At 44.7% G+C, this 71,609-nt stretch overlaps 4 protein-coding genes and 1 pseudogene across 6 annotated transcripts; 2 read left to right on the top strand and 3 right to left on the bottom strand.

The window, feature by feature from the left end:
• Window positions 1-18,304: 18,304 nt before the first annotated feature.
• LOC125546953 (sphingosine kinase 2-like) lies at window positions 18,305-19,356 on the top strand. Its single transcript, XM_048711035.2, has 4 exons — window positions 18,305-18,659; window positions 18,888-19,025; window positions 19,115-19,215; window positions 19,336-19,356. The coding sequence occupies exons 1-4, from the start codon at window positions 18,305-18,307 to the stop codon at window positions 19,354-19,356; spliced, it is 615 nt and encodes a 204-aa protein (XP_048566992.2).
• Window positions 19,357-43,844: 24,488 nt separating this feature from the next.
• LOC125544987 (sphingosine kinase 2) lies at window positions 43,845-46,971 on the top strand. 2 transcript variants are annotated; one of them, XM_048708805.2, is made up of 10 exons: window positions 43,845-44,290; window positions 44,534-44,656; window positions 44,767-44,867; window positions 45,298-45,370; window positions 45,487-45,573; window positions 45,666-45,743; window positions 45,837-45,916; window positions 45,996-46,265; window positions 46,386-46,508; window positions 46,615-46,971. In XM_048708805.2, exons 1-10 carry the CDS (start codon window positions 43,936-43,938, stop codon window positions 46,810-46,812), a joined length of 1,488 nt encoding a protein of 495 aa, XP_048564762.2. In that variant the 5' UTR covers window positions 43,845-43,935; the 3' UTR covers window positions 46,813-46,971. The 2 variants fall into 2 exon arrangements, with proteins under 2 accessions (XP_048564762.2, XP_048564763.2); XM_048708806.2 differs by having other exon boundaries at window positions 43,847-44,290; window positions 45,837-45,907; window positions 46,615-46,970.
• Window positions 46,972-49,405: 2,434 nt separating this feature from the next.
• LOC147980469 (putative disease resistance protein At3g14460) lies at window positions 49,406-51,801 on the bottom strand (annotated as a pseudogene). The gene is made up of 2 exons (XR_015619348.1): window positions 50,900-51,801; window positions 49,406-50,657 (listed from the first exon to the last, which is right to left on the bottom strand). The product of XR_015619348.1 is annotated as a putative disease resistance protein At3g14460 (transcript).
• A 124-nt stretch (window positions 51,802-51,925) lies between these two features.
• Window positions 51,926-59,071, bottom strand: LOC125544990 (disease resistance protein RGA2). Its single transcript, XM_087547685.1, has 5 exons — window positions 57,225-59,071; window positions 57,071-57,137; window positions 55,766-56,928; window positions 52,442-55,578; window positions 51,926-52,325 (listed from the first exon to the last, which is right to left on the bottom strand). The coding sequence occupies exons 3-4, from the start codon at window positions 56,504-56,506 to the stop codon at window positions 52,474-52,476; spliced, it is 3,846 nt and encodes a 1,281-aa protein (XP_087403811.1). The 5' UTR covers window positions 56,507-56,928; window positions 57,071-57,137; window positions 57,225-59,071; the 3' UTR covers window positions 51,926-52,325; window positions 52,442-52,473.
• Window positions 59,072-59,224: 153 nt separating this feature from the next.
• Window positions 59,225-60,205, bottom strand: LOC125544989 (vacuolar protein sorting-associated protein 28 homolog 1). The gene has a single exon (XM_048708807.2). It carries the CDS (start codon window positions 60,011-60,013, stop codon window positions 59,369-59,371), a length of 645 nt encoding a protein of 214 aa, XP_048564764.1. The 5' UTR covers window positions 60,014-60,205; the 3' UTR covers window positions 59,225-59,368.
• Window positions 60,206-71,609: the final 11,404 nt, after the last annotated feature.

Here is a 71,609-nt window from a genome sequence, read left to right as displayed (position 1 = left end):
GACATGATGTAGAGGAATTAACTCAAGAAATATGATGAAAAACCCATCTTTTTATCCTCGATGGCAACAATACAATACGTGCCTTGCTGCCCCTATTGTCACTGGGAAATGACACCACAAGATTGAACCCAAAGCTAAGCACTTCTCCCATTGCAAGATTGAACCCAAAGCTAAGCACTTCTCCCATTGCAAGAAAAACCAATCTAGTTGGCCAAACTAAACCGATAGTTCAAAGAGAATTACTATAAGTGCATCTAGTGCCCCGTAGTGATTTTGGTGTATTGAAGACTTATAGGTTAAGGGACTAATGCGTTTGTGAGTGTACACAGGTCTATAAGTCTATGAGGAGTTTGATATTTACAGAGAAAGTCGACCCCTAAAATGAAGTTCTTCATCTGAAGACTTTCTGAAGACTTTGAAAGTGAAGAAATTGGTGTAATCCTAAAGACTTGGTATTCGTTCAAGGAACATGAAGCGTGAAGACTTTTGTTTTTGTAGTTTCATTTTCTCTTTCTTGAGTCATAGGAAACACCGTACTGTTAAAGGGGGTCGAGGAAATACTAAGGAAAAATTTCCAAGTGATGCTCAACTCGAATCCTACACCTACCAATCCCTTCGAGTGAAGCCATTGGAAATCTCATACAGTTCAGTCAATTTCTTTAGTGACAGAGACAAAGTTCTTCTGGTCTCTGAGGAATTTGTTCTGACTGAGGAGTTAGGAATTCGCCAGTGTGGATTGCCTACACAGTGAGGAACATGATAGCCCTGAGGAATTTGATACTCAAAATTCCGACCGCTGCTGTGCTATGCGCCAGCTGTCCCAAAATATCTACCCACCTAACGGTCATATCATTGAAGGGCATTTATGTCTTATCATGTCGGTGCCCTAGGCTATAAATAGCCGCCCCCTACAACCACTAGCTAGTTGGCTGGTCCAAGAGAAACTAACACTTGTCATTTGAGAGCATCCCATCCTCCGAGGACTTTGAGTGAAAATCATCAAGTAAGGAAAACCCAAACCCAAACACCTACAAACCCCAAGTGATTGAGCATCACTGAAGAGATTGATCCTGCGTAGATCCGACGCTTGTTACCTTTGAAGACTGTGCATCTTCCAGACGGTTAGGCGTCATGGTCTAGAGCATCGAAGAGGAAATTGTGGATCGCCGAGTGACCAAGTCTGTGAAGGTTTGGAAGTCACCTGAAGACTTACCACGAGTGATTGGGTGAGGTCTGTGTGACCTTAGCTCAAGGCGAATACTGTGAGGACTGAGTGTTCTGGACTGCGTGTTCAGAACTGGGTGTCCGGGACTGTGTGTTCTCAGAATTAAATACCTAGCCGCCCTAACCAGACGTACAACTGTCACATCAGTTGGAACTGGTCTACCAAATCATTGTCTTCACCAAGCTACCTGGTTCCATTTCCTCAACCCTTCCATTTCCTCATTTCTATGTTGTGAGCTTATTCATATCTGTTTGAAGACTTTAACCGAAGACTTTCTAAATTTCCTTAGTTCAATTTATTCAGTCTGTTTGTCTTCATCCTGTGTTATCCTATGTTTATGCTTTTTGTACTCCGTGCTTGTTTTTCATTTCATCATGAAGACCATGCTCATGTTCTGTTATGTTTACTTCTGAGTACTTATTCCGCTGCAAGTAGTTCTTCACTCAGGAATTTCCTCACCCTGAAATTCCTCGGTGAAGATTTCATAAAAATCACCTATTCACCCCCCTTAGTCGTTATAACGCACTTTCAATTGGTATCACAGCAAGGTACTCCCTTATTCTGTGTGATTTTGGTTTAACCGCCTGGAGTTTTAGTTATGTCGACCGCAGGTATGATCAAGGTCTCTGCTGGGTGTCCTACCTTTGATGGGACGGACTACCCTTACTGGAAGAATAAGATGCGCATGCATCTTGAGGCAATTGATAACGATCTCTGGTACGTTGTGGAGAATGGTGTTCCCTCTGTCACTCCCACCATCAACGCTGCTGATGTGAAGAGATTCAAGCAACTCGACTCTCAAGCGAAGAATATCATATGTGGCCATTTGAGCAAAGGGCAGTATGGCAGAGTGAGTGCTTTGGAGACAACTAATCTTATCTGGGACAGGCTGTCCATGGTCAATGAGGGAGTCTCAACACAGCGTGACTCTCGAGTTGACGTTCTTCGAAATCTCTTCAACCGCTTCAAAAGACTCGACAATGAAAATGTTCAGCAGACCTTCGATCGCCTCACTGACATCTCAAATGAGCTTCAAGCACTTGGTGCCGCTGATATCACCGACCATGAGGTGGTGAAGAAATTGTTGACATCGCTTGATTCCTCATTTGATACATTGGCATTGATGATACAAGAACATGGAGACTACAAGTCACTTGATCCCGCCGATATCCTCAAGAGACTAAACACTCATGAGTTCCAGCTTGCTGAGAAGATAAATCTCTATGGACCAAGCTATGGTAGATCACGGGCTCTGAAGGCCAAGGCAGTGTCTGAATCTAATGGTGAAGATTCTAACAGCAGCCTTGGTGACCCTGAAGAACTAAGCCAGGAGCTAGCTATGCTTGTTAGGAAGTTTCTAAAGTTCTCAAGACATGGTTGCTTTGGTAAATCCTCAAGAAGTGGTGACTTGAGAACAGATTCCTCATCCCATGATTACAAGAAGAGACTCTGCTACAAATGCAAGAAGCCTGGACACTACATTCAAGATTGTCCTTAGTGGGAAAAGGGATCAAAGAATAAGAAGTACAAGGATTACAATTCCGATGATTCAAAGAAGAAGAAGAAATCTTCAAAGTCCTCGTCATCAAAACCTTCAATGTCCTCATCTCACAAGAAGAGCAGCTCCAAGAAGGCTCAGGCGTTCATTGGCAAGGAAATGGACTCTGAGGCTGAATCTGAGGAAAATGGGGAAGAGGAGGAATCTGAGGAGTCAGACTCTGGTGTGGCGAGCCTAGCCCTCGCTACCGCGTTCGTCAGCAAGTCCATCTTCAACTCTGAAGAAAAGGACCTCCCCAACACTACTGATGACGGCGATGAGGACTACGCTCCCACCTATTGCTTCATGGCAAAAGGCTCAAAGGTACTCAAATATCCCTCCTCTGAATCTAGTGAGGATGAATCTGATGAAAACCTCAAACCCAGCTATTCTATACTTGCTAAGATTGCTGTGAAACTACAAAAGGCTCTTGAGAAGGTTCAAAACATGCTAGATAAAAGCGATGATATGTTGGGCGAGGAAATGGATCGCACTAAAATTTTGACTGAAAATCTTCAGAGACTTCAGTCCAAGTTTGACAATCTTCAAGGTCATCATAACACTCTCCTATCTGATCATGAGAAGCTTTCTTATGAATTTCTTCAAAGAAAGCAAGATCTTTAGCAGTTAAGAATGAGTTATGAAGATCTTCAGAAGGAGTGTGATTCATTACTTGCTCAACAGATCAGCACTACTCAAGATGAATTTGTTCCTCCATGTTTGAAGTGCATTGAACGCAAAACTGCTAATTCTTCACCTGAATGCTCAAATACTTCCATTCCTGCAAATTCTTCAACTGCCTCTGCTATCACTAATTCCTCATCTGAGGACATTGCTAGTATCACTAATGATGCAGGGCTGAAGGAATTGTATATGACAGGCATGTACAAACGCCTCAAAGGGCATCAGGCTCTTTGTGACGTGCTTAAAAAGCAGATCCTCAACAGGAACCCTAGGAAAGAGGGTATTGCCTTTGAGAGGAAACTCAATGCTGATGGGACCTACTGGAAACCTGAGCAGTATCCCAAAATCTCATGGGTTGATGCAAAGGGACCTTCAGTGGATCCATCTACTCTATCTGGCTTTACATGTGAATCTTCATATTCTTCTGATGAGTCATTTGACTCCAATTATAAAGTATTCAAAACACAGAATGGTGAAGTATTTGCTAGATATGTTGGCACTAACTGCAGGAACGGTCCTTCTATGAAGAAAATCTAGGTTCCCAAAAGGTGCCTTGAAAATCTTTAGGTGAATGTCATCATGACACCACCTGTGAAGAATAGGAACCCCAGATCAAATTCTTCATATGGACCAAAATCTTCATATGGATCCAAGTCCTCATACGGACCAAACTCCTCACATGGATCAAATTCCTCAAAAGGATCAAAGTACTCATATGAACATCATCGTGCTAACCCATCTGTTTCATAGGGAAGATCTAAGGATTATGGATATGTGCATTATTCTTCAAATCATTATGTCCATAAGTCCTCGAAGAATTTCTCTGCTTATTCTTATGCTTACCCTAATCCCTCTTATGTGAAACGAAGTGGATTGGCATCTATGCCACCTTTCTCTTATGGGGCCCACAGAATGATGAACTCTTTGCCACCTCTTCAGATGTGGGTGGTGAAGAAAAAGAACTAACCTCTTATGCAGGGTCAGGTCTCCAAACGAACTTAATCGTCTGAAGAATTTGCTAGAGACATGAATTTGCTTGAAAGGACGCAAGCTAATCATGAAGAAATGAATTTTCATTTCTTACGTCCTCATACTGCTTTATATGTTCAATTGCTTGATGAAATTGATCTGATGAAATTGATACCATATTCTTCACTGCTGAAGTATATGAGTTCGTAAGTTGCACTAATTCATCTGCAGGATGATCAACCCAAAGCCACTGAGTGGGTCCTCGATAGTGGATGTACAAATCACATGACTGGTGACAGGAGCTTATTGATGGACTCTGCTTTATCTCCATCACTTCTGAAGCATATCACCTATGCTGACAAAGGAAAAAGCAAGGTATTGGGTCTAGGTAAGGTTGCAATATCAAAGGATTGACACATGGACAAAGTCATGCTTGTCGAGTCCTTAGGGTTCAACCTCATGTCTGTCTCAATGCTTTGTGATCTTGATATGGTTGTTGTCTTTGGCAAGTATCGTTGTGTTGTGATCATGGAAGCTGACAATTCCAAAGTCTTTGAAGGCTTTAGGAGAGGAGATTTGTATATTGTTGATTTCTCTATAGGACCACAACCTGCTACATGTCTACTTGCAAAAGCTTGAGAAGGCTGGCTATGGCATCGTCGACTTGGTCATGCTGGCATGAAGAATTTGCACACGCTCGCGAAGAAGAAGCATGTCATTAGCATTGAAAATGTCAAATTCCTCAAGGATCACTTGTGCAGAGCCTGTGAAGCTGGAAAGATGACCAAGGCCAAGCATCCAGCAAAGACCATCATGACTACTTCTCGACCATTTGAATTACTTCACATGGATCTCTTTGGCCCTACTCACTATGCCACATTTACTAATGCTGCATCCTTATATGGCTTTGTTATTGTTGATGATTATTCTCGATATACATGGGTCCATATCATCACTTACAAAACTAAAGTGCAGGAAGTTTTCAAACGATTTTCATCGAGGGCTTCAACCAACTTTGGTGTGAAGATCAAGCACATCAGAAGTGATAATGGAACCGAGTTCAAGAACACTGGTCTTGACGACTATCTTGATGAACTCGGTATTACTCATGAGTTATCTCCTCCTTATACTCCTCAGCAAAATGGCGTCGTGGAGCGCAAGAACAGGACTCTTGTTGAGATGGCTCACACTATGCTTGATGCGTACAAGACGCCTCCTCACTTTTAGCCTGAGGCAATCGACACTGCGTGCCACATCATCAACAGGGTATATCTTCACAAATTCTTCAAGAAGACTGCATATGAACTCCTCACTGACAAGAAACCCAATGTGAGTTATTTCAAAGTCTTCGGTGCTAAATGTTGGATTAGATATCCTCATCACGGTTCTAAATTTGCACCGAAAGCACATGAAGGTTTTATTGTCGGTTATGGTAAGGACTCGCACACCTACAGAGTCTTCAACACCTGTCACCACAAGGTTGTTGAAACTGTATATGTGCGGTTCGATGAAACTAATGGCTCGCAAAGAGAGCACCTACCTCCTGTGACAGATGAAATACCTCCTGAGAAATCTATTAAGTTCAAGGCTACTGAGGATGTCATTCCTACCGAAGAATCTGCTGAAGAAGTCATTCCAGAACATGAAGAAAGTCATGCTAATGCACCCAAGGAAAATGGTGCTGAAGAAAATGCTGATCAAATTCCTCAACGTCAACCCGCTCATCCTCGCGTTGCAAATGAAGTGCAAATTGAGAAAATCATTAGCGACATTAACATTCCAGGTCCTCTCACATGCTCAAGAGCTTCACATTTATCTAAATTTTGTGGGCACTTTGCTTTCGCCTCTATCACAGTGCCCACTAAGGTAGATGAAGCATTTCTGGAGCCTGAGTGGATTCAAGCTATGCAAGAGGAATTACATCAATTCAAGCTCAACAACATCTGGGAACTGGTCAAACGTCCTGATCCTTGCAAGCACAATATCATCGGCACAAAGTGGATCTACCTCAACAAGCAAGATGAAAATGGCCTTGTGGTGAGGAATAAGGCATGACTTGTAGCTCAAGGCTACACGCAGGTTGAAGGAATTGATTTCAATGAAACTTTTGCACCTGTTGCTAGACTTGAAGCTATTCGCATATTACTTGCTTATGCTAACCATCATGATATCATCTTATATCAAATGGATGTGAAAAGTGCATTCCTCAATGGTAAGCTTGAGGAAGAAGTATATGTTACTCAACCCCCAGGTTTTGAAGATCCAAAGCATCCTGACAAAGTCTTCAGACTCAATAAGGCCCTCTATGGCCTCAAGCAGGCCCCACGGGCGTGGTATGATACTTTGAAGGAATTCCTCATGAAGAAAGGCTTCGAACCCGGTTCACTTGACCCAACTCTTTTCACTAAATCTTATGATGGTGAATTGTTTGTGTGCCAAATTTATGTTGATGATATCATTTTCGGCTGTACTGACCAACGTTATAGTGATGAATTTGCCTATATGATGAGTGAAGAATATCAAATGTCTATGATGGGAGAACTGAAATTCTTCTTAGGTCTTCAGATTCGTCAACAGCGCAATGGCACATTCATATCTCAGGAGAAATACCTCAAGGACGTATTGAGGAAATTCAGCATGCAAGATTGCAAAGGAGTCAAAATCTCTATGCCCACAAATGGTCATCTATGCACTGATGATAATGGTATTAACTTCGATCAAAAGGTATACCGCTCCATGATTGGTTATTTATTGTACTTATGTGCATCTAGGCCAGATATTATGCTTAGTGTTTGCATGTGTGCCCGATTTCAAGCTACACCGAAGGAATCACACCATAAGGTTGTGAAGCATATTCTTCGATATCTAGCTCACACACCAACACTTGGATTGTGGTACCCCAAGGGCTCGGCTTTTAATCTCATTGGATTTTCAGACTCTGACTATGCTGGTGATCGTGTGGACCGCAAGTCAACATCTGGCACATGCCATTTCCTCGGATGATCTTTGGTCTGTTGGTCCTTGAAGAAACAGAACTGCGTATCACTGTCTACTGCTGAAGCTGAGTACATTGCTGCTGGTTCTTGTTGTGCTCAACTACTATGGATGAAGCAAACACTCAAGGACTACGGCGTCAACGTGAAGAATATGCCACTCTACTGTGATAATGAGAGTGCCATCAAGATTGCTCATAACCCAGTTTAACACTCGAAGACAAAGCACATTCAGATTCCTCATCATTTTCTTCGTGATCATGTATTGAAGGGCGACATCTCTATTGAGCATGTGAAGACTGAAGAACAGCTAGCCGATATCTTCACTAAGCCCTTGGATGAGAAGAGATTTAGCAAGTTGCGGTGTGAGCTAAATATCCTAGAATCTTCAAATGTTCTTTGAAAAGGACACTCATCCTAACACTTATGCAAAATTGATGACTTAGATGTGCAACACATGAAGAAACGTTTTTCTTCAATCAATGAAGAATAACACTCTAAGTGTGAAGAAATTAACGAATAATTTGATTCTCAGAACCCTACGACAATTGTACGCGGTGTCTGAAATTATCATTCTTATACGGTGGGTCACGCCACCACAAAATGTTGAAAATCTTCAATTGAGTTTTTCCTCAGTTCTTTGAAATTCCTCAGTTGTTTCTCAACTTGCATTGTCTTCACCATTTCTGTCGTTGTTCTTCATTGGCTATATATATATATATATGTGAGTTTATGTCCTCTACCACATTCACTTATTGCTATTTCTTCAAGTTGCTTGTTCTACAAGTGAATGTGATCGGACCCTTCCTCCTCTATGCTAAACTCAACCCAGTCTATTCACAAATTCTTCATGTGCATTCTATTTGAATCTCGTTCAAAATTTTCACTGTGTTCTTGTCAGCTAAAGAAATTGCGAACGGAACTTTAAAACATATCTTATCTAAATTTTCGGCTTCGCCGCTCAAACCGTTCCGCATTCTATGCGATGTTTATCTATTCACCCACGATCGCACACGATCTTCACCTCTCTATACGTGGGTGACACATGTCAAGCGAATGAGAAAGGTCAGGGGCACGTTCTTCCTATTTCCTCGGGCGAGCGGTTTTTTCACTTCGGCTATAAATACCCCTCTCCCTTCCTCACTTCACTTTTACTCCGCTCGATCTCACTCCCTCGCTAGAGCTTCCCAACCCTAGCACCGCCGCTACCTCCATCGTCGCCGGTGAGGAAGATCTTCACTGCCTCGACCTCGTCGCCACCATACTCACGTCGGAGGCGGATTTCTTCACTCCGGCGCCGCCGTAGCTGTCTTCCTCAGCCAAGTTAGGGCGTGGAAGATCTGAACCGACGAGCTTCGAATCTACACTTCCTAGTTCGTCGTGTTCTTCATCAAGGGTAATTAAAAGTTACTTTTACTGCCCTTGTTGATTCTGATGTTTTCTTCAAATCTTCAAAAGATGTTTATTCCTCAACTCTTCACACACTAAACACCTCACATATCATATGTTCTTGATCTGTTTCTCTAAGCAACATTTTTTCAAGATTCCTGAGTTGTGTGGATTTTCAAATCTGTACAACTCTGGAACCTAAGTCAAAGAATGCTTAGTGAAATTCTTCAAGACTCATCTGGTCAATTTCCTCAAACTTGTTCTTTTTGCAAAAACTTTTGAGAACGCATATGACCTCTCCAAATTCTTCGCACCTATACTCTGTTCACAGGTACTCATGTCCGCTACTGAATCATTAGGTTCTCATCAACTTAACTCATTTGCAGCGTTCCTCGAAGAAAAGTTGTGTACCTCTTCAGAGAACTCAAATGTTAAAAACCCTCAGCTGAAGAAAATGGCAGATGGCAAGAAACCTCAGAAGGGAGGAAAGAGGCTGGAAGTCAACACTGCGTTTGAAATCCCTGAGGACATATACAAGGATTATTGCACTCCTGATGAGGCCACTCATGGAAAGGAAACCAAGAATGAGCGCAAAGTGCGCATCCAAAGAATAGAGAGGAGATGGGCACGGGAATGGAGGGATACAGATATGTCACTCCCAAGTATATGAAGAAATTCGCTCTTCATCCTCCATGCCCGAGACCTCCGTTGGCACCTGGCCAAGTAGCTGATCCCACCAGCCTCAAGCGTGGTGAGGATTATCCTGATGAATGGGCCAAGCGCCAGGCCAAGCTTGCCAGAGTTGCTAAGGAAGCAGTGAGGAAATTCAATGAAGACTCTGCTGCTGCTGCCACTGCTGAGGCCTCTACAAGTAAGCCCAAGAAGGCTATGCCAAAGAAGACGGCTCATAAGCCAAGTGCTTCTACTCAAATGCTCTCTCGGCCAAGTTCCTCAGTTATGCCCTCGCGGCTAGTTTCTTCAAAACCCTCACGACAAATTCCTCAACCCTCACCTGCTCCTCCAAAGTCCTCAGCTGCTCCGACCAAATCCTCAGCACATGTGCATCTCGCCACATGCCAAAGGACAGCAGGCATCTCTATTGCCTCAGGAGCATCTGCTAGTTCCTCAGCACCACTGCATTCTTCAACTGGTCCCACTCTGTTGAAGACCAAGGCAACTACTGGACGAGGCTCTCGACCAAGTCCTCAAAAGAAGAAGGTCGCTTTTCAAGTACCGTCTGATGAAGACGAAGCTGATGATGAAGAACTTGTTGAAATCATCAGGGACAGACAAGTCAGGGCCGCTAGAGCCAAAGGCACAAGTGTGCCTCTGCTTTTGGATCCAAAGTTGATCCTTGATTACATTGATCTCTGGCACAAGGACCCCAACACTCCCATGCCTGATTTCAAGTTGACTCCTGGCCAAAGTCATATGTTGAGTCACTTCATTCAAGAAGAGAAATGGAAATTTTAAAAGGCCAGGCAAATCAAGAAAGCACAGTACAAAAAGGAGCGCTTCCTCAAGAAAAACGTTGTCTCTATGACAACTGAAGAACTCGTCAATATGCAGTCTGAGATCAAGAAACTCAGTGATGAATTTGACGCATACCATGCTGATTGGCTGGGAGCCAAGGTTCGTTTTGTGAGACTCGCTGACAACTTCACCTCCACTGTTGTTGCCCAATCGCAACAAGAAATTCCTCAGGCTACTGCATCTGCTCAGCCTACTGAAGAAAATGCCAGCATCGCTGATGACACTCAGGCTGCTGAAGAAAATGCTAATTCCAGGGCTGATGACTGCATTACAGCTGCTGAAGAAATTGCCAGGGCAACCTCTAGTATTGCGCCTGAAGAAAATGAAGAAGTCAGGGCGACTGCATTAGTTGTGCCTGAAGATCTTGAACCAAATTCCTCTGCTCCTCCTGCGACTACACCAACTCCTATTCCTCCATCTGCATCAGATGTGAAGAAGACCAAGGCTGCAGAGCATGCAGCTATGAAGAAAAGGAAGGCATCAACTGCATCAGATTCTTCAGCTCAGAAAAAATGAAGCCACTGACAAGCTCCTATGACAATCCAATTTATGTTGTTCATGTCTCGTCCATGCCATCAAAGGACCTTGTTCCTTTTGATGAAGAATACGTGATCCCAAGCGGATCAGATGATGACATTCCTTCTGCTGCTTCGTCAGAGCTGTTGGATGAAGAAATTGAAGTGGATGAAATCCCTTCAACCCCACTTATCTCATCGCACATGCCTCAGTTCACTGCTGAAGAGGCCGGCGTTGAAGAAATGGATGAAGAAGAAGATGTGGACATTGGAAGCACTACTCCAGTGATGAATGATGACTTTTGGGAAAGTCAGCATCCCAATTCTCCTTTGTTCACATCTCTTCAACAAATTCCTCGGTCCCATGTAGCTACTTAAGTACAAATGGGATCTGAAGAACCACATGCAACCCCATCTGTTCATGAAGAAATTCCAGCCACTAGTGCTGAAGAAAACGTAAATGAAGAATTGAAGTCCCAGGCTGCCACTGAAGAAGAACCTGAAATTCCTCAGCCTGCAGAACCTGAGATCGAGATCCCTGAGGTTGTGATGCAATTAACCAACACTCCTCACCCCAAGCCAAAGTTTCCCTTCTCGAAGAAGAAAAAATTCAAGGCTGATGACTTCTCTGGCGAGCATGTATTCTTCACTGACTACAATCCTTATGACTCTGCTCGTCTAAGGAGGAAGCGTTTCTGGACTGCAAGCTAGGCCAACTTCTATTCTTCACTGCTTTTCAACAAGGACAAAATCTTCTACCATGAGCATATTCCTCACGTGGACATGGAATCGTTGTCTTGTTTCTCTCCTGTCCTCGGTGTGCTTCATGATGCAGGCCTCCTCAACTTTTGCTCTGACATTGTTGATTGGAATGAAGAGCTTATTCTTCAGTTCTACGCTACACTGCATATCACAGGTGATCCTGAAGATATCAACACCATGGTCTTCGACTGGATGACCGATAACACTCACTATAAGGCACCGGCCTCTTAATTACTTCACGCCCTGCCCATCAGTCCACCAAGTGAAGGAGCTCGCTGCCTGTACCAAGAACCTGAACTCACTGCTCATTACATGCAAGTTCTAATGAAGCCTCTGAAGTCCGGTCAAGCCCCAAGGACCAACTTCCTTGTGAAGGACTTACTCTATGTGCACAGAACAGTCTATCGCATTCTGACAAGGACAATAAGTCCTATCAAAGGCCACGACTCATCTGATGAGGAAATTATTGGCATCATGAAGAATCTGCTATTCAACATCATTCATAGCATTCCTGTCAATTACTATGATTTCTTCATGAGGACTCTGGCCAAATGTTACACTCTCTCTGTTTGAGTTGAAATCTTATGCTCCTTGGATTACGAGATTCCTTAGAACAAGGTCTTCACTCAACTACAAGGCTGATTTTTAGAATCACCTCAGCTACCTACCCCCGATTGAAGTCCTTAAGCAGGCCTTTACCTCAACTGATGAAAAAGGGAAGGCACCTGTCGTCATTGATGAAGGCATTCGTCCATTGGATGGTCAGCTTCACAAAGCTGCATCTTATTCCACCAATGATGACTCTACCACTCATGACTCTACTGCAAATGCACCCAAGTCTACTCCTCAAGCCACAGCTCCAAGAGTGATGACTGACCGTGAGCTGCTTCTTAGTCTTCACCAGAAGGTGGATCACAACCATAAATGGGTTATGCGTCAGTTTGGTTCAATTCTTCACAACATGACTGCTACACATAATGCAGTGAAGAAAAACCACTACTACCTCCATGAAATTTTCGCTCGCACCTGGGTTGTCTTATCACATCTGTATGGCGAGGAAGATCTGAAGCAAATGGTTCTCAAGGAGAACTTTGACTAGTCTGCACCTCCTCCGAAGAAATTCAAGAAGGTCAAAGTTCCTACATTGGTGGCCAGCTCCTATTCTTGATCCCGCGACACCGACGAGTATGAAGACTTGGACGACACTACGGCAGGCCCTACAACGACAAACGACCCCAACAACGCTGACGCTCCTCCATCAACTTGATATTCTTCAGGGGCGTTAGTCCTCATTTTCGATCCTTTTGGTCATTCGATGACAAAGGGGGAGAAATTTGAGTTAGTCTTCAAGCAGGTCTACTTATATGGGCGTTTTTTTCGAAGTTACAACTCTCGTTCTTTTGAGACTTTATTCGATCGAGTTGTAAACTTAAACCCTATGGTGGTCTGATACTTTTGCTGAGTTTTTCTGCATGCTTATTCCTCATTAATGTTAATGCACGCATGCTGAATTACATCAGTCACCATATTTTATCATGCATTTCAAATTCTTCACATTATATGTTAAATGCGTGTATGAATTACAAGATATAGGGGGAGATCTCCATGATTCTACTCTTCAATTGTGCATTGCTTCAAAAGCAAATTCCTCACTATGCACATCTTCAGGGGGAGTTCTTCAATATCTTGCAATCAAAATCCTCAATATCAGTATTTACACTTCATATGTTTATCCCGTTGAAAACTTAACCTATATTGTCATCAATCACCAAAAAAGGGGAGATTGTAAGTGCATCTAGTGCCCCTTAGTGATTTTGGTGTATTGAAGACTTATAGGTTAAGGGACTAATGCGTTTGTGAGTGTACACAGGTCTATAAGTCTATGAGGAGTTTGATATTTACAGAGAAAGTCGATCCCTAAAATGAAGTTCTTCGTCTGAAGACTTTGTATTTCTGAAGACTTTCTGAAGACTTTGAAAGTGAAGAAATTGGTGTAATCCTGAAGACTTGGTATTCGTTCAAGGAACATGAAGCGTGAAGACTTTTGTTTTTGTAGTTTCATTTTCTCTTTCTTGAGTCATAGGAAACACCGTACTATTAAAGGGGGTCGAGGAAATACTAAGGAAAATTTTCCAAGTGATGCTCAACTCAAATCCTACACCTACCAATCCCTTCGAGTAAAGCCATTGGAAATCTCATACAGTTCAGTCAATTTCTTCAGTGACAGAGACGAAGTTCTTCTAGTCTCTGAGGAATTTGTTCTAACTGAGGAGTTAGGAATTCGCCAGTGCGGATTGCCTACACAGTGAGGAACATGATAGCCCTAAGCAATTTGATACTCAAAATTCCAACCGTTGTTGTGCTATGCGCCAGCTATCCCAAAATATCTACCCACCTAACGGTCATATCATTGAAGGGCATTTATGCCTTATCATGTCGGGCTGCTCCGTAGGCTATAAATAGCCGCCCCCTACAACCACTAGCTGGTTAGCTGCTCCAAGAGAAACTGACACTTGTCATTTGAGAGCATCCCATCCTCCGAGGACTTTGAGTGAAAATCATCAAGTGAGCAAAAACCAAACCCAAACACCTACAAACCCCAAGTGATTGAGCATCACTGAAGAGATTGATCCTGCGTGGATCCGACGCTTGTTACCTTTGAAGACTGTGCATCTTCCAGATAGTTAGATGTCATGGTCTAGAGCATCAAAGAGGAAATTGTGGATCGCCGAGTGACCAAGTCTGTGAAGGTTTCGAAGTCACCTGAAGACTTACCACGAGTGATTGGGCGAGGTCTGTGTGACCTTAGCTCAAGGGGAATACGGTGAGGACTGAGTGTTCTGGACTGCGTGTTCAGAACTGGGTGTCCGGGACTGTGTGTCCTCAGGTTTAAATATCTAGCTGCCCTAACCAGATGTACAACTGTCACATCAGTTGGAACTGGTCTACCAAATCATTGTTTTCACCAAGCTACCTGGTTTCATTTCCTCAACCCTTCCATTTCCTCATTTCTGTGTAGTGACCTTGTTCATATCTGTTTGAAGACTTTGACTAAAGACTTTCTCAATTTTCTCAGTTCAATTTCTTCAGTCTGTGTAAGTGCATCTAGTGCCACCCCTAGTTGGTTTTGGAGTATTGACGACAAACCTAGTTGAGGGACTAATTTGTTTGTGAGAATTGCAGGATAACACAGGTAGAAGTCCCTCATTGATTCGGTTTTCCTACCAGAGATGACCCCTAAAAATGTATGAAGACATTGATGTCAAAGGTGGTATGTGAAGATACTCACATTGAAGACTATGACAAGAGAAGACATCGCATGAAGCCTATGGAGCTCGAAGACTTAGATCTTTCATAGTTCTTTTTTCTTCTTTATTGAGTCATAGGAACCACCGTACTGTTAAGTGGGGTCCAAGAGAACCAGTCAGAATGACTGAAGTGATGCTTAACCAAAACCTATGTCTTCGAGTGAAGACTATGAGAGCAAATCTTGTCCAGAGTCGGACAAGTCAGCTTTGCTTGTAGCCCAAGTAAAGTTGCCGTGTGTGTTTGAAATCTGATCGTTGGAACACGTGTCAGTTCCTTAGTGACCCAGGGTCATTTCGGACAAATCAGGTCAGGTTGCCTAGTGGCTATAAATAGCCCACCCCCTACAACCATAAACGGTTGGCTGCTCAGAGTTAAAGTACGGCTTTTGTCGTTTGAGAGCAACCCACCTCGAAGCCTTTGAGAGAGAATTCCTTGCGAGGATAAAGCCCTAACCACCCAGAGTCAAAGAGTGTTAGGCATCACTTAAGTCTTCCTGTCTGTTGATCTGAAGACTTATTACACTTGAGGACTGTGAATCCTCCAGCCGGTTAGGCGTCGCATTCTGAGCATCCAAGAGTCATTGTGGATCGCCGGTGAACGAAGTATGTGAAGGTTTGGGAGTCTACCTTGAAGACTTACCAGAGTGATTGGGCGAGGTCTGTGTGACCTTAGCTCAAGGGGAATACGGTGAGGACTGGGTGTCCTGAGCTGTGTGTTCAGGACTGGGTGTCCGGGACTGTGTGTCCTCAGGTTTAAATACCTAGCCGCCCTAACCAGACGTACAGTTGTCACAGCAACTGGAACTGGTCTAACAAATCATTGTCTTCAACGAGTCACTGGTTTCATCATTCCTTTCCCTTTACTTACTGTTGGTCCTTGTGAAGTCATTGTATGATTGCACTATCTTTTGTCTTCACTGAGTGACTGCGTATTCTGTTTAGCTTCATAATATCTTCCTACCTGATCCTAACTACCTAGCTGCTATAGGTCATAGTGCTTTCACTTCATTGAATACTTGACTATGGTTTGCCTAGTGTAGTCTACCTTCCGCTACATGGTAATAGGTCTATTTCTATCGTTTGTCTTCGAAACTTCCACGTTTCGAAGACTTTCATAAAAATCGCCTATTCACCCTCCCTCTAGTCGATATAACGCACTTTCAGTCTGTTTGTCTTCATCCTTTGTTTACGCTTTCTGTACTCTGTGCTTGTTTTTCATTTCATCATGAAGACCATGCTCATGTTCTGTTATGTTTACTTCTGAGTACTTATTCCGCTGCAAGTAGTTCTTCACTCAGGAATTTCCCCACCCTGAAATTCCTCAGTGAAGATTTCATAAAAACCGCCTATTCACCCCCCTCTAGTTGATATAACACACTTTCAATTACAAAGATAACAAATCATGCATATAAGAATTCAAGGAAGATTCAAATAGTATTCATAGATAAGTTGATCATAAATCCACAATTCATCGGATCTCGACAAACACACCGCAAAAGAAGATTACATCGAATAGATCTACAAGAACATCGAGAAGAACATGGTATTGAGAATCAAAGAGAGAGAAGAAGCTATCTAGCTACTAGCTATGGACCTGTAGGTATGAGGTAAATTACTCACGCTTCATCAAAAGTGCAATAGAGTTGATGTAGAAGCCCTCCATGATCGAATCCCCTCCGGCAGGGTGCCGAAAAAGGTCCCTAGATGGGATCTCACGGATACAGAAGGTTGCGGTGGTGGAAAAGTGTTTTCGTGGATGCCTCTAGTGGTTTGGGAATATATGTGAATATATAGGCGAAGGAATTAGGCCAGGGGAGTCACGAGGGGCCCACAAGGATGGGGCGCGCGCCCTCCCCCCTTGTGGCATCCTCGCGGATCTTCCGACTTGATCTCCAAGTCTCTGGGTGTCTTCTGGTCCAAGAAAAATCATCGCGAAGGTTTCAGTCCATTTGAACACCGTTTGGTATTCCTTTTCTGCAAAACTCAAAAACAATAAAAAAAAATAGAAACTGACACTCGACTCTAGGTTAATAGGTTAGTCCCAAAAATAATATAAAATAGCATATTAATGGATATAAAACATCCAAAGCAGATAATATAATAGCACGGAACAATAAAAATTTATAGATACGTTGGAGACGTATCACCTATATCTCAAGCTTTACCTCTTGACCATTTCGAGACTCCTCGCCGTGTTCGTGATCTCATCCGGGACTCCAAACAATATTCGGTCATCAAATCACATAACTCATATAATGCAATATCGTCATCGAATGTTAAGCGTGCGGACCCTACGGGTTCAAGAACTATGTAGACATGACCGAGACACCTCTCAGGTCAGTAACCAATAGCGGAACCTGGATGCCCATATTGGCTCCTACATATTCTATGAAGATCTTTATCGGCCGAACCGTTATGACAACATACGTTATTCCCTTTGTCTGTCGGTATGTTACTTGCCCGAGATTCGATTATCGGTATCTTCATACCTAGTTCAATCTCGTTACCGGCAAGCCTCTTTACTCGTTCCGTAATACATCATCATGTAACTAACTCATTAGTCACTTTGCTTGCAAGGATTCTTATGATGTGTATTACCGAGAGGGCTCAGAGATACCTCTCCGATACTTGGACAAATCCTAATCTCGATCTATGCCAACTCAACAAACACCTTCGGAGATACCTGTAGAGCATCTTTATAATCACCCAATTACGTTGTGATGTTTGATAGCACATAGGGCATTCCTCCGGTATCCGGGAGTTGCATAATCTCATAATCGAAAGAATATGTATTTGACATGAAGAAAACAATAGCAATAAAATGATGTGATCCCGTTATCAAATGACAACTCATGTCTATGATTAGAAAACCTTAACCAGCTTTGATCAACGAGCTAGTCAAGTAGAGGCTCACTAGAGACACAGTGTTTGTCTATGTATTCACATATGTATTTAGGTTTCCGATCAATACAATTCTAGCATGAATAATAAACATTTATCATAAATAAGAAAATATAAAATAACAAATTTATTATTGCCTCTGGGGCATATTTCCTTCAGTACTATCATGGCATGACGAAAAATCGAAGGCTTTCTTAAAAAAAGTTTTAAAATGCTCTATTGACAACGTACGTTTTCTTTTCCAAAGTAAAAAAATACTCTAAAAGATAACGTACATTTTCTTCTCGTCCAAAATACTCAAACCCACGGCAACAAGCCGACCACTGGAGCGGTGGAGCCCGCGAGCAGCACGCAAGTCGGAAACCCACGCGTACGTAGATCGATCCGCATCTCCATATCTCCGACTCCTCTGCCCTGCCGCGCGGGCCCAACTCGGCGCCAAAAAATCAATCTCGCATCTCACGCTCTTCTAGCTCTTTCCCCCCGCCATGGAAGACCGGCAAGCCACCGGCGGCGCCGGCACCGCGACCAAGGTCCGCGTGAACGGCATGACGGCCGAAGCGACACTCTCCACCACAGGCGGCTGCCTCGAGCTCTGGTGGCACTGCGCTGGGGCCACGGCGGAGAGGAGCCTCTCGCTGGAGGCCGATGTGCTCGGAGCCGAGGCGAGCGGCAAGGAGGTCGTCGTCAGGGCCTTCGTGGCGGAGGATGCCGCGAGACCGCCGTCGCGCGCCAAAGCGAGAGGGAAGAGGCGCAGGAGGGAGTACGTCTTCGAGATGGCAGACGGCGAGGGCGCGGCCGCGGCCTGGGGCGAGACGCTACGGGGATGCTTGGACTCGATAGGCACGTGCCTTTGGTGCCTCCGTCCGTCGTGCTGGTCCAAACTGTCTCAGATTTTTCGATTCCTCTGATGATGCACAGTGCTTCTCCAATCTAGATGTGACGAGATGCTCCTCTGTTTCATCAACTAGTAATTTTTTACGCGATTATATCAGCTGTTTCTAGTAGTTTATAATGCGATGCTCCATTAGCGTAAATGATTCATATTTCGTGATGAACATGCGATAACAGGGCGGCCCAAGAGATTGTTCGTCCTCATCAACCCCTACGGCGGCAAAAGACGGGCAAGCAAGATCTATGAGGCAGAGATCAGGCCCCTGTTCGAAGCCGTCGACGTCGAAGTCACAATGCAAGGCAAGGTTCTCCATGGTTTTTTGAAGCGATCTTCTTCTCCTACATTCTTGGCTCTTGCGGTTATTTTGATCCGTCTGGTCCGTGCTTTTGTTAATTTGTCTCAGAGACCCGGTACCGGGGGCATGCCCGGGAGGTGGCATCCTCTCTCGACCTTGCAAGATACGACGGGATCGTCTGCGTCAGCGGTGATGGCGTCCTCATGGAGGTTGGTAACACGCAATATTCTTTACCATGTTTAGGCTTGCATGGTTGGCATGGCACGGCATGCCAGGGGTTGAATCCACAACGTTGACTCTAGTAGTTGTAGTTGGCATTCGATATGCAGCTGCGAGTTGACTTCACATAATGGTAGTGGATGGATCTCACTCGACAATTATCCTTCCTTTCCCTTTACTTACTGTTGGTCCTTGTGAAGTCATTGTATGATTGCACTATCTTTTGTCTTCACCGAGTGACTGCGTATTCTGTTTGGCTTCATAATATCTTCCTACCTGATCCTAACTACCTAGCTACTATAGGTCATAGTGCTTTCACTTCATTGAATACTTGACTATGGTTTGCCTAGTGTAGTCTACCTTCCGCTGCATGGTAATAGGTCTATTTCTATCGCTTGTCTTCGAAACTTCCACGTTTAGAAGACTTTCATAAAAATCGCCTATTCACCCCCCCTCTAGTAGATATGACGCACTTTCAATTGGTATCAGAGCAAGGTACTCCCTTGTTCTGTGTGATTCGGTTTAACCACCTGGAGTTTTATCTATGTCGACTGCAGGGATAATTAAAGTCTCCGCTGCGTGCCCCGTCTTCGATGGAACTGAATATCCCTACTGGAAGAATAAGATGCGCATGCATCTTGAAGCCATTGATGTGGACCTATGGTATGTCGTCAAGAATGGCGTTCCCAAGGCTGGTGAAGGTGTCACCGCTGCGGATGTCAAGAAGTTCGTTCAACTGGACTCCACTACCAAGAACATCATCTGTGGTCATCTAACCAAAGGACAATATGGCCGTGTAAGTGCTTTGGAAACATCTAAGCTAGTCTGGGACTGGCTCTCCAAGGTCAATGAAGGCGTCTCAACCCAGAGAGATCAGAGAATCAGTGTCCTTCGCAACCTCTTCAACCGCTTCAAGAGAAATGACAATGAGAATGTCCAGCTCACGTTTGATCGACTCACTGACATCACAAATGAGCTTCAAGCTCTCGGCGCCACTGAGATCACCAAGCATGAAGTCGTCAAGACACTCCTGAGATCACTTGACAGCTCGTTTGACACCCTAGCCCTGATGATTCAAGAACGTCCTGACTTCAAGACACTCGATCCGTCTGACATACTTGAGAGGCTCAACACACACGAGTTTCAGCTTTCTGAGAAAAGAGACATCTACGGTCCCAACTATGGGCGAACTCGTGCCTTGAAGACAAAAGCTGTCTCCACATCTGAAGAAGAATCTGACAGCAGTTCTGATGATCCTAAAGACATTGGAAAGGGGCTTGCTATGCTTGTGAAGAAGTTCCAAAAATTCACCATGAAGAAAGGCTTCAGAAAGTCTTCACGATCAAGCTCAAGGAATGATGAAGCTTCTGCTTATGACTACAAGAAAAGATCATGCCACAAGTGTAAGAAACCTGGCCACTACATCTCTGAGTGTCCGCAGTGGGACAATGAGAACAACAAGAAGAAGAAGAGCAAGGAGTATGACTCTGACGACAAGAAGAAGAAGAAATACTCAAAAACTTCTTCCAAGTCTTCCTCCAAGTCTTCATCACACAAGAAGAGCTCATCTGGCAAGGCATGTGCGTTTGTTGGCAAGGAAATGGATTCAGAGGAGGAGTCTGCTTCTGAGGAGGCGGAGGTGGAGTCTGAGGAGGAGTCCGATTCTGGCGTTGCGAGTCTGGCTACGGCATACGTTGCCAAGTCCATCTTCAACACTTAAGACAACGACTTCATCACTGACACCGATGCAAATGACAAGGACTACTCCGCTCCTACCTACTGCTTCATGGCACGCGGTGCCAAGGTAAACACACGCACTACTCACTATCAAACATCTAGTGAAGATGACTCTGATTGTGATTCCAAACCCAGCTACAAAACACTTGCTAAAATTACAACTGAACAACAGAAAGCTATGGAACATATTCAAAAACTATTAGACAAAAGCGATGATCTGTTAGACGCTGAAATGACTCGATCTCAGTCCTTAATTGAAGACATAAAAAATCTTCATGTTAAGTATGAGGAACTTGAAAGTCGTCATGAAACGCTCACAACAACTCATGAAAGGCTTTCCTATGATTATCTTCAAAGGAAGCAAGATCTTGAGAAATTGAGAGCAGCTCATGAAGATCTTCAAAAGGAAAACGAGTCACTTCGCGCCAAACAGATTAGTTCCGCTCAGGAAGGATTTGAACCACCATGTCTTAAATGCATTGAGCGTGATAACGCTACCTTTGTTGCTGAATGTTCTACTGCTGCTACTATTGCAATATCTTCAACTGTTGATGTGGTAACTAACCCCTCTGCTAAGGATACCACTGCTATTGCTGATGAGAATGCTAGGTTGAAGACACTGCTTGAAACAGGGATGTACAAAAGTCTCAAAGGGCATCAGACACTATGTGATGTCCTCAAAAGGCAGATCCTGAACCGAAACCCTAGGAAAGAGGGTGTTGGGTTCGAAAGGAAAATGAATGCTGATGGCTCTTACTAGAAACCTGAGCAGTACCCCAAAACCACATGGGTTGCTGCAAAGGAACCCTCAGCGGATCCATCCACCCTATCTGGCTTCACTTGTGCTAATCCCATCGTTATTGATGAATCCTTTGATGCAAACTATAAACTGTTTAAGAATCAGAATGGTGAAGTGTTTGCCAGGTATATTGGTACTAACTGCAGGAATGGACCGCCTATGAAGAAAATCTGGGTGCCGAAAAGGTGTTTGGAGAATCTTCCTATGAATGTCATCATGACACCATAGGTGAAGAAGATAAACCCCAGACCACAGGCTTCATACGGTCCAAAGGCTTCATACAGACAGAGGACTTACCTGAGTCGCACTAACGCAAATGTTTTGCAGGGAAGCCATACTCAGGCCTATGAATATGAGCGTGGTTCATCAAACCGCCATGTTCATAAGACCAAGAACTATTCTGCTTATTCTTATGAGTACTATTGTCCTCCTGCAAGACTTTTTGCTCTGGCTCCAAAGCCAAAGTTCTCAGATGCTGCACTTAGACTTATTGCTTTGAAGCCACCCTTGAAGATGTGGGTGGCTAAGAAAGCTTAACTCTCTTTTGCAGGGAAGGGTCTCCAGCAGAAAACCAAAATCGTCTGACGCTATTGCTGGGGACCTTAAACATCTTGTAGGGCGCAAGATCAAATGCCCAAAATGGTCTTATTATGTACTTTGTTCCTGAATCGCTTGCTACTCGCCCTATCAGTCCAAATCTCGATCTAAGCTTTCATAACCCACTGGTTCGTCAAATGTTTTTGCTTCACAATTCTCTTCGTGAAGCCTATCCCCCTAACTGCACTGTAGGGTACGACACCAGCAGCTTCAGAATGGATTATTGATAGTGGGTGTACCAATCACATGACTGGTAAGAGAAGCCTTCTTATGGACTCAACCTTACGTCCATCCGACAAGAGTCACATCACATTTGCTGACACTGGTAAAAGTAAGGTATTGGGTCTAGGTAGAGTTGCAATCTCAAAGGATCAACACATGGATAAAGTCATGCTTGTTGAATCCCTTGGTTTCAACTTAATGTCTGTCTCAATGCTTTGCGATTTAAACATGATCGTGATGTTTGGAAAATATTGTTGCCTTGTTCTAATGGAATCTGACAAGTCTCTAGTGTTTGAAGGGTATAGGAAAGATGATTTGTACGTGGTAGATTTCTCAGCAGGACCACAGCTTGTCGTATGTCTTCTGGCAAAAGCTTCAGAATGCTGGCTCTGGCATCGGAGGCTAGGGCATGCTGGCATGAGGAACCTCCACACCCTTGCAAAGAAGAAGCATGTCATAGGCATCGAGGGCGTCAAGTTCAAGAAAGATCACTTATGCGGTGCCTATGAAGCAGGAAAGATGACGAGGGCCAAGCATCCCTCGAAGACAATCATGACAACAACTCGACCCTTCGAACTGCTCCACATGGATCTTTTCGGTCCCACTCATTACTCAACTCTTACTACTACTGCTTGTCTCTATGGCTTTGTCATTGTTGATGATTATTCTAGATATACTTGGGTGCGCATAATCCTCTACAAGACTGAAGTGCAGGATGTCTTCAGACGCTCCGCCAATCGAGCAATGAACAACTATGGCGCCAAGATAAAGCACATCAGAAGTGACAATGGCACTGAATTCAAGAACACTGGCCTTGATACATATCTTGATACTTTGGGCATCACACATGAATTCTCAGCTCCGTACACGCCACAACAGAATGGCGTTGTCGAACTCAAGAACAGAACACTCATTGAGATGGCCCGAACGATGCTTGATGAATACAAGACTCCAAGAAAATTCTGGCCTGAAGCCATTGATACTGCATGCCATACAATCAACCATATTTATCTTCACAAGCTTCTGAAGAAGACATCTTATGAGCTCCTTACTGGCAAGAAGCCAAATGTCAGTTACTTCAGAGTATTTGGCGCCAGGTGCTGGATCAAGGATCCACATCACACTTCAAAATTTGAACCAAAAGCACATGAGGGTTTTATGCTTGGATATGGAAAGGATTCGCACTCCTACAGAGTCTTCAATCTCTTTCATTATAAAGTGGTTGAAACAGTGGATGTGCGGTTCGATGAGACTAACGGTTCACAAAGAGAGCACCTGCCAAATGTGCTAGATGAAGTTCCATCCAGTGAATTAATCAAACTTATGGGAACTGGAGAAATCATACCCTCTGAAGCTCAACCTGAAGAGGAACTTATCATATCCGCACCTGATCAACCTGAAGACAAAGCTCAACCTGAAGACAATCCCTCTAACAATGACAATGATCAGCAAGGACAAAATCTTCGCCCTGTACATCCTCGTGTTGCCAATGAAGTGCAGATTGAGAGAATAATTGATAGCATCAATGCACCCGGTCCGCTCACTCGTTCAAGGGCAACACAGCTAGCAAATTTCCGTGGGCACTTCGCATTCATCTCAATAACAGAACCCAAGAAAGTTGAAGAAGCCTTCATGGAACCTGAATGGATTCAAGCTATGCAAGAAGAGCTTCAACAGTTTGAGCTGAATAATGTATGGGAACTGGTTAAGTGTCCTGATCCTCGGAAGCACAATATAATAGACACCAAATGGATATACCACAACAAGCAAGATGAGCATGGTCAAGTTGTCAGAAACAAAGCTCGTCTCGTTTCTCAAGGATATACTCAAGTTGAAGGGATTGACTTCGATGAAACATTTGCTCCTGTGGCTCGACTTGAAGCCATACGCATACTGCTAGCGTATGCAAATCATCATAACATACTTCTATATCAAATGGATGTGAAGAGCGCTTTTCTCAATGGCAAGATTGAAGAAGAAGTGTATGTTGCACAACCTCCTGGCTTTGAAGATCCAAAACATCCTGACATGGTATACAAGCTCAACAAGGCACTGTATGGCCTCAAACAAGCCCCTCGGGCTTGGTATGACACACTCAAATACTTCCTGAAGAGCAAAGGCTTCACACCTGGTTCCCTCGACCCCACTCTCTTCACGAAGACATATGATGGTGAACTGTTTGTGTGCCAAATATATGTGGATGACATTATCTTCGGCTGCACCAATCAGAAATACAGTGAAGAATTTGGATATATGATGCAAGAGCAATACCAGATGTCCATGATGGGAGAGCTGAAGTTCTTCCTTGGTCTTCAAATACGACAGCAACGCAACGGCATCTTTATATCTCAAGAGAAGTATCTCAAAGATTGCCTGAAGAAGTTCGGTATGCAAGACTGCAAAGGCTTCACGACACCAATGCCAGCCAAACATCATCTGGGTCCCGACGACAATGGTAAAGAGTTTGATCAAAACGTATACCGCTCCATGATTGGTTCTTTACTTTATCTATGTGCATCTAGGCCAGATATTATGCTTAGTGTTTGCATGTGTGCTCGATTCCAAGCGGCACCAAAGGAATCGCATCACTTAGCTGTGAAGCGAATTCTTCGATATTTGGCTTACACCCCAACTCTAGGATTATGGTATCCAAAGGGCTCAGAGTTTGATCTAGTTGGATTCTCGGATGCTGATTATGCTGGTGACAAGGTTGATCGCAAGTCTACATCAGGCACATGTCATTTTCTAGGACGATCACTTGTATGTTGGTCTTCAAAAAAGCAGAATTGTGTATCTCTCTCCACTGCTGAATCTGAATACATTGCTGCTGGATCTTGCTGCGCTCAGCTTCTATGGATGAAGCAAACACTCAAAGACTATGGCATTCATCTAAAGCAAGTGCCACTCTACTGCGACAACGAAAGCGCCATCAAGATTGCCAACAACCCAGTTCAGCACTCGAAGACAAAGCACATTGAGATTCGTCATCACTTTCTCAGAGATCATGTTGTGAAGGAAGATATTGATATCATACACGTCAACACTGAAGAGCAATTGGCAGATATCTTCACCAAGCCCTTGGATGAGAAGAGATTTTGCAAGTTACGGTGTGAGCTAAATATCTTGGAATCCTCAAATGTCCTGTGATCAGGCACACATCCTAACACTTATGCATATTGATGACTTAGATGTGCAACACACGAAGTAAAGTATATCTTCAATCAATGAAGACATGCATTCTAAGTGTGAATACATTAATGAGGAATTTGACTTCGGAGCACCACGATAATTGTGCGCCGTGTCTGGGTCTAATACTTCCTATACGGTGGGTAACGCCACCACCAAATGTTCTGTTTGAAGTGTTTCACTCATGGCGTTACATTTGCTATGTCTTCACATTTGGTTTGGCTTCAATCTCAACATGTCTTCATGATTATCTTCACTATGTTGATTATATATATATATATACTAGTGTTCTGTCCTCTACAGCATTCACTTATAGCTATGTCTTCTTGTTGAATCTTTTGAACTAAGTGAATGTGATCGGACCCTAACCTCTCTATGCTTTCTATCTCAAACTCTATCTCTCCAAATCATATGCATTCTTTTGAAACTGTCAAATGTCTTCTCTGCGTCCTTGTCAGCAGGAGATACAGAGACAAACATTAAGCTCACTTTCAATGCTAATTCCTTCACCTGAAACCCGGAGAAGTGGGAATGACCACCCGACAATCCAGGCGTGCGTGGGACGTGGAACAACCTCCGATATGCTGCATGATGGCCACGTGTTCCTCAGATGTGAATCGCCAGGGGCACCTGTGTAATAACACTGAGCTGCCCCTGTCCCTATAAATACACGCCACAACACAGTCATTATCTCTTCTTTCACTCTCGCATGAACCCTAGCGCCACCGCTAGCCCTCGACGATGTCGGCGACGAAGCGCTTAGCTGCCGCAACCTCTCCGACGCCGTCTTCACGCCGACTGCGGACATCGTCCTCTCCGCCATCGCCGTAGGTGTCCTCCGTCGCCAAGTTAGGGCACGGATGATCGAACTTCTCGGCCTCCTCTTCCACTCTGTCTAGCAGTTCCTTGTGTGGTAAATAAGAACCTCCTTTTTACGGCCCCTTTGATCCTACAGATTCGTCACTTTCTACCACAAGTGGTTTTTGTTCACACATGTTGGATCCACTTCATACTGCATCTCATATTGTGCCTAGTATGTTCACTTATGCTTCACAAAGTAGTTAGATTCCTCACTTGTACTGATCCATGGATTCGTACAAATCTGGAACCAACTCCTTATCTATGAGTGAATGTCTTCGCATGATGAGGTCAATGTCTTCTAAACTGATTTATCTTCAAAATCTTCTGAGAATGCATATGACCTCTTCCCCTTCCCTCGCACCTTAATGCTGTCACAGGTACATGTCCGTGGGAGAATCCCTTGGTTCTCATAGTCTGCATTCATTTGCAAAATTCTTACAGTATCATATAAATTCTCCCGAAGCAAGTTCCTGTTTGTCCAGCAAGCAAAAGCCTTTAAAGCCTTTGAACATGTTGAAGCCATTCAGTTTGAAATTCATGGCTGCAGAGAAATCAGCAAGGAAGGGTGGCAGACAGCATCGTGAGGGAACATCAAGAGATTTGCCTGATGACCTCTCAGAGCTTTACAAGACAGATCCTGAAGAGGATTACAATCAGCGCAAGACATGAATCCAATGGATTCGACGATATTGGGCAGAACAGTGGTTCAAGTACAGATTTATGACAAAGGAATATGCTGAGAAAAATGCCATCAAGCGACCTTGGGGAGACATCCTATACAAAAATCTTCAACCCAGGTCCAGAGATGAATCCATTGAACAAAGCTTCTATCCCTGCATGGTCCGTGGACCACAGCCTGCGGATGCTGACCCATCGTCACTGCTATGGTGTCGAGATGACAATCTGTTCAAGCGCAACTTCCAGTTTGCCCAGAATTCGGCGAAGCAGAACAAGAAGTCTTTGGGACTAGACTTCAACCCTGGTCCCTCTGCTCCCCGTGCCGATGGCACCCGCGAAGCTGAACCCAATCTGGTTGGGCCCTTCTACAACCTGGAAGGTCTCATCACTCATATCGTGGTTCAAGGGACAGCCGTGGATGAGCCTGCAGATGACACTGAATCAGATGAAGCGCCTACAGCGTCGAAGCCAAAGAAACTGAAGCAGCCTAAAGCTTCAAAGCCTGCCTCAGCACCAAAAATCTCACGGGCGAAGCCACTGGCTACTGCACCTCTTAAAGACAGTGTGCAGTCTGAAGATCTGTCACGCATCTCCAAGCCCCAGAAAGTCAAGATGCCTCTGCCACACACCAGCCAAGAACTGACTGCTCCTGCTATTCTACGCAATGATGCCATTGATCTGTCCAGTGATGAAGATCTTGCAGATGACGCTCTTGAGCAACTGATCAAGAGCAAAGAAGAAGCAGAAATCTTCAATGATCTACCTCTCTTTGACGTGGCAATCATCCACAACTTCATTGATGAGTGGTTTGACACGCCCAACCTCAGCTTCGAAGATCTGCAACTTCCAATTGGCCTCAGTGTCGCCTTCCATGGCGCCATTGCTTCAGAGCTAGCTCTAGCTCAGCGCATCATCGAACTGAAGCAAAAGATTGACTTTGAGAAAGCTCAGTTCAAGAAGCATATGGCCAAGCTCAGCGTGCAAGAGGTGAAAAACTTCAAGATCATGCTGCACGAGCTCAAAGAAGCCTTTCTCAAGAAACGTGCAGAAGCTCAAGGTTCTCGTGAGCGCATGAAGGTCCTGGCTGACAAGAGTGTGCAAGCCTACAATGAGGCTGAGAAGCGCAAGGCCCTTGGTCGTCTTGGCATCGACCCCAGGATGGCTGCAAAGCAGAAGAAGAAGAAGCCCGCTATGGCCGAACCCGACGCACCAAGGCAGGAAGCACATCCCATTGTCTTCCCAACCAGCATGACTGGCTCGAAGCCAAAAGCCAGGTCTACCACTTCAGAACTGAAGAAGACAAGGACTGCTAAGGCTGAAGCCAGAAAGAGGAAACATTTTGAAGCCTTTGATGTTGCTCCCTCCAAGAAGAAGCGGAAGACCAAGAAGGAACAGGCTGCTCCCACAGAGCCCTTAATTGTTGAACCCATCTCCATGGTTCGCCCTGCCGCTGAACATCAAGAGTGCCAACTGACTGTCCATGAGCCTGCTTCCACAGAGGCTCATAAAGCTGAAGACTTTCCAGCAACCAATCCCACTGCTGCTAAAGACATTGGTCACCATGACCATGTTGAAGATGATGCAGTTCTTCCTCAGATCGAGCACCAATAGGTATCATCGCCTGTGTTTACGCACAGCGAACTCATCAGCATTGGTCGTCCTCTGACGCCAATTGCTCAGGATGCATCATGGGCTGATCACCCACAAGAACAAGAAGAAGATGACCTTGAGGCCCAGCCAACTCCTTCTCCAAAAGCATCGCCAGCGTTACGCAGGCTTCGCAAAGGACCAAGGCCTCCAGTCTCTGAATCTGAAGCTAAAGCTGCTGAAGATGTTCCGGCTGTATCAGCCGATGAAGAAGAAACCCCAAGAGTTGCTACACCCCCGTCTCACCAAGAAGCTGTTCTCGAGGAGAACGTGACTGTAACCGACCCTCCAGCTCATCAAGTGGAGGTTGAGAATCTTGAGGCTGCCACCACCAAAACAAATGAAGCCAATGACGTTGTCATGGCTGAAGCAAATGTGGAGCCTGCACCAACCAATGAGCCAGAAGTCAGTAAAGCAAATGATGCTACTGCTCCTGTTCCTGCGCCTGCTGCTGATCCTCAGTTTGACTATCATGTTGAGCACAGGCCTCAGGTACAGAAGCCAATTCCAAGGTTGCCCAGGTTTCCAGGTCCTGCATCAGCACCTGGATCCTTCAATGTCAACGGCTTCAAAGCAGACAACACTTTCTTCAACAGCTCCAAGAACCCCTACTCAAGGGAACAAATATCTTCTGATCGGTTCTGGAGCTATCCACATCGAAGCTATTACTCCTGCATTCTGTACAATCAAGGTCGCATCTTCCCACATAAGCGTCTTGACACAGAAGCAATAGCTGGTCTGCCCTGTCTGGAAGAAGCTCTGGATTGCTTCAAAGAGGTTGGACTGTTGCCTTTTGTCACCGACCAAGAGCACTGGAACGAAGAGTTGCTGCTCCAATTTTATGCCACACTTCACATACGTGGCTACAACAGAGATCCGAAGACTTGGGTCCTGGAGTGGATGACAGGAAATGTTCATCACGAAGCCAAAGCCTTTGATATCATTGAGCTCACTGGTCTGCCCACTCCTGGAGACCTCTATGAACCTGGCTGTCAGCTTCACAGTGAAGCTATGGAGAACATCTTTCAGAAGCCTGAACCGAACATGAGTCAGATGCTCAGTATGATGAAGCCCTTGCCACAAGATGTTGCATATCCTAAGGAGTTCTTTGTTGAAGACCTTGAGTATCTGCCAAGGACTATCTATCACATCATAAGGTGAACTCTCTGGCCCATCAAAGGACATTCTCCACATGCCAAGCTGGAAGGTGCAATGAAGACTTTGGTCTTCTATATTCTTCATGGAAAATGCTTCAATGCACAAGACTTCTTCATCCGCCAACTTGCTGCATCAGGCTCTGATCTTTTTGGCTTGAAGTTCTACGCTCCATGGATAATGCGGCTGATGAAACTCCACTCCGCTATCTCATATCAGCCATCTGCTCGCAATCATCGGATCTTTCTGCCTGATGTGGATATGTCCGTTGAAGCCATTTATCCTGAGCTTGCCAAAGAGCCTCTTAGTCTTCAGAATGCGGAGCATCAAAGTTTCTCTCAGAACATTGAAGGAGTTGAAGCAGTCACTCGTGTTTATCCTCTGGATGGAACTACACGTGCACCTCATCGTGCCTTTACTGAAGCCACCGAAAGCACTATTGCCCAACGACCCAAGAAGCGATCTCAGGTTCTCAATGATCGAGAGCTTCTGGTGGCTCTTCATCAGAAACAGGATAGGCATCATGACTGGCTGAAGCGCCAAATGCAAAGCCTCTTGGTGGATGTCAACCGCATTCGCAATCTTGCCACCAAGAATTCCTTTGTTGCCCATGAAACCTCTCGACGCACATGGAAAGGGCTGACACTTATGTGCTCTGAAGATGATCTTCAAGAGGATGGCTTCTCTGAACGCTTCAAGTTTGACTCCACACCTCCTCGAAGGGCAGTGCTGCGACAAACTCCATCTCTTGAAGACTCTGAGTTCTCTTCCTCTGCGGCAACTGTGAATGCCAGAGTGATCGAGGACGAAGACGATGCTACTTCACCGCCCCCTCCTTCAGCACGCTTCAACACTGCTCCAAGTTCTTCTGCACCGCCGAACACCACCGACGACCCTGCTGCTTCACCTACTCTTCATGGGAACGAGTAGATGCTCTATGTCTTCAAACCTTTTTGGTCCTTACTGACGAAAGGGGGAGAAGCATATGAGTTTGATAGTCTTCAAGCGGGTCCATATGGGCGGTTGCTTTATATTTTGCCTAGTGTTTACAACTCTCTTTTTGATACATTTGGTTCTTTGAGTTGTAACACTTAAACTCGATGGTCGTCTGCTACTTATTTGCTACTTTGTGATGCGATGATAAATTCCGCATGTGCGACGATAAACTCCGCACTTAGATCATTTTGCAGACGTCCATTTTCCATTATGCATGTCATTATCTTCACATACCTTCACATGCATAATGAATTGTCATCATAAGTTGAAGAGGATCTCCACAAGTACAACCTGCCATGTGCATTTGCATTCCAAAAGAAAATTACTTATATGCACATCTTCAGGGGGAGCCCTTGCAACTTATGAAGACAAGTCCTTATCCTTTACAATTTCACATATTATATTCCCCGTTGAAAACTTCAACTAGTTTGTCATCAATCACCAAAAAGGGGGAGATTGTAAGTGCATCTAGTGCCACCCCTAGTTGGTTTTGGAGTATTGACGACAAACCTAGTTGAGGGACTAATGTGTTTGTGAGAATTGTAGGATAACATAGGTAGAAGTCCCTCATTGATTCGGTTTTCCTACCAGAGATGACCCCTAAAAATGTATGAAGACATTGATGTCAAAGGTGGTATGTGAAGATACTCACATTGAAGACTATGACAAGAGAAGACATCGCATGAAGCCTATGGAGCTCGAAGACTTAGATCTTTCGTAGTTCTTTTTTCTTCTTTATTGAGTCATAGGAACCACCGTACTGTTAAGTGGGGTCCAAGAGAACCAGTCAGAATGACTGAAGTGATGCTTAACCAAAACCTATGTCTTCGAGTGAAGACTATGAGAGCGAATCTTGTTCAGAGTCGGACAAGTCAGCTTTGCTTGTAGCCCAAGTAAAGTTGCCGTGTGTGTTTGAAATCTGACCGTTGGAACACGTGTCAGTTCCTTAGTGACCCAGGGTCATTTCGGACAAATCAGGCCGGGTTGCCTAGTGGCTATAAATAGCCCACCCCCTACAACCATAAACGGTTGGCTGCTCAGAGTTAAAGTATGGCTTTTGTCGTTTGAGAGCAACCCACCTCAAAGCCTTTGAGAGAGAATTCCTTGCGAGGATAAAGCCCTAACCACCCAGAGTCAAAGAGTGTTAGGCATCACTTAAGTCTTCCTGTCTGTGTGATCTGAAGACTTATTACACTTGAGGACTGTGAATCCTCTAGCCGGTTAGGCGTCGCGTTCTGAGCATCCAAGAGTCATTGTGGATCACCGGTGAACGAAGTCTGTGAAGGTTTGGGAGTCTACCTTGAAGACTTACCAGAGTGATTGGGCGAGGTCTGTGTGACCTTAGCTCAAGGGGAATACGGTGAGGACTGGGTGTCCTGAGCTGCGTGTTCAGGACTGGGTGTCCGGGACTGTGTGTCCTCAGGTTTAAACACCTAGCCGCCCTAACCAGACGTACAGTTGTCACAGCAACTGGAACTGGTCTAACAAATCATTGTCTTCAACGAGTCACTGGTTTCATCCTTCCTTTCCCTTTACTTACTGTTGGTCCTTGTGAAGTCATTGTATGATTGCACTATCTTTTGTCTTCACTGAGTGACTGCGTATTCTGTTTGGCTTCATAATATCTTCCTACCTGATCCTAACTACCTAGCTGCTATAGGTCATAGTGCTTTCACTTCATTGAATACTTGACTATGGTTTGCCTAGTGTAGTCTACCTTCCGCTGCATGGTAATAGGTCTATTTCTATCGTTTGTCTTCGAAACTTCCACGTTTCGAAGACTTTCATAAAAATCGCCTATTCACCCTCCCTCTAGTCGATATAACGCACTTTCAGTCTGTTTGTCTTCATCCTGTGTTTACGCTTTCTGTACTCTGTGCTTGTTTTTCATTTCATCATGAAGACCATGCTCATGTTCTGTTATGTTTACTTCTGAGTACTTATTCTGCTGCAAGTAGTTCTTCACTCAGGAATTTCCCCACCCTGAAATTCCTCAGTGAAGATTTCATAAAAATCGCCTATTCACCCCCCCTCTATTTGATATAACACACTTTCAATTACAAAGATAACAAATCATGCATATAAGAATTCAAGGAAGATTCAAATAGTATTCATAGATAAGTTGATCATAAATCCACAATTCATCGGATCTCGACAAACACACCGCAAAAGAAGATTACATCGAATAGATCTCCAAGAACATCGAGGAGAACATGGTATTGAGAATCAAAGAGAGAGAAGAAGCTATCTAGCTACTAGCTATGGACCTGTAGGTATGAGGTAAATTACTCACGCTTCATCAGAAGGGCAATAGAGTTGATGTAGAAGCCCTCCATGATCGAATCCCCTCCGGCAGGGTGCCGAAAAAGGTCCCTAGACGGGATCTCACGGATACAGAAGGTTGCGGTGGTGGAAAAGTGTTTCCGTGGATGCCTCTAGTGGTTTGGGAATATATGTGAATATATAGGCGAAGGAATTAGGCCAGGGGAGTCACGAGGGGCCCACAAGAATGGGGGGCGCACCCTCCCCCCTTGTGGCTTCCTCACGGCTCTTCCGACTTGATCTCCAAGTCTCTGGGTGTCTTCTGGTCCAAGAAAAATCATCGCGAAGGTTTCAGTCCATTTGAACACCGTTTGGTATTCCTTTTCTGCAAAACTCAAAAACAAGAAAAAAAAACAAAAACTGATACTGGGCTCTGGGTTAATAGGTTAGTCCCAAAAATAATATAAAATAGCATATTAATGGATATAAAACATCCAAAGCAGATAATATAATAGCACGGAACAATAAAAATTTATAGATACGTTGGAGACGTATCACCTATATCTCAATCTTTACCTCTTGACCATTTCGAGACTCCTTGTCGTGTTCGTGATCTCATCCGGGACTCCGAACAATATTCGGTCATCAAATCACATAACTCATATAATACAATATCGTCATCAAATGTTAAGCGCGCGGACCCTACGGGTTCAAGAACTATGTAGACATGACCGAGACACCTCTCAGGTCAGTAACCAATAGCGGAACCTGGATGCCCATATTGGCTCCTACATATTCTACGAAGATCTTTATTGGCCGAACCGTTATGACAACATACGTTATTCCCTTTGTCTGTCGATATGTTACTTGCCCGAGATTCGATTGTCGGTATCTTCATACCTAGTTCAATCTCGTTACCGGCAAGCCTCTTTACTCGTTCCGTAATACATCATCATGTAACTAACTCATTAGTCACTTTGCTGTTGGGGAACGTAGCAGAAAACAAAAATTTTCCTACGGTTTCACCAAGATCCATCTAGGAGTTCATCTAGAAACGAGTGATTAGATGCATCTACGTACCTTGTAGATCGTGAGCGGAAGCGTTCAAAGAACGGGGATGAGGTAGTCGAACACGACGTGATCCAAATCACCGGAGATCCTAGCACCGAACGGACGGCACCTCCGCGTTCAACACACGTACGGTCAGCGTAACGTCTCCTTCTTCTTGATCCAGCAAGAGGGAAGGAGAGGTTGAGGAAGATGGCTCCAGCAGCAGCACGACAGCGTGGTGATGGTGAAGCTGCAGTACTCCGTCAGGGCTTCGCCAAGCACTATGGAGGAGGAGGAGGTGTTGGAGAGGGAGAAGGAGGCAACCAAAGGCGTGGATGAAAAGCCCTCCTTACCCCACTATATATAGGAGGGCCAAGGGGGGGCGCCGGCCCTAGGAGATCCAATCTCCTAGGGGGTGCGGCCAAGGGGGAGGAATCCTTCCTCCCCAAGGCACCTAGGAGGTGCCTTCCCCTCCTAGGACTCTTCCTCCCTTGAAACCCTAGGCGCATGGGCCTCTTGGGGCTGGTGCCCTTGGCCCATGTAGGCCAAGGCGCACCCCCTACAGCCCATGTGGCCCCCCGGGACAGGTGGCCCCACCCGGTGGACCCCCGGGACCCTTCCGGTGGTCCCGGTACAATACCGATAACCCCGAAACTTGTCCCAATGGCCGAAACAGGACTTCCCATATATAAATCTTTACCTCCGGACCATTCCGGAACTCCTCGTGACGTCCGGGATCTCATCCGGGACTCCGAACAACATTCAGGTTACTGCATATACATATCCCTACAACCCTAGCGTCACCGAACCTTAAGTGTGTAGACCCTACGGGTTCGGGAGACATGTAGACATGACCGAGACGACTCTCCGGTCAATAACCAACAGCGGGATCTGGATACCCATGTTGGCTCCCACATACTCCACGATGATCTCATCGGATGAACCACGATGTCGAGGATTCAAGCAACCCCGTATGCAATTCCCTTTGTCAATCGATATGTTACTTGCCCGAGATTCGATCGTCGGTATCCCAATACCTCGTTCAATCTCGTTACTGGCAAGTCACTTTACTCGTACCGTAATGCATGATCCCGTGACCAGACACTTGGTCACTTTGAGCTCATAATGATGATGCATTACCGAGTGGGCCCAGTGATACCTCTCCGTCATACGGAGTGACAAATCCCAGTCTTGATCCGTGTCAACCCAACAGACACTTTCGGAGATACCCGTAGTCTACCTTTATAGTCACCCAGTTACGTTGTGACGTTTGGTATACCCAAAGCACTCCTACGGTATCCGGGAGTTACACGATCTCATGGTCTAAGGAAAAGATACTTTGACATTGGAAAACTCTAGCAAACGAACTATACGATCTTATGCTATGTTTAGGATTGGGTCTTGTCCATCACATCATTCTCCTAATGATGTGATCTCGTTATCAATGACATCCAATGTCCATAGTCAGGAAACCATGACTATCTGTTGATCAACGAGCTAGTCAACTAGAGGCTTACTAGGGACATGTTGGTGTCTGTTATTCACACATGTATTACGATTTCCGGATAACACAATTATAGGATGAATAAAGACAATTATCATGAACAAGGAAATATAATAATAATGCTTTTATTATTGCCTCTAGGGCATATTTCCAACAGTCTCCCACTTGCACTAGAGTCAATAATCTAGTTACATTGTGATGAATCGAACACCCATGGAATTCTGGTGTTGATCATGTTTTGCTCTAGGGAGAGGTTTAGTCAACGGATCCGCTACATTCAGGTCCGTATGTACTTTACAAATCTCTATGTCTCCATCTTGAACATTTTCACGAATGGAGTTGAAGCGACGCTTGATGTGCCTTGTCTTCTTGTGAAACCTGGGCTCCTTGGCAAGAGCAATAGCTCCAGTGTTGTCACAGAAGAGCTTGATCGGCCCCGACGCATTGGGTATGACTCCTAGGTCGGTGATGAACTCCTTCACCCAAATTGCTTCATGTGCTGCCTCCGAGGCTGCCATGTACTCCGCTTCACATGTAGATCCCACCACGACGCTCTGCTTGCAACTGCACCAGCTTACTGCCCCACCATTCAAAATATACACGTATCCGGTTTGTGACTTAGAGTCATCCAGATCTGTGTCGAAGCTAGCGTCGATGTAACCCTTTACGACGAGCTCTTCGTCACCTCCATAAACGAGAAACATTTCCTTAGTCCTTTTCAGGTACTTTAGGATATTTTTGACCGCTGTCCAGTGTTCCTTGCCGGGATTACTTTGGTACCTTCCTACCAAACTTACGGCAAGGTTTACATCAGGTCTGGTACACAGCATGGCATACATAATAGAACCTATGGCTGAGGCATAGGGGATGACACTCATCTCTTCTATATCTTCTGCCGTGGTCGGACATTGAGCTGAGCTCAATTTCACACCTTGCAACACAGGCAAGAACCCCTTCTTAGACTGATCCATATTGAACTTCTTCAATATCTTATCAAGGTATGTGCTTTGTGAAAGACCTATGAGGCGTCTTGATCTATCTCTATAGATCTTGATGCCTAATATATAAGCAGCTTCTCCAAGGTCCTTCATTGAAAAACTCTTATTCAAGTAGGCCTTGATGCTGTCCAAGAGTTCTATATCATTTCCCATCAAAAGTATGTCATCTACATATAATATGAGAAATGCAACAGAGCTCCCACTCACTTTCTTGTAAACGCAGGCTTCTCCATAAATCTGCGTAAACCCAAACGCTTTAATCATCTCATCAAAGCGAATTTTCCAACTCCGAGATGCTTGCACCAGCCCATAAATCGAGCGTTGGAGCTTGCACACCTTGTCAGCATTCTTAGGATCGACAAAACCTTCCGGCTGCATCATATACAATTCTTCCTTAAGGAAACCATTAAGGAATGCCGTTTTGACGTCCATGTGCCATATTTCATAATCGTAGAATGCGACAATTGCTAACATGATTCGGACGGACTTTAGCTTCGCTACCGGTGAGAAAGTCTCATCGTAGTCAACCCCTTGAACTTGTCGATAACCCTTAGCGACAAGCCTAGCTTTATAGATGGTCACATTACCATCCGCGTCTGTCTTCTTCTTAAAGATCCATTTATTTTCTATGGCTCGCCGTTCAACGGGCAAGTCAGTCAAAGTCCATACTTCATTTTCATACATGGATCCTATCTCGGATTTCATGGCTTCTAGCCATTTGTCGGAATCCGGGCCCGCCATCGCTTCTTCATAGTTCGAAGGTTCACCGTTGTCTAACAACATGATTTCCAAGACAGGGTTGCCGTACCACTCTGGTGCGGAACGTGTCCTTGTGGACCTTCGAATTTCAGTAGGAGCTTTATCAGAAGTATCTTGATCATTATCATTAACTTCCTCTCTAGTCGGTGCAGGCACCTCAGGAACATTTTCTTGAGTTGCGCCATTTCCCGGTTCAAGAGGTAACACTTCATCAAGTTCTACTTTCCTCCCACTTACTTCTTTCGAGAGAAACTCTTTCTCTAGAAAGAATCCATTCTTGGCAACAAAGATCTTGCCTTCGGATCTGAGGTAGAAGGTATACCCAACAGTTTCTTTAGGGTATCCTATGAAGATGCATTTTTCCGACTTGGGTTCGAGCTTTTCAGGTTGAAGTTTCTTGACATAAGCATCGCATCCCCAAACTTTCAGAAACGACAGCTTAGGTTTCTTCCCAAACCATAATTCAAACGGTGTCGTCTCAACGGATTTCGATGGAGCCCTATTTAAAGTGAATGCGGCAGTCTCTAAAGCATAGCCCCAAAAAGATAGCGGTAAATCGGTAAGAGACATCATAGATCGTACCATATCTAATAGAGTGCGATTACGACGTTCGGACACACCATTACGCTGAGGTGTTCCAGGCGGCGTGAGTTGTGAAACTATTCACATTTTCTTAAGTGTGTGCCAAATTCGTGACTCAAGTATTCTCCTCCACGATCTGATCGTAGAAACTTGATTTTCCTGTCACGTTGATTCTCAACCTCACTCTGAAATTCCTTGAACTTTTCAAAGGTTTCAGACTTGTGTTTCATTAAGTAGATATACCCATATCTACTCAAATCATCAGTGAGGGTGAGAACATAATGATAGCCACCGCGAGCCTCAACACTCATTGGACCGCACACATCAGTATGTATGATTTCCAATAAGTTGGTTGCTCGCTCCATTGTTCCTGAGAACGGAGTCTTGGTCATCTTACCCATGAGGCATGGTTCGCACGTGTCAAATGATTCGTAATCAAGAGACTCTAAAAGTCCATCTGCATGGAGCTTCTTCATGCGTTTGACACCTATGTGACCAAGGCGGCAATGCCACAAGTATGCGGGACTATCATTATCAACTTTACATATTTTGGTACTCACACTATGAATATGTGTAGCATTACGCTCGAGATTCATTAAGAATAAACCATTCACCATAGGAGCATGACCATAAAACATATCTCTCATATAAATAGAACAACCATTATTCTCGGATTTAAATGAGTAGCCATCTCGAATTAAACGAGATCCCGATACAATGTTCATGCTCAAAGCTGGCACTAAATAACAATTATTAAGGTTTAAAACTAATCCCGAAGGTAAATATAGAGGTAGCGTGCCGACGGCGATCACATTGACCTTGGAACCATTCCCGACGCGCATCGTCACCTCGTCCTTTGCCAGTCTCCGCTTATTCCGCAACCCCTGCTTTGAGTTACAAATGTGAGCAACTGCACCGGTATCAAATACCCAAGAGCTACTACGGGTACTAGTAAGGTACACATCAATTACATGTATATCATATATACCTTTTGTTTTGCCGGCCTTCTTGTCCACTAAGTATTTGGGGCAATTCCGCTTCCAGTGACCACTTCCCTTGCAATAAAAGCACTCAGTCTCGGGCTTGGGTCCATTCTTTGGCTTCTTCCCAGCAGCTTGCTTGCCGGGCGCGGCAACTCATTTGCCGTCCTTCTTGAAGTTCTTTTTACCCTTGCCCTTTTTGAACTTAGTGGTTTTATTCACCATCAACACTTGATGTTCCTTCTTGACTTCTACCTCTGCTGATTTCAGCATAGCAAATACTTCAGGAATGGTCTTCTCCATCCCCTGCATATTGAAGTTCATCACAAAGCTCTTGTAGCTCGGTGGAAGCGACTGAAGGATTCTGTCAATGACCGCGTCATCCGGGAGATTAACTCCCAGCTGAGTCAAGCGGTTATGCAACCCAGACATAGTGAGTATGTGCTCACTGACAGAACTATTTTCCTCCATCTTACAGCTAAAGAATTTGTCGGAGACTTCATATCTCTCGACCCGGGCATGAGCTTGGAAAACCATTTTCAGCTCTTCGAACATCTCATATGCTCCATGTCTCTCAAAACGCTTTTGGAGCCCCGGCTCTAAGCTGTAAAGCATGCCGCACTGAACGAGGGAGTAGTCATCGGTACGTGCCTGCCAAGCGTTCATAACGTCTTGTTCTGCAGGGAGAACATGTGCGTCACCCAGCGGTGCTTGTAGGACATAATCTTTCTTGGCAGCTATGAGGATGATCCTCAGGTTCCGGACCCAGTCCGTATAGTTTCTACCATCGTCTTTCAGCTTGGTTTTCTCTAGGAACGCGTTGAAGTTGAGGACTACGTTGGCCATTTGATCTACAAGACATATTGTAAAGATTTTAGACTAAGTTCATGATAATTAAGTTCATCTAATCAAATTATTCAATGAACTCCCACTTAGATAGACATCCCTCTTCTAGTCATCTAAGTATAACATGATCCGAGTCAACTAGGCCGTGTCCGATCATCACGTGAGACGGACTAGTCAACGTCGGTGAACATCTTCATGTTGATCGTATCTTCTATACGACTCATGCTCGACCTTTCGGTCTTCTGTGTTCCGAGGCCATGTCTATACACATGCTAGGCTCGTCAAGTCAACCTAAGTGTTTGCATGTGTAAATCTGTCTTACACCCGTTGTATGTGAACGTTTTGAATCAAACACCCGATCATCACGTGGTGCATTGAAACAACGAACTGTCGCAACGGTGCACAGTTAGGGGGAACACTTTCTTGAAATTATTATGAGGGATCATCTTATTTACTACCGTCGTTCTAAGCAAACAAGATGAAAAACATGATAAACATCACATGCAATCAAATAATAATAGTGACATGATATGGCCAATATCACATAGCTCCTTTGATCTCCATCTTGGGGCTCCATGATCATCTTGTCACCGGCATGACACCATGATCTCCATCATCATGATCTCCATCATTGTGTCTCCATGAAGTTGCTCGCCAACTATTACTTCTACTACTATGGCTAACGCGTTTAGCAATAAAGTAAAGTAATTTACATGGCATTTCTCAATGACACGCAAGTCATACAAAAAATAAAGACAACTCCTATGGCTCCTGCCGGTTGTCATACTCATCGACATGCAAGTCGTGATTCCTATTACAATAGCATGAACATCTCATACATCACATATATGTCATTCATCATTCATCACAACTTTGGCCATATCATATCACAAAGCACTTGCTGCAAAAACAAGTTAGACGTCCTCTAATTGTTGTTGCAAGTTTTACGTGGCTGAAGTAGGGTTCTAGCAAGAACGTTTTCTTACCTACGTGAAAGCCACAACGTGATTTGTCAACTTCTATTTACCCTTCATAAGGACCCTTTTCATCGAATCCGCTCCAACTAAAGTAGGAGAGACAGACACCCGCCAGCCACCTTATGCAACTTGTGCATGTTAGTTGGTGGAACCGGTCTCACGTAAGCGTACGTGTAAGGTTGGTCCGGGCCGCTTCATCCCACAATACCGTTGAAGCAAGATAAGACTAGTAGCGGCAAGAAAGTTGACAACATCTACGCCCACAACAAATTGTGTTCTACTCGCGCAAGAAGAACTACGCATAGACCTAGCTCATGATGCCACTGTTGGGGAACGTAGCAGAAAACAAAAATTTTCCTACGGTTTCACCAAGATCCATCTAGGAGTTCATCTAGAAACGAGTGATTAGATGCATCTATGTACCTTGTAGATCGCGAGTGGAAGCGTTCAAAGAACGGGGATGAGGTAGTCGAACACGACGTGATCCAAATCACCGGAGATCCTAGCACCGAACGGACGGCACCTCCGCGTTCAACACACGTACGGTCAGCGTAACGTATCCTTCTTCTTGATCCAGCAAGAGGGAAGGAGAGGTTGAGGAAGATGGCTCCAGCAGCAGCACGACGGCGTGGTGATGGTGAAGCTGCAGTACTCCGTCAGGGCTTCGCCAAGCACTATGGAGGAGGAGGAGGTGTTGGAGAGGGAGAAGGAGGCAACCAAAGGCGTGGATGAAAAGCCCTCATTACCCCACTATATATAGGAGGGCCAAGGGGGGGGCGCCGGCCCTAGGAGATCCAATCTCCTAGGGGGTGCGGCCAAGGGGGAGGAATCCTTCCTCCCCAAGGCACCTAGGAGGTGCCTTCCCCTCCTAGGACTCTTCCTCCCTTGAAACCCTAGGCGCATGGGCCTCTTGGGGCTGGTGCCCTTGGCCCATGTAGGCCAAGGCGCACCCCCTACAGCCCATGTGGCCCCCCGGGACAGGTGGCCCCACCCGGTGGACCCCCGGGACCCTTCCGGTGGTCCCAGTACAATACCGATAACCCCGAAACTTGTCCCGATGGCCGAAACAGGACTTCCCATATATAAATCTTTACCTCCGGACCATTCCGGAACTCCTCGTGACGTCCGGGATCTCATCCGGGACTCCGAACAACATTCGGGTTACTGCATATACATATCCCTACAACCCTAGCGTCACCGAACCTTAAGTGTGTAGACCCTACGGGTTCGGGAGACATGTAGACATGACCGAGAAGACTCTCCGGTCAATAACCAACAGCGGGATCTGGATACCCATGTTGGCTCCCACATACTCCACGATGATCTCATCAGATGAACCACGATGTCGAGGATTCAAGCAACCCCGTATGCAATTCGGTCAATCGATATGTTACTTGCCCGAGATTCGATCGTCGGTATCCCGATACCTCATTCAATCTCGTTACTGGCAAGTCACTTTACTCGTACCGTAATGCATGATCCCGTGACCAGACACTTGGTCACTTTGAGCTCATAATGATGATGCATTACCGAGTGGGCCCAGTGATACCTCTCCGTCATACGGAGTGACAAATCCCAGTCTTGATCCGTGTCAACCCAACAGACACTTTCGGAGATACCCATAGTCTACCTTTATAGTCACCCAGTTACGTTGTGACGTTTGGTATACCCAAAGCACTCCTACGGTATCCGGGAGTTACACGATCTCATGGTCTAAGGAAAAGATACTTTGACATTGGAAAACTCTAGCAAACGAACTATACGATCTTATGCTATGTTTAGGATTGGGTCTTGTCCATCACATCATTCTCCTAATGATGTGATCTCGTTATCAATGACATCCAATGTCCATAGTCAGGAAACCATGACTATGTGTTGATCAACGAGCTAGTCAACTAAAGGCTTACTAGGGACATGTTGGTGTCTGTTATTCACACATGTATTACGATTTCCGGATAACACAATTATAGCATGAATAAAGACAATTATCATGAACAAGGAAATATAATAATAATGCTTTTATTATTGCCTCTAGGGCATATTTCCAACATTTGCTTGCAAGGCTTCTTATGATGTGTATTACCGAGAGGACTCAGTGATACCTCTCCGATACTCGGACAAATCCTAATTTCGATCTATGCCAACTCAACAAACACCTTCGGAGATACCTGTAGAGCATCTTTATAATCACCCAATTACGTTGTGACGTTTGATAGCACATAGGGCATTCCTCCGGTATCCGGGAGTTGCATAATCTCATAATCGAAAGAATATGTATTTGACATGAAGAAAACAATAGCAATAAAATGATGTGATCCTGTTATCAAATGACAACTCATGTCTATGATTAGAAAACCTTAACCATCTTTGATCAACGAGCTAGTCAAGTAGAGGCTCACTAGAGACACAGTGTTTGTCTATGTATTCACATATGTATTTAGGTTTCCGATCAATACAATTCTAGCATGAATAATAAACATTTATCATAAATAAGAAAATATAAAATAACAACTTTATTATTGCCTCTGGGGCATATTTCCTTCAGTACTATCATGGCATGACGAAAAATCGAAGGCTTTCTTAAAAAAAGTTTTAAAACGCTCTATTGACAACGTACGTTTTCTTTTCCAAAGTAAAAAAAAACTCTAAAAGATAACGTACATTTTCTTCTCGTCCAAAATACTCAAACCCACGGCAACAAGCCGATCACTGGAGCGGTGGAGCCCGCGAGCAGCACGCAAGTCGGAAACCCACGCGTACGTAGATCGATCCGCATCTCCATATGTCCGACTCCTCTGCCCTGCCGCGCGGGCCCAACTCGGCGCCAAAAAATCCATCTCGCATCTCACGCTCTTCTAGCTCTCTCCCCCCGCCATGGAAGACCGGCAAGCCACCGGCGGCGCCGGCGCCGCGACCAAGGTCCGCGTGAACGGCACGACGGCCGAAGCAACACTCTCCACCACAGGCGGCTGCCCCGAGCTCCGGTGGCGCTGCGCTGGGGCCACGGCGGAGAGGAGCCTCTCGCTGGAGGCCGACGTGCTCGGAGCCGAGGCGAGCGGCAAGGAGGTCGTCGTCAGGGCCTTCGTGGCGGAGGATGCCGCGAGACCGCCGTCGCGCGCCAAGGCGAGAGGGAAGAGGCGCAGGAGGGAGTACGTCTTCGAGATGGCCGACGGCGAGGGCGCGGCCGCGGCCTGGGGCGAGACGCTACGGGGCTGCTTGGACTCGATAGGTACGTGCCTTTGGTGCCTCCGTCCGTCGTGCCGGTCACCACGCGACCAGCCCAAACTGTCTCGGATTTTTCGATTCCTCTGATGATGCACAGTGCTTCTCCAATCTAGATGTGACGAGCTGCTCCTCTGTTTCATCAACTAGTAATTTTTTACGGGATTATATCAGCTGTTTCTAGTAGTTTATAATGCGATGCTCCATTAGCGTAAACGATTCATATTTCGTGATGAACATGCGATAACAGGGCGGCCCAAGAGATTGTTCGTCCTCATCAACCCCTACGGAGGCAAAAGACGGGCGAGCAAGATCTACGAGGCAGAAATCAAACCCCTGTTCGAAGCCGCCGGCGTCGAAGTCACAATGCAAGGTAAGGTTGGTTTTCCATGGTTTTTTGAAGCGCGATCTTCTTCTCCGACATTCTTGGCCCTTACGGTTATTTTGATCCGCCTGGTCCGTGGTTTCGTTAATTTGTTTCAGAGACCCGGTACCGGGGGCATGCCCGGGAGGTGGCGTCCTCTCTCGACCTTGCAAGATACGACGGGATCGTCTGCGTCAGCGGCGATGGCGTCCTCGTGGAGGTTGGTAACACGCAAATATTCTGTACCATGTTTAGGTTTGCATGGTTGGCATGGCACGGCATGGCAGGGGTCGAATCCACAGCGTTGACTCCAGTAGTTGTAGTTGGCATTCGATATGCAGCTGCGAGTTGACTTCACATAATGTTAGTGGACGGATCTCACTTGATCATCTTGTCTGGAAGGCTGGCGATAAACAAAAAAAAAACACTGAGAGATATTAACAGCATCTGATGCAAGTTTAGCTTGAGCAGTTTATAGTGCCTTCAAATCTACTCATTCGCAGTTAAAAAAAAAAAGTAAAAAAATCTACTCATTCGCAGAAAAAAAGAAAAGAAAAAAAATTCTACTAAAAAAGCCATAGAAAATGTCGTACATACTGTAAGGTTCCTACTTCTTTTTTTCTTCCCATGCTGACATTTCTGGCATGTAGCTTGTGAATGGGATTCTGCAAAGATCAGACTGGGAGGAAGCAATAAAGATGCCAATTGGCATAGTTCCAGCTGGTAAAGAACAACTGATCTTTTTTTAGCTGAATAATAATCGATCTTTGGTCAGACACTAGTAGCACCAAAAATTCTGAAAGTGCTCAAACATGTGTGTTGGCTTGTTATTTATGCAGGCACAGGAAACGGCATGGCCAAATCACTTCTCCATGCTGCCAGCGAGACGTGCTCAGTTTCAGACGCCGTATTTGCCATTATCACAGGTCATAGTATGCTTTCAGGCACATAATATAAGTTCCCACGGCAGTTTCAAATAGAGAAATCTGATGGAAGCAACAACTCTCTCGTTGCACAGGTCACAAGCAGGCCTTGGATGTCTGCACCATAGTGCAAGGGGAAAAAACCGTTTTCAGCGTGCTGTCAACTACTTGGGGTATGCAAACGCAACCATGAAATCAACAATGTCTGTTAAATTCCAATGGAGCTTCTGTGGATGCCGGATCTGACTCTTTCAGAAAATTTTCAGGTTTGGTGGCCGATGTTGACATCGAGTCTGAGAAATACAGGTGGATGGGGAGCGCACGGTTCGACTTTTATGTGCGTAATGTTGGTTCTTTTGTGATAACTTGAAATCTTTGGAAACTAATGCCTCACGTCGTAACGAATTCTTCTTGATTGATCCCAGGCTCTGGTTCGCATAATGAACTTGCGCCGATACCGCGGAAGCGTCCACTTTGTGCCTGCCCCGGGCTACGAGGCATACGGAGATCCTGTCAAGCAGGCCGAGACTCCCATCGTGGAGCGAAACGGGGAATCTCGGGTGTGCTCTTATCAAGGCCCTACGGCCGAGTTTCAATGTTCAGACTGGAGATCCATCGATGGCCCATTTGTGGGTGTGTGCGTCTACAACGTGCCATGGGCTGCTGAAAACGCCATGGCAGCTCCTGAAGCCAAGGTAATATTTTTGTCTTTGTTTCACAGTGCTAATCTGATCAAGCTCCATTTGCTTCTGCAAAACCTGCCAGTTGAGTGCTGGTGTAATTTGCGTGAGATGCATGGTGTGGATTTGATGCAGTTCTCAGATGGCTACATGGACGCGGTCATACTGAAAGACTGTCCGAAGGCCGATCTTTTGGCTCTGCTGCTGAAGATGAGCGATGGGAGCTACGTGAAATCGCCACATGTTACATATTTCAAGGTTGGCCATTTTTTCCCTGTCAACCTGATCATCAACTTGCAGCGATTCAGAACACCGTGCCAACCTTCTTCCATAGAGTGGTTCATCAGTAGGTTCGACTTTGCAGGTGAAATCATTCCGGTTATCGCCGGGGCAGCTCATGGAGGATCCGAAAAGGGGCGGCATCGTAGACGTGGACGGCGAGGTGGTTGCCAGAGGAGAAGGAACGTACGGCATGAACCAGGATCAAGATTTGATGGCCTATGGCCCTTCTGTTCAGCTGACCGTGCACCAGGGCTTGGCCACTGTATACTGTCCCAAATGATCCTACCTTGCCTTCTCCTCTCACCAGAGATTGTCCCTTTGTGTCAATTGCTTTATTCTTGTTCATATTTAAAAAAGTACTCTATTGTATTCAAAACAAGATTCTTTCAAGAAAAGGTCACACGTCTCTGAGCAACACAATGTGCCTCGTCTTGCTTCAGTTTCAGTTCCAGTCCGAACCAACCCAAACCGTTGGCGCCCCGTTGTGCTTTCGTTGAACTGTATCTAGATAAATCTAAGACAAACTTCTTGGGACCGAGATAATAAATGAAATTATTGAATGCTAGTACATCTCAGTTCACAAGGGGTAACTTCTACAAGCATCACCAATCAAAAGTAACACGCCAAGACAGGATAACAAATTAACAACAATAACTGTAGAAGGTGGAGGCGAGGTCACTGGAGGCACTCCACTCAACTTGACAAGCAGCAGGTGGAGGCGAGGTCACTGGAGGGGAAAGATGTTGGGCCTGCTGAATGAAATTAATGAACGAATGAAACTTTGAAAATAATGAAGCATTTGAAAGATAAAAAAATGAAACAAATATTACAAAAGTTCATATTCACAAAGGGACTGGGGAAAACTTTACCTTTATCTTCATAGTTGTGAGTCTGAATTGGTTGGCGCTAGCAACTTCTTCAGACTTCACAGTTCTCATCTTCAAAGTGAGCGTATATTCAACTATTCGCTCAGTCTTGACAAAGAGGCCCTCCAGAAGTACATAGGATATCTAAGTGAATCTCAGCTAACAAGGGATAGATAACTGTTACAACCATCCAAGTGCATCTCAGCACACAAGGGATAACTGCTAGTCCAAGCATCACCAATCAGAAGCAACACTTCTAAGACAGGATAACAACACAACGGCAATAACTGTAGAACAAGATTCAAATTTAGATGCATGTCTCAGTCCAGGGGGTGGAGAAACTGGAAGAATGATGCATTCAGTAATCAACGTAGAAGGGATCCTGAGGGGTCGACAGTAGTGGCAATGCCGAGAGGCGAGAGAGTTGCAGGGTGGGTGAGCTTGAGGCACTCCAACTCTTGACACGCAGTGGACATGGTCACCGGAGGGGATAGATCTCGCACCTACTGTTTGAAACAAAAGAATAAATGCAACTTGAAATAAATGAAGCATATGAAAGATAAAAAATGAAATAACTATTACGAAAGGCTGTCTTTTTTTTTTTCCAATCGTCAAAAGGACTATCTTTGCAAAGGCCGGTGGATCATTTACCTTTCCATTTATTTGGAAGTTGCATATCCGAACAACAGTTCATCTGAAATCCTTCCAGCGGATATGCGCAATCTTTGGCCAGCCTTCTCCGTCAGGCGCTTGGCAGCTCTCGTTCAAGCGTTCACAACGCCAAACACATATATGTTGGATGGAGGATGGCAGATCTGATAAAGATGATATGTTGGGGCAGTCATAGATATCGAGTGTCCTCAGACTAGAGAAGCACTTCAGATTTCCTGGTAGGGACCTCATTTCACACCGACATAATCTAAGGCACTTGACGGATGTGAATTTTGCAGATTCTTCAAATGAAACGGATGATTCCTTGCATCCTTCGAGAGACAGAAATGGTGGAACTGTAAAACCTTCATCCCAGAGCATGTGGTTGAGCATCACGAGGCTGCTAACATAGAGTGATTGCTGCACCCGAAACTGTGAAATGCAGTTCGCAACGAGCTTCGGGACATCTGTCAAATGTACGTGGTGAAGTTGCAAGAATGGCAAGCCTTCAAGAAAGCACAGATCAGGGAAACCTCCCACTGATAAGGATACAAGGGAAGTCAGATGACCGATAGACAAGGAAGTGGAGCTTCTACAGCCAAACATGCTAAGACTTTTCAGGTGCGGCAAGTCACTACTGAAGAAATTATCTGCAACCATGCACTGGTATATACAGAGCTCCTCAAGAGACGACGGCAATAAACCTGCTCCATGTGTCAAATCTAAAGAAGGGCAGGAAATCAATCTAACTTCTGAAAGAGAGGTAGCAGATCGTAAGCCTCCTAATGACTTGAAACACCAGCAATATCTGATGAACAAAAAGTCCAGCTTTGTCAAATGTTGGAAGACCGCTTGTGACGGAAGTGTAGTTAAAGTCATGATCTCCATTAAGAACAAACTTCTCAGTGACGTGAGACCACCAAGGCAAACAGCTAATGCCTCATCTGTAACACTGCATGAAGAAAGACGAAGTGCGCGAAGACCTGATGGTGGAACCAACGGCAAGTTGATGCTTCTACCATAAATGAATCTCATCCTCTGCTCGTGGCAACATATCCATGCCTTAATGATATCATCTTCCAGAACTAACTCACCGTGCTCTCTTTCTACAGCACATGCAATCGTTTGAAGATGTGACATGTCAGCATCCATTAATGTCATCATTTGCTTCAGAGATGAATGTTCTGACAATAATACTTCCTTAATTTCCGATTCAGAATCCACCTCCCATATCGAAGCAAGTTGTGATGCCAAGTGGTCTGTTCTCATGATGTTTTCCATCTGATCATGCTGTTCTAGCTCATCACTGGTAATAAATATAAGCAGTGGGCAACTGCTAATTGATAAGCATGTAAGGGCTGCTGGAAGACACGATAACGTTTTCAGAGTCGAGACATTCTCGAGCTCTAGTTTTGAGCAATGCCTGAAGAGCTCAGTATTGAGTGGCAGGCCTTCTAAGGCACTGCAATCGACAAGCTTAAAAGATTCCAAATTCTCAAAATATGAACCCTCAAGTAACCAACTTGGATACGTGGCAGATTTGTAACCCTTGATCTCGAGGCCTTTCAGTTGAGGCGGTGGCATCAAACCTTCTAGAATCTCTGTCATCTGCATTCTTGCCATTATTGCAACTCCAGACAAGGGCCAAGCTTCTAAGATGACTTTTCTGATATAGCTTCAACTCTAAGGCTTCATTCTTTCCAGTAACATTCTCGAGATTTCTGACTCTTAAACTGCCACCAAGCTCTTTCATGTCTCTGAGCTGCCGCAACTCATACCCCTTCTGCTTTTGCACACAAAAATCTTCAACATGCTGGAGCAAAGTTAGCTTGCCTATATAAGGGATTTGAGGCAGAGCTACTTCATACATCCTATATCCCAGATCACGATACCCTTCAAGATGCCGTAACTTGCTTAATTTACATAGTTTGTGAGGCAAACTCGTAACTTTATGGTTCAACAGGAGTAACTGTAGGTGGTAAAGAGCACATAATGATCCAGGCAATTCGACAATGGAAGTTTTAATGAGGTTTAAATACCGAAGGTGTTTCAGCTTACCCAGATTTGGGTAGCTTGTTACTATTGTAGAAGCACAAATAGAGTACACGTAACTTCTTCAAGTTTTGAAGTACCTGACTGAAAACATCACTCACATCATCTGTAAGTGGGTCAATGCAGATAACAGTGCGCAAATGATGTAGCTTCAAAATAGTGCTGATGGATGAGGCACACGGTGGTGGGCAATCTCCCCCATTCTTTGCTTTGCGCTCAAGGAGGTCATACTCATGCATGTCCAGCAGATCCTCAGCCTTGTAGAAGGCTTCTTTGAGCTCTTGGACCCATTTGTCCAACTTGACCATGTGGTTGCCTTTGTTAGCTGCTTCAACCATCAGCTCGAACTGCGGCATAATTGTGGTCTCCAGTTCATGGAGCTCACTTGCCATGTCCACTCCAAGGAACATTGAAGCATCAGCGAGGAGCCTCTTCAGGATTGGCGATGCTGCTAACTTTAAGCCAGCCAGCGCCACCCCAGTCATGGAATCACAGGGAACTGTTCGTTGGGGATTGGGAAATGGCTTTTGCACTGCGAACACAAAGATCTTGGCTGCTGTGTAAATAGACAAAATGGCAGGGAATTAGAAAGACTTTATGAGGCAAACAATGGGATACATCAATTAGATGAAAATACCCGTTGGAGCAGAGAACAACAAAACAAATTAGTCTACTGCAGTATGTTAGAAAAGAAAAGAAAAATTTAAGCAGAGCCCTGCAAGCAAATTTGTTTCTTTTGTGTGGACGGAACTATTTGTACAGGGGAAACTAAATAGCATAGAAGGTTGGAATGCTTACAGAGGTGAAGGAGTGAAGGACAGAATCGTTGCTGGAGCCACCACGGCGGCGACGGTAATACAAGGTTGCCGACGAGGAAGACTGGAGAAGTGTTGTAATACAAGAGAGATCAGAACCAGATCTCACCAAACAGCAAGACAAGAGAGCAAAATATCTGATCCAGAGGTGCACCGGGAGCTGGTAGTCTCTTTCTGTTTCTCCATCACGACCACGATGAAGGCCTTATCTCTGAAAGCATTGGTGTAATTTATGTGTGGTTGCAATCCAGTTCTCAGGTGGCTACATGGATGCAGTCCTACTGAAAGACTCTCCGAAGGCTGATCTTTTGGCTTTGGCGCATGTTACACATCTCAAGGTTATAGCCATCTTTTCCCTGTCAACCTGATTATCAACTTACAGTATTGAATTTGTTTTCCACTGCTTCTGCCTTCTGTAGGTGAAATCCTTTCGGTATTCTTGTGGAGGATCCGAGACAGGGTGGCATCGCAGACGTGGACGGCGAGGTGGTTGCCAGAATGGAAGGAACGTACGGCAGGAACCAGGGGCATCAAGATTTGATGGCCTATGGCCCTTCTGTTCAGCTGACCGTGCACCAGGGCTTGGCCACTTTATATTGTCCAAAATGAAACCCCCTTCGTCTTCCTCGACTCTCCGAAGATTCTCCATTTGTGTCAATGGCTTTATTCCTGTTCATATTTTTCAAGTATATTCCACTGTATCCAAACAAGATTCTCAACGAAAAGGCCATGTATCTCCACGTAACACTTGCGATGAAGAGACCCAGCTCGTCTTGGTTCAGTTTCAGCTCCAATCGAACCAACCCAAACTGTTGGCGCCCTCTTGCGCTTTCGCTGAATCACACGGTGACCACCATTCCGGTAAAACTTTTCACAAGACACCGTATTCGCTAGCAATATCCTCAGACTTCAGGTTTGTCATCTTCAAAGTGAGTGTATTTAACTATTCACTCGGTCTTGACAAAGATGCCACCAGTTACCTTTACTCCTTTACCCAAAACAATCTGCAGAAGTTGAACTATAATATGGAATTATGGAATTTAACGCTCCAGCAGTACACAAGATATCCAAGTACAAGAGATATTTCAGCGCACAAGAGATAACTGTCACAGGCATCACCAATCAAAAGTAGCACGCCAAGACATGATAGGTTGATAACTAAATAGCGACAATAATTACAGATAAAAGATTCATATGTACACACGCGGCCCAACACTGTTAGTGGAGCCGTCCAGAGTGGAAAAGCGACGCATGCAACGGTCGACGAAGAAGGAAACCGAGGGGGCGGCAGTTCGGCACCAGCGAGACAATGTAGAGAGAGCTGAAGTGCAAGTGAGCTTGAGGCACTCCAACTCTTGACAGGCAGTGGGTGGAGACGAGATCGCCGGAGGGGAAAGATGGTGGGCCTGCTGCATGAAATAAATGAACGAATGGAACTTTGAAACAAATGAAGTATCTGAAAGGCCAGAAATGAAACAAATAGTGTAAAAGTTTATATTTGCAAAGGCACTGGACGAACCTTTACCTTTCGATTTCTTTGGAGTTGTCATTCTGTAATTATGTGAATTTCTTCCAGCGGATATGCTGAATCTTTGGCCAGCTTTCTCCATCAGGTACTCGGCAGCTCTTCTGCAAGAGTTCAGACTCCCACACGACTAAGTGCTGGAGGGAGGATGGCAGATCTGGTAAAGATGATATATTGGGACACCTAAAGATTTCGAGTTCCATCAGGTTGGAGAAGCACGTCAGATTTATTGGCAGGGAACTCATTTCACAATCAAATAACCTCAAGCATTTGACAGATTTGAAATTTGCAGATTCTTCAAATAGAACAGAGGATTCCTTGAGTCCTTCAAGAGACAGAAATGGCGGAACTGTAAAGCCTTCAGCCGAGAGCATGTGGTTGAGCATCACAGGGCTGCTAACATATATAGATCTCTGGACCCGGAACTGTGAAATGCAGTTTGCGTCAAGCTTCGGGACATCTGTGAAATGTACAGAGTGAAGTTGCAGGGAAGACAGTCCTTCAAGAGAGCACAGATCAGGTAAAACTCCCAGTGATAGTGATTCAAGGGAGGTCAGACGACCAACTGACAAAGATGCAGAGCTTCTGCAGACAAACATGGTAAGATCCCTCAGGAGTGGCAGGACACTACTGAAAAAATTAGCTGCAACCATGCAACGCCGTATCCGGAGCGTCTCAAGAGATAATGGCAAAAAATCTGCTCCACATGCCAAGTCTAAAGAAGGGCAGTCAAACAATTGAAAATCTGAAAGAGAGGTAGCAGCTCGTAACCCCCCTAATGATCTGAGACACCAGCAGGATGAAATGTGAAGGCGTTCGAGCTTTGTCAAATGTTGGAGAACCACTTGTGATGGAAGTGTACTTAAAGTCATGATCTCCATTAAGACCAAACATCTCAGTGACGTGAGACCGTCAAGGCAAACAGCTAATGCCCTATTTGTAATACTGCATGAAGAAAGATGAAGGTGACAAAGACCTGATGGTGGAACCAATGGCAAGCCGATGCTTCTTCCATAAATGAATCTCATCCTCTGTTCATGGCAACATATCCATGCCTTAATGATATCATCTGTCAGTATTACCTCGTCATTATCTCTTTCTACAGCACTTGCAATGGTTTGAAGATGTGACATATCAGAATCCATTAATGTCATCATTTGCTTCAGAGATGAATGTTGTGACGTTAATATTCTCTTAATTTCCCATTCGGAATCCACCTCCCATATCGAAGCAAGTTGTGATGCCAAGTAGTCTGCTCTCATGATGTTCTCCCTCTGATCATGCAGATCTAGCTCATCACTGGCAATAAACGTAAGCAGTGGGCAACTGCCAATTGACAAGCATGTGAGGGCTGCTGGAAGATAAGATAATGTTTTCAGACTCCAGACATTCTCGAGTTCCAGTTCAGAGCAATGCCTGAAGAGCTTGGTGTTGAGTGGCAGGCCTTCTAATGCACTGCAATCAACAAGCTTAAAAGATTCCAAATTCTCAAAATTCGAACCATCAAGTAACCAACTTGGATACATCTCAGATTTGTAACCCTTGATTTCAAGGCCTTTCAGTTGAGGCGGTGGCATCAAACCTTCTAGAATCTCCAACTGTAAACTACCATCTGCATTCATGCGATTATTGCAACTCCAGACAAGGGCCAAGCTTCCCAGATTAATTTTCTGATACAGCTTTGACTCTAAGGCTTCATCCTTTCCAGTGACATTCTCCAGGTTTCTGACTCTTAAACTGCCACCAAGCTCTTTCATGTCTCTAAGCTGTTGCAACTCACATCCCTTCTGCTTTTGCACACAAAATTCTTTAACATGCTGGAGCGAAGTTAGCCTGCCTATATAAGGGATTTGAGGCAGAGCTACTTCACACATCCTGTATCCCAGATCATGATACCCTTCGAGATGCCATAACTTGCTTAATTTGCAGAGTTTGTGACGCAAACTCTTGACTTTATGGTTTAACAGAAGTAACTGTAGGTGGTAAAGAACACATAATGATCCAGGCAATTCGGCAATGGAAGTTCTAATGAGGTTTAAATACCGAAGGTGCTTCAGCTCACCAACAGATTCAGGTAGCTTGTCACTATTGTAGAAGCACAAATAGAGTACACGTAACTTCTTCAAGTTTTGCAGTACCTGACGGAAAAGATCACTCACATCATCAGTAAGTGGGTCGATGCAGATAACAGTGCGCAAATGATGTAGCCTGCAGATACTGCGCTGATGTTGTTTCATACTCTCAACACGAACAGACAGATGACGAACAGTGCATGGTATTTCTGTCACCCTATCATCTTCTAATCTGAAGCAATCATCTTTAGAGAGCGATTCTGCCAAATCATGAAGAAGATCATGCATAATGTAGCATGTGTCCATAGAACTTTCAGAAAATGGTTGCAAGAAAGACCCAGAAACCATCTCATTGAGGTAATCCTTTCCAACATCTACCATTCTCCTTTTCTGGTTGCATGGATCAACAAGCCCCTCTGCTATCAGCAGGTGAACCAACTCATCAATGTTATACTTGTGTCCTTTCGGAAACAAGCTGCAATATACAAAGCACCTCTGAAGACGTGGATCTAACTTCTGATAACTCCACAGCAGAGCTGTTCTGGGCTCACTTAAGTTGTCAATCTTTAAAGTCAGAGCATCTTTCCAGGCAGGGACATTCATTTTCCCTTTCAACTGGGAACCAACAACTTTTGCAGCCAAAGGAGACTGTCCAAGCCTCTTAACTATCTCCTCTGCAATCTCTTCTAGCCTTTCAAGCAAGGGAGGATCTCTGATTTGTGCTCCAGTGAAGGCATAGTATTTGAAGAGTGCCAAGAACTGAGCGTCTTTCGTGCTTTCCAAACGGAGCACCTTTTCACAGTAAAGAGCGGAAGGAAATGTATCCCATCGAGAAGTTACCAAAACTTTGCTTCCCTTGTGCTGAGAAACTAGAGGAGCTAACAGTTGGTCCCATTCCATCTGACTACTCAAATCATCAAACCAGACATCATCCAATACAAGCAAGAATTTCTCTGATTTTTGCAGTATGACCCTTAATTGGCACTGGAGAGTATCCAGATTATCAAGACGTGGGCACTCCTTCTTAGCTGCAGATTCGATAATCTCCCGTGTACAGTGGCGAATCTAGACAGAAACTGGAGGGTGGGCTCAAAGCCTGTATCATGCCAATATCTGTTGGGTTGGGCTTGCAAGTGGCTGAATTGGGCCATGAAACTAGTAGTAAAAAAAATTCTTGCAGTGCTGGAGGGGGGGCTCAAGCCTGTTAAAGCCCCCCTAGTAGATTCGCCCCTGCCCGTGTATGACGATGGACATCAAGTTTGCGTGAGATGCACACCCACATCCTGATATCAAAATGTTCTTGTACCGTCTTGTCATTGTAAACATGTTGTGCCAAGGTGGATTTTCCCATACCTCCTGCTCCGACGATGGCCAAACCCGCATATACAGCTGAATTGGTCTCAACAGCAGCCGGCTCGGTAAGAAGGTTTATTATATCATCACGATCCTTGTCACGACCTATTACTTTCAAAGGTGGTAATGATGTGGCCTGAGGAACAATGATGGGGCTCTCTGTACTGTTACCGACTGGTATGCAAAGAAGTTCACGCAACTCCCTGCCTTTCACCAGAATGGCCTTCAGTTCATTCAGCTGGTGAAGTAGCTTCTTGTTCTTTGGGAGGAGATTAGATAACCTGTTAGAAGCAGCACGCAGAGGCTTCAAAATAGTGCTGATTGATGAGGCACGGGGTGGCGAGGAATCTCTCCCACTCTTTGCTTTGCGCTCGAGGATGTCGTACTCATGCATGTCCAGCAGGTCTTCGGCTTTGTAGAAGGCTTCTTTGAGCTCCTGGACCCATTTGTCCAAATTGACCCTGCGATTGCCCTTGTTAGCTGCTTCAATCATCAGCTCGAACTGCGGCATGATGGTGGTCTCCAGTTCATGGAGCTCGCTCGCCATGTCAACCCCAAGGTATGTTGAAGCATCCACGAGGAGCTTCTTCAGGATCGGTGATGCTGCCAATTGCAAACCAACCAGCGCCACCCCCGTCATGGATTTGCAAAATTTTGGGGGGTATTTTTCTGCTTCTTGACTTCTGAGAATGCAAGGAATTGGGTAGTGTAAAGACAAAAGACACAAAATGGGGGAAAGCTAGGAGGATATAAACAGGCAAGCAGGTAAAATAACTCCAATGACGGATTTTTTTATCTCTCTTCCCTTTTTATGGGGGTTGTGGTTGTGGCTACTGGATAGTTGATAGTTGGATGCAGGAGGAGATGAAGAAGCATTTATTCAGGGGAAATGAGCAGAAAATTAACAGGTAGATCACGGTAAACAGGAGCAAGAACTTTTTCCCCTCTTGCTTTTGACTTGTTGTCTTTTTGGGTATGGAATGACCCAAAGAAATGAATAAAGGGTAAGAGAAGTGCTTCTGGAGGGGCAAACTGTCGGTGAAGGCAGCAATGTATGAAAACCTGTAGAAGTGGGAAACAATAGATCAATTAGTGTTGCAAAGGGAAAATAAACACAGCACAAAGGGCAGGTTTTTCTTTCTCCTTTTTTGCCACAGAAGTATTTCTAGAGGTAAAAAAAAAGATAAAGAGGGGGGAACCTAACAAGTTAAAACGGCAAAGGGATTTCTGGAGGTGTAAACACGCGGTGAAGGCAGCAACGGATGAAAAACCTGTAGAAGTGGGAAATGACAGATAAATTAGCAAACTGCAAAGGGAAAATAAACACAACACAAAGGGCAGGTTTTCTTCAGAATTACTGGAGCGGCATGGCAAAGATGGCGGATGCAAGGTTGCTGGAGAGGCCGGTTGGAGCTAGTGTTGTATTACAAGAGAAATGAGATGCAGAACTCTCCAAGCAGCAGGTCAACAAGACTATTGATATGATCCCATGTACACAGCTCTGATCCAGCTACTTATCTTTTCTTAAATTGAATTGAGCTGGATCCGCTAAAAAACTAAACAGTAACCACTTTGGATAGCTCTCTAATCAATAAAAAATGTGCAAGTGGCCTAGGCTACAACCGATAAAATAAAAACAAGTGACAGTTCATTCATGTTATGAAACTATGAAAATACTCGTTCAAAGAGCACCCCTTGACATAATTTTGTAGTTTCAAATAATCAGATGGTGATAATGGACCTGGTGTTAGCACATCAAAACCAACAAAGTCAATGAACTGGTAGCTTACGTTACCTGCTTCTACCATTTTATTCTTCCTCACTATCACTGGCTTCACACTTTCCAAGTACTATGTTTCAGTTCAGAAAACTATGAGCAAGAATAAAATATGACTCTATTGGTCTTCGGCTACAGGAAATCCAAACTAGATGATATGATTCACCATCGGACTGGGTTCCGTGAAAACTCAAACCAGAGGAAGGTGAGATGAGCCTGGGAAAAATGTCCTGCCAAGCATGTCAGAATAATAATTAGCTTTTTTTTGTTCCCCACACATATAACTCAGTAGATGATCTGAGGTTCACATCTGAAAATTGCACTCGAATTGATTTTCAACCAGAACAAATTTGGCATGTTAAAATGTCTGAAAATTTATTCAGCTTCCAAAGTTCAGAAAAATTACGGAAGAACACCAAAAGATCAGAAAAATAACATTTACATTCATAAAACATAACCCTGTTTAGAGGTTTTGGATGTCTATTTGGTGAAGGAAGAAAGCACACAAGTGAGCCAGTTTAAGGAATACGCATGTTAAGAGAAATAACCTGCATTACAGGCACATGTTCTACTCCCTCCGATCCATATTAGTTGTCGCTCAAACGGATGTATCTAGCACTGAAATACATCTAAGATACATTCATTTCAGCAACAACTAATATGGATCGGAGGGAGAGTTAGTTATCATTTCTGAAGGAAGAATTGGTAGATTAGCAGGCATATGCAAGCATTCTACATTGAATGGACATCACAAACCAACACTGTACAATTGTACCGCATATAGCCAATATGCAACAGAATCCATCGAGACACAAAAAATAGCATTTTTATCGTTGACAAACAACAGAGTATAATCCAAATTACACATATGGATGGCACTGCAGTACTGATCCAACGACCACACAGTACAAAGAAAGGAACAATTCAGAAGCAAACCTTACAAAACCATTATTGACATCGAGAAGTACAGAGTTGAATACAATATCCATACAAAACTATCAAATCAATGATGCCATTTCGTTAAACCCAAGTGTAGACACATCATGACTTGTACTTTCATAACTGAACATCCATGTATCTTTGGACCAGTCCAGGATAAGCAAGTGCACAAAGCTAAAACACCAATGCAATCAGTTCCAACTGCCCTAGATTCAAACAAGATTGTTCTTGCAAACTGAAAGATCATAATATCACCAGGACAGTGAAATATAAATTGACACTTTTGCTCCATATTATTGACGGAGAAGAAACATATCCAATAGAAAGGACAAAGGCAAGCATTCTACCATTGATGGACATCACGGAGAAACATCGCACCACATATAATAATTATGCAACAGAATCCATCTGGGGATTTTTTGTAAAATTCGCTCTGTTATCAACAAAGAATAAAACACAATCCAAATTACACATATATCGCACCCACAGTAGTGGTCAAAAGACAACATTGTAACAAAGTAGAAACATAAGAACAGCTCAGAGCAAAACCAATCCTTTGAACAGCAGTGGAAGCGAGGTCATAAACACACTGTACGCTGAATACAATCAAGGGTCCCTATAAACAGTATGAAACAATCGATCTGTAGGGAGCAACTTTCCATAAGATTGGCATTGTTGTACACAAACGATATAGATTGAGCCAAATTACACATATGTATACCATTGCAAGACAAGAGCATGACAAAACAGAAAGAAGAATCAACTCAGAACCAAGCCGATCCTTGTTCACAGGCCAGCAGTGGGAAGCGAGGCCATAAACGCACTATACGCTGATTCCAGATCAAAATTGAGCTGTCTGGCCTGCTGATCTGTAAGCTCGTCCCCGGCCCCCATCTTATGCAGCTTCGCGAGCCACTCGTTCACCTTGACCTTCCCCTCGAAGTCGGGCGGCAGGACGGTACCGAGCTTCCCCATGGAGGTGGACAGGTCGTGGAGCAGGGGGCGGACCTGGTCGTTGGCGAGCATATTGAGCTTGACGGCGTCCATGGCGGTGATGAAGCTCTGGACGCACTGGGCGATGGCGGATGCGGAGGCCGCGGTGGCGGCCGGCGCGGAGGAGGAGGCGGTGGCGGCGCGGAGCTCGATGGTGGCGGGGACGCCGGACTGGACGAGGCGGTTGAGGGCGGCGGGGCAGTCGAGGCGGTAGGCCTGCACGAAGCGCGGGATGGTGACGACCCCGGCGAGGGAGGAGGAGAGGGAGTTAAACTGGGAGATGAGCTTGAGGCAGTCGGCCTCGTAGTCGGCGGCGGAGACGAGGTCGCGGACGTAGGCGCGCTCCAGCTTCTCCGTGGCCTTGATGATCGCGTACAGGTCCGCCAGGCTCTCCAGGAGCTCCCGCTCGCGCTTGTCGTTCCACAGCTTCACCTCCATCGGCGCCGGCGAGCGGCGTCCGCCTCCGGCCTCCCGCCCTTCCGGCCTCTCCCCCGCGAGCGATTTGGGGGCTAGGGTTTGGTGGCGTCGCGCGAGATTGGGGGCGAGGGGGGGCAGAGAGGGGAGGAAGCGGGGTGTGGGGAAGCTTGGGAGGACGAAGAACTACGAGGGGTTTCGTGTGAAGTGTGTAGTCTTTGATGCTTCTCCGCACGCACGCTGTAGTCTGCAAGACCGCAACGCTCTGTCGTGTGCACCGCGTTTATTATGCTGCCTTTCTTCTGAAGCTTCCTTTCGCTGCTAGTCGGCCAACCAAAAGCAAAGATGAATGGAATTGCACGCCAGCTTCTGCTGCCATGTGGTTTACTGCTCCCTTCCTTTACAATCTTCAACGGTTGCTAGTAAATCATCTCCTGTGAGGCAAAGATGAAAGGAAGATGTTTTTGATATTTTAATGTAGACTGCATGGAGACACAAATGAGTGAATAACACACTAAGAGGAGGTTACTAGTAAATCATCTCTTCAATAGGGTATTATTAGGGTTGTCTCAATGGTTTTTCTAGAAATATGTACGGGATGCTTTCGCAACTCCCCAGTAAATTTCTGACATTGTCACTGGGCCAATAAATTTATTTTTATCATTCACTCCCTCTCTCCCGCTCTCTTACCCGTTAGGGTCAGGCGGCACGACGAGGTAGCTCAAGCAGCACGGCGGAGTGCGAGATTGGTGACACATCGAGGTGGCTCGAGTGACACGCCAGAGCTCGCGGCTGGGTTTGGCGAGGAATGGCCAAGAAGGAGTAGGGTTGTGCTGGTGAATAGGGAGTGGGCAGATGACTCGATGGTCGCTGGTATCAGGGCAGCACGCTCACTGGAGCAGAGGGCGGCGGCGGGCGTGGGGATCTGATAACCCACAAGTATAGGGGATCACAACAGTTTTCGATAAGTAAGAGTGTCGAACCCAACGAAGAGCTAAAAGTAGAACAAATATTTCCTCAAATTCTATCGACGACCGATACAACTCTACGCACACTTAACATTCGCTTTACCTAGAACAAGTATGAAACTAGAAGTACTTTGTAGGTGTTTTTGATAGGTTTCCAAGATAATAAAGAGCACGTAAATAAAAGCTAGGAGCTGTTTAGATAAAGAAGCAATAAAGTTAGTATAGCGAGTGTGGAAAAGTGGTGGTAGGAGTTGCGAAATTGTCCCTGAGCAATTGACTACTTTACTAGACCGATAGCAAGTTTTATGTGGGAGAGGCCACTGCTAGCATGTCATCTCTGACTTGGAATTCTATGCACTTATGATTGGAACTATTAGCAAGCATCCGCAACTACTAACGTTCATTAAGGTAAAACCCAACCATAGCATTATGATAAATTGGTCTCCCTTCAATCCCGTATGCATCAATTTCTATGCTAGGTTGAAGCTTCTGTCACTCTTGCCCTCCAATACATAGTCCTATCAACATACAACTAACCCTATGGTGATCCACGCGCGCGCTCATATGATGGGCACCAAAGGACAGCAACATAACCACAAGCAAATTAAATAAATCATAGTTAATTCACCAATCACCGATAGAACAACGAAAATCTACTCAGACATCATAGGATGGCAACACATCATTGGATAATAATATGAATCATAAAGCACCATGTTCAAGTAGAGGGTACAAACGGGTTGCGGGAGAGTGGACCGCTGTAGATAGAGGGGGGAAGGTGATGGAGATGTTGGTGAAGATGGCGGAGGCGTTGGTGTAGATTGCGGTGATGATGATGGCCCCCGGCGGCGTTCCGGCGCCACCGGAAGCGAGGGGGGAGCCCCCCTTCTTCTTCTTCTTCCTTGACCTTCTCCCTAGGTGGGAGAAGGGTTTTCCCTCTGGTCCATGGTCTCCATGGTGTGGGAGGGGCAAGAGCCCCTTCGAGATTGGATTTGTCTCTCTGTCTCTCTCTGTTTCTGCGTTCTCAGATTCTGCCCTTTCACCGTTTCTTATATTCCCGGAGATCCGTAACTCCGATTGGACTAAATTTTTTACATGATCTCTATCCAGATATTAGCTTTCTTGCGGCGAAAGAAGGGCACTAATTGCCTTACGGGGTGGCCACGAGGGCCCAGGGCGCCCCCCTGCCTCGTGGCCTCCTCGGGCATCGTCTCGCGTTGATTTTTCTTCCCAAAAATCACATATATTCCAAAAAAAATCTCCGTCAGTTTTTATCCCATTTGGACTCTGTTTGATATGGATTTACTGCGAAACAAAAAACATGCAACAAACAGGAACTGACACTAGGCACTGGATCAATATGTTAGTCCCCAAAAATAGTATAAAAAGTTGTCAAAAGTATATGAAAGTTGTATAATATTGGCATGGAACAATAAAAAATTATAGATATGATGGAGACGTATCAGCATCCCCAAGCTTAATTCCTACTCGTCCTCGAGTAGGTAAATGATAAAAAAGATAATTTTTGATGTGGAATGCTACCTAGCATAATCTTGATCACATATCTAATCATGGCATGGATATTAAGACACGAGTGATTCAAAGCAATAGTCTATCATTTGACATTAAGACAATAATACTTCAAGCATACTAATAAAGCAATCATGTCTTTTCAAAATAACATGGCCAAAGAAAGTTATCCCTACAAAATCATATAGTCTGGCTATGCTCCATCTTCACCACACAAAATATTCAAATCATGCACAACCCCGATGACAAGCCAAGCAATTGTTTCATAATTTTGACATTTCTCAAACCTTTTCAACTTTCACGCAATACATGAGCGTGAGCCATGGATATAGCACTATAGGTGGAATAGAATATGATGATGGAGGTTGTGTGGAGAAGACAAAAAAAGGAGAAAGTCTCACATCGACGTGGCTAATCAACGGGCTATGGAGATGCCCATCAATTGATGTCAATGCGAGGAGTAGGGATTGCCATGCAACGGATGCACTAGAGCTATAAGTGTATGAAAGCTCAAACTGAAACTAAGTGGATGTGCATCCAACTTGCTTGCTCACGAAGACCTCGGGCATTTGAGGAAGCCCATCATCGGAATATACAAGCCAAGTTCTATAATGAAAATTCCCACTAGTATATGAAAGTTATAACTCAAGAGACTCTCTATATGAAGAACATGGTGCTACTCTGAAGCACAAGTGTGGTAAAAAGGATAGTAACATTGTCCCTTCTCTCTTTTTCTCTCATATTTTTTTGGGCCTCCCTTTTTTGGCCTTTCTCTTTTTTTCGTCCGGAGTCTCATCCCAACTTGTGGGGGAATCATAGTCTCCATCATCCTTTCCTCACTGGGGCAGTGCTCTAATAATGATGATCATCACACTTTTATTTACTTACAACTCAATATCTAGAACAAAGATATGACTCTATATGAATGCCTCCGGCGGTGTACTGGGATGTGCAATGATCTAGCGTAGCAATGACATCAAAAAAGCGGACAAGCCATGAAAACATCATGCTAGCTATCTTACGATCATGCAAAGCAATATGACAATGAATGCTCAAGTCATGTATATGATGATGATGGAAGTTGCATGGCAATATATCTCGGAATGGCTATGGAAATGCCATGATAGGTAGGTATGGTGGCTGTTTTGAGGAAGATATAAGGAGGCTTATGTGTGATAGAGCGTATCATATCAGGGGTTTGGATGCACCGACGAAGTTTGCACCAACTCTCGAGGCGAGAAAGGGCAATGCACGGTACCGAAGAGGCTAGCAATGATGGAAGGTTGAGAGTGCGTATAATCCATGGACTCAACATTAGTCATAAAGAACTTACATACTTATTGCAAAAATCTATTAGTCATCGAAACAAAGTACTACGCGCATGCTCCTAGGGGGGTAGATTGGTAGGAAAAGACCATCGCTCGTCCCCGACCGCCACTCATAAGGAAGACAATTAATAAATAAATCATGCTCCGACTTCATCACATAATGGTTCACCATACGCGCATGCTACGAGAATCACAAACTTCAACACAAGTATTTCTACAATCCACAACTACCCACTAGCATGACTCTAATATCACCATCTTTATATCACAAAACTATTGCAAGGAATCAAACATATCATATTCAATGATCTACAAGTTTTATGTAGGATTTTATGACTAACCATGTGAATGACCAATTCATGTCATCTCTCTAAATAGATATAAGTGAAGCAAGAGAGTTTAATTCTGTCTACAAAAGATATGCCCACGCTCTAACAAATATAAGTGAAGCAAAAGAGCATTCTATAAATGGCGGTTTTCTATGCGAAGAGAAACAGGCAATCCAAACTTCAAATGATATAAGTGAAGCACATGAAGAATTCTATAAAGCCATACTCAAAAGATATAAGTGAAGTGCAATGAGCATTCTATAAATCAACCAAGGACTATCTCTGTAACACCCACAATGCGGCTATATCTCCCACGTGTTGGGGCACGACTTAGAGGCATAGCCGCATGGTAGGTTTGTCGCAAGAGGGGTAATCTTCACACATCCCATGTACTGAATAAGAAAGGGATAAAGAGTTGGCTTACAATCGCCACTTCACACAATACATAAATAAATCATACATCATCCAAAGTACAAACAAAGGTCCGACTACGGAACCAAAGTAAAGGAAGACAACCCCAAATGCTAGATCCCCGATCGTCCCAACTGGGCTCCACTACTGATCAACCGGAAAAGACACATAACAACGACCAAGATCTTCATCGAGCTCCCACCCGAGCTCGGTTGCATCACCTGTACTAGTATCATCATCACCTGCAACTGTTTGGAAGTATCTGTGAGTCACGAGGACTCAGCAATCTCACACCCGCGAGATCAAGACTATTTAAGCTTATGGGTAGGATAAGGTAAAGAGGTGGAGCTGCAGCAAGCACTAAGCATATATGGTGGCTAACATACGCAAATAAGAGCGAGAAGAGAAGCAACGCAACGGTCGTGAAGCTAGAAGTGATCAAGAAGTGATCATGAAGCTACTTACGCTCAAGCATAACACAAGGCCGTGTTCACTTCCCGGACTCCGCCGAAAAGATACCATCACGGCTACACACGCGGTTGATTCATTTTAATTAAGTTAAGTGTCAAGTTCTCTACAACCGGATATTAACAAATTCCCATGTGCCCATAACCACGGGCACGGCTTTCGAAAGTTCAAAACCCTGCAGGGGTGTCCCAAATTAGCCCATCACAAGCTCTCACGGTCAACGAAGGATATTCCTTCTCCCGGGAAGACCCGATCAGTCTCGGAATCCCGGTTACAAGACATTTCGACAATGGTAAAACAAGACCAGCAAAGCCGCCTGATGTGCCGACAAATCCCGATAGGAGTCGCACGTATCTCGTTCTCAGGGCACACCAGATGGGCCTGACATCGGGTTGGCATAAACCCTGGTTGCCCAGGGGGCGCCGGACATCGCCCAGTTTGGACCAACACTCGGAGGAGCACTGGCCCGGGGATTTAAAATGAAGATGACCCTTGAGTCTGTAGAACCCAAGGGAAAAGGCTTAGGTGGCAAATGTTAAAACCAAGGTTGGGCCTTGCTGGAGGAGTTTTATTCAAATCGAACTGTCAAGGGGTTCCCATAACACCCAACCGCGTAAGGAACGCAAAATCAAGGAACATAACACTGGTATGACGGAAACTAGGGCGGCAAGAGTAGAACAAAACACCAGGCATAAGGCTGAGCCTTCCACCCTTTACCAAGTATATAGATGCATTAAAGTAAATAAGTTATAGTAATGATATCCCAACAATATCCATGTTCCAACAAGGAACAAACTTCATCTTCACCTGCAACTAGCAACGCTATAAGAGGGGCTGAGCAAAAGCGGTAACATAGCCAAACAACGATTTGCTAGGAAAGGTGGGTTAGAGGCTTGACATGGCAATATGGGAGGCATGATATAACAAGTGGTAGGCAGCGCGACATAGTGATAGAATGAACAACTAGCAAGCAAAGATAGAAGTGATTTCGAGGGTATGGTCATCTTGCCTGAGATCCCGCAAGGAAGAAGAACGAGTCCATGAAGAAGACAAACGGACGTAGTCGAATGAAACCTCAAAACTTCGGAATGAAACCGAAGCTTCGAAGTGCGCGGTTCGGGTTCGAAGGGATGTAGACAGAAGTAGACATTCACGGGTCATAGTGGGAAGTAGTCGTTCTCATGGCGACGGTAGTGGAAGTAGTGGTACTATCGGTCCTCGGCAATGTTAGTCGTTCACATTCTTAGTCACACAAGTTTCCGTAGATGTTCGGGGTCACGGCGAGGAACTTAACGTCCACGGAGGCTTCGAGGGTCGACGGTAGTGGTACTCGGTCATTTCGAAGAGGTACTTGTCGAAACCAACGACTTCGGAGCGACGATAGGCGTTCATGGGTGTTCGGCGTCGGTAGATGTACACGACAAAGGTAGTGGTACTATGCGTTGATCGTCGTGGTACTTGGGGTCTTCGAACTTGCCGGTCTCATCAACTTGAAGGGGTATTTGGCGTTCTTAGCGATTCCGAAGACGGCGGTAGAGGTACACTTGTTGTAGGGGTAGTTGTCGAATCCACGACGACGGTAGTCGTTCATGTTCGTTCGGAGAGGTAAATGGTGACTCCAAGCCCTTCCGGTCAACGGTGGGAGGCAGGCAGTGAAACAACATCAACGTGCGGGCACCGACGGGCACCATGGCCATGAGGAGGAGGGACCCTGCACGAGACCATCAGCGAGGCATGCAGGCGTGCCGGTAGATGCAGAGGGTCACCGGGCGGCGGAGGTAGGGCAGTATGCCGGTAGCAGGAGGCGAAGGCGAAGTACAGAGGCGGCAGGTCTTGGCCAGTGACGGGGAGGTCCATGACGTTGTGCTTGCCTCCTGGATGAGGCAGAGGGAAGCAGCGGCGCTGAAGAACCATGACGGCGGAGCTGGGACTTCTACGACGAGCAGGGTGAGGCAGAGGTCCTGCGAGCGTCAGGGAGACCGGATACGGCCACGACTCTCTAGTTCAGGACGGTTCCAGGCGACGGAAGCTTGGCCTGCTCTTGCTGGTACAGTCGGCCGGCGACGAGGCTTGACCGGAGCGGCGGCCTGGTTCCACGGTGGCTGGAGCGAGGAAGGAGAGGCCAACGCAGGGGGAAGGAGGCGCACGGAGGAGGAGCTGCGGCGCCTAGGCGACGCGGGTAGCCTCCGGCGGCACCGGATCGAGGCGGAGGAGGTAGCAGGACACCGGATCGGGAGGCATGCGCGATGGTGTGAGTGGGTGGTGGCGGGCACGGGAACGAGAGGGAGAGGTCAACATGAGAGCGTCGGGGCCAGGGTGCGGCTGCAGGAGGCCCAAGTGGCCTAGGTGGGATGGCGCGGGAGGCTGGGAGGACCAGCTGGGCTTCCCTCACTTATCTGATTTACCTCTTCCCTTTCTATTTATTGCATAAATAGAAAAAGAGAGAAAAGTACAGAGGGTTTGGGGTTGAAGTAGGGATGGAGGGACATATTTCTGGAAAACATGAAATATGCCCGATTTAATCAAATTAGTTTGGGAATTTTTACAGGCTATAAATTTAAACATGTTCGAATTTAATTCAAACTTGCATGAATTTATAACCTAACCAAACTGAATCCAAATGGGCTTAAATTTTATAGGATGACCCTACATAATAAATATGATTTATGGGCAAAAGATGAACGTTTATTTGAGCAATTCTATTTGCAACTCAAATAAATATAGAAAAGGGAAAGAAGGAAGTGTCATAGGGATTTGAAACTTGGGTGAAACCAAGTTGGAAGTGAGCATGGGGTTGATGGAAGGATCAAGAGAAGAAAATAAGTTGCAATGCACATGAGCAACTAAATTAAACAAACACAACAATGGTATGGAGAAGATGCATGATGCAAAATAAAATAAAACAAACATCACAAGCGAGCAAGAACGCATGCACATAACACAAAATAAAAATAATAATGGAGGTCTCGGTCTTGGGTCGTCACAACTCTCCTCCACTAACATAAGATCTCGCCCCGATATCTAAGGATGGCACCAGAGAGAAACGGAAGGGAAAAGAATAGGTAAAACTAAGTTGCTTCTTTGACAAACGAGTGAAACCAAAGAACCTTGAGAGGTTGAACAAATTGAAAAAAAGAATACAACGAAGATGAACAAAGTTGAAAACACTCCATTAGAAAAGAGGAACAAGGAACATTACGAGAACCTTGTAGGTTGAAAGACATAAGAAAAGTGTTACAATGGACAGGAAGTACATGCAAGCACTCCGGTAGAAACGAGATGTACAAGGAACGATAAGGACAATTACGACAATACTCCGGTTGGAAATGGATGGAATAGAATATGAACTTGGCAAAATGAAAGCACTTGGACGAGACTCCGGTTAAAAGAGGATTGATAGCCACAACACTCTGGTTAACTGGATTGATCTTGACAAAACAAGATGATGGGTCGAAGAGAGCAACATCACAATGCCTCCGGAAGAAAAGAATAGAAGTTAGATCATTGGAAAAAGAATGGAGAAGAAAATGCCAGCTTCTGCCACAATTGAGCTTGGAAAGCACCCTTCCAAGAAGGTTATACGGAGTTGTTGGAAAACCAACAACGAAACAAAAAAAGCTTGTAGTGGGCTTATAGAAAACTTCTCAAAATTATGAGGTGAAATTCTGCCACTAACAAAAACAATAGATTGGATTGATAGCAACAAGGAGACGAGAAACTTATTTCACCGGGAGGATAAATGAAGAACTTGGGTCATTTATTAGCACCATAAATAGCAACACTCTTTAGGGAAAACTTTAGGTGAAATATAACCCAAGATAACTCCAATGAAGAGATTGATTGGTTGAAAAGATGACTTGACCGAAGAGAAAATGATGGATTTAGATATGTCACTCTTGAAGACCGTGACTCAAGAAACACAAAGGGAAATTATCAACAATGACATGACACCACCTCAAAAGATAAGGTAGAAAGAATTGCACTTCGGTTGCAAATTGAAGAATGCTTAAACTCCTCAAAACAAGACATGTGTTGAGCACCATGTTTATTTGAGAGTATAGCTTGGCGGATCATAACTCCGAGAGAAATCTTGAAGAACAATTGAAGAATGAGAAGAATCCTTGACGAACCACCATGTTGAGCCTTTGTGAGAACTACGGTAATAAAAGGATGATCAAAAAGAAGTGAAGGATGAAAAGAATAAGATTGAAGCCTTGCAAAGATTGGACGGAGCTTTGCGATGAGATAAAGCGGAAAACTTGGAACTCCAGAAAGAAAAGATGAAACAATTGAAACGAGAATTTGATGAGCCTCCGGAATAAGGAATTGAATTTACTCGATGAAACAAGAATAAGAATTACATTATGCTTATCCTTCACCAATTTAAATTGATGACAAGCAATGGATTTGACATACTACTTATTCTCATAGAAAGGATTAAGATAGATATGGCGCAAACTTGAGAAACGTCTTCAACGATCCGCCGGTAGGATTGGAAAGAACAAATGAATTGATATGAGAACATAGGAAGAGGAATCTTTAACAAACCACCGTAAGAATTAAAAACGATCAAGGAAAAGATAGAGAAACACCGGGAAGAATTAGCAAATGAACGAAGATGCTTGATTAGAGAATATTTGGATGATGCACCGGTAGGATTTGAGAACGACAGCTGAAAGGTGGAATGAAGAATTCTGAGATGACGGGCTCCGGAGAATCAAACTGAAAAGACTCCTGAATTGCTCCGGATGGGTGAAAAGAATTTTCACAATCAAAAATAATTATGAGAGGGTGGCAACAAGCTAGAACCACGAGTCTTGAGAGAACGGGTAAGATTTAGAGGAAAAACTCTTCTTCGGTCTTCAAATGTTGAGAATGACGATGAGAAACACCACCATGAATTGTTGAGATACTCCGGGGTGAATATTAGAAAGGTTGAACCGACGATGAAAAGAATTTGAAAGATCTTGGAGAAAGACATTTGACAAGACAAATTATTCTTAGGTCAAACTTTGAAATGAATTTGAGCGTAACTCCGGGAAAATTAGAAGAGTTAGGTAAGATCTTGGGAAAAGACCTGTGGGTTAGGGCCCACTCAAAAGATACACCGTTGAACGATTTTAAAAGAGAGATTGCACCGGTTGAGTTAAATGGCTTGAATAAGGTAAGACCTCGAAATAGCTTGAAAGGATTACGAATAGAAACTTGAATCTTCTGGGATATCTTCAGCACTCCAGATAAACATGAATAGCAAGAGGTGGATGATTAAGAGGTGCACCGGCATGAGAAAGCCTTTGAAACGAGGAAAATATATGACCAACACCGAAAGATTGCATTGAATCCACCGAAGAAGAAACAATAACGAAGGATGATGAACTTGAAGAGCATCTTCATGAGAACCACCGGGTAAGAACATTGACATAAAAGAATAGAGAGACTTCCCATTAATAAAAAGGATAATTGATTAAGAAGTCTGAGTCCTTGAAGAAAAAGGGTGGGAGGGCGGGAAAACAAATGCAACTTGGGATGGATGAAACAAACACCGTTGAGAAAAACTAGAGTTGATCTTGTGGATGTTGAAAATGATCGGATCCACTAGAAGCGGAGCACACCGGTTGAGAAGAAATTGAGATGACAAACTCGATGATCAAGAAGGATTAGTATTCCCATAGAAATATCAGAACACCGTTTAGAAAAGGTATGGAATCAACACTTGACATTGAAGCAACTCGAATACCACAACTCAAAACAAAACAAAGGATTTGGCTTGCAGAATAAGCCGGAACAAACATATGATAGATCCCATATTGTATCATGTGTTTGTTGGAAAGATATTCTAGGAGCTACTTGAATTCCCACCTATAAAACTCTCGAAACATTATGGTTATGCAATCAGATGTTGGGGATACAGGGGAAGCATAATATCTCACCCAAGCTAACAATGCCTACATCCAGCTGTATCCATGATAACCCACAAGTATAGGGGATCGCAACAGCTTTCGAGGGTAGAGTATTCAACCCAAATTTATTGATTCGACACAAGGGGAGCCAAAGAATATTCTCAAGTATTAGCAGCTGAGTTGTCAATTCAACCACACCTGGAAACTTAGTATCTGCAGCAAAGTGTTTAGTAGCAAAGTAATATGATAGTGGTGGTAGCGGCAACAAAATTAAAGACATCAAAAGTAATGTTTTTGGTATTTTGTAGTGATTGTGACAGTAGCAGTGGAAAAGTAAATAAGCGTAAACCAGTATATGGAAAACTCGTAGGCACCGGATCAGTGATGGATAATTATGCCGGATGTGGTTCATCATGTAATAGTCATAACATAGGGTGACATAGAACTAGCTCCCATTCATCAATGTAATGTAGGCATGTATTCCGTATATAGTCATACGTGCTTATGGAAAAGAACTTGCATGACATCTTTTGTCCTACCCTCCCGTGGTAGCGGGGTCCTATTGGAAATTTAGGGATATTAAGGCCTCCTTTTAATAGAGAACCGGAACAAAGCATTAGCACATAGTGAATACATGAACTCCTCAAACTATGGTCATCACCGGGAGTGGTCCTGATTATTTTCAC

Source organism: Triticum urartu, chromosome 3A (assembly GCF_056163025.1).
Source record: "Triticum urartu cultivar PI428250 chromosome 3A, HENAU_Tu73, whole genome shotgun sequence".
NCBI lineage: Eukaryota > Viridiplantae > Streptophyta > Magnoliopsida > Poales > Poaceae > Triticum > Triticum urartu.
The sequence above is the reverse complement of the archived record's forward strand: the minus strand, read 5'-3'. Positions and strand labels throughout refer to the sequence as shown.

Excerpts from the sequence above, each read along its gene's own strand:
- LOC125546953 (XM_048711035.2), top strand. The coding sequence starts at position 18,305 with ATGGAAGACCGGCAAGCCACCGGCGGCGCCGGCACCGCGACCAAGGTC. Across the intron at positions 19,026-19,114 it reads GCAAGGCAAGGTTCTCCATG|AGACCCGGTACCGGGGGCAT; the intron begins GTTTTTTGAAGC and ends AATTTGTCTCAG. Across the intron at positions 19,216-19,335 it reads GTGATGGCGTCCTCATGGAG|CTGCGAGTTGACTTCACATA; the intron begins GTTGGTAACACG and ends TTCGATATGCAG.
- LOC125544987 (XM_048708805.2), top strand. The coding sequence starts at position 43,936 with ATGGAAGACCGGCAAGCCACCGGCGGCGCCGGCGCCGCGACCAAGGTC. Across the intron at positions 45,744-45,836 it reads CGTGCTGTCAACTACTTGGG|GTTTGGTGGCCGATGTTGAC; the intron begins GTATGCAAACGC and ends GAAAATTTTCAG. Across the intron at positions 45,917-45,995 it reads TCGACTTTTATGTGCGTAAT|GCTCTGGTTCGCATAATGAA; the intron begins GTTGGTTCTTTT and ends GATTGATCCCAG.
- LOC125544990 (XM_087547685.1), bottom strand. The coding sequence starts at position 56,506 with ATGACGGGGGTGGCGCTGGTTGGTTTGCAATTGGCAGCATCACCGATC. Across the intron at positions 55,579-55,765 it reads GCATCTCACGCAAACTTGAT|ATTCGCCACTGTACACGGGA; the intron begins GTCCATCGTCAT and ends GTTTCTGTCTAG.
- LOC125544989 (XM_048708807.2), bottom strand. The coding sequence starts at position 60,013 with ATGGAGGTGAAGCTGTGGAACGACAAGCGCGAGCGGGAGCTCCTGGAG.